We start from the raw sequence: 72,089 nt of genomic DNA, 5'->3' as shown, positions 1-72,089 counted from the left end.
TTCCTTTAAATGTAAAAGCACTAAGTATTGCAATGAAAAAGAGACAAATATTACATTTTACAATTACACATTAAAAGTAAAAGGATGGGAAAGATAAACCATACAAACAGTAACCATAAGAGCCCTGGAGTAGCTGCATTAATATCAGATTTTTAAAAACCTTAATATAAGATATATTACTAGAGGTAAAGAGGGGTATTTTATAATGAGAAAAGGCCCAATACATTGGTATGATGAAAAAATTATAAATGCATACAAACAAAACCAGACGACTCCAAAATACCTGGAAAAAAAAAAACAGAATTGAAAGGAGAATTAGGCACGTTAGCAATAATAGTTGGAGATTTATATACCCCAATCTCAGTAATTGGTAGATGAGATGGACAGCAAGTCAGCTGGTTAGAAGCCTCAGCACCTCAACTAACTTTATTAGCTGACATATGCAGAATGTTCCCACCAAATGACTGCAGAATACATAGTGTTCCTAAGTTCACATGGAACATTTTTTTAGGCTAGAACAGCTGTAACAAAATAACTCTCAATACATTTAAAACAACTGGTATGCAAATATCTTCTCTGGTCCACAATCAAAGATCCATAATAGAACAAAATCTGGAAAAACACCAAGTATCTGCAAAACAGATAAAAATCTAAGTAACACATGGGTCAAGGAAGAAATCACGAGGAAATGTAAAAATGTGTGTGATGGAATAAATTGAAACCCCATCATATTAAAATGTATGGAGCTCAGGTAAGCAGTGCTTTGAGGCACATATACATCTTTAAACATCTGTGTCTGAAAAGAAGATAGTTTTCAAATCTATACACCAAATTTTGACCTTAAGAATCTGAAAAAGAACAAGTTAAAAGCCAAAAAAAAAAAAAAAGTAGGAGAAAAAAATTAGTCACAACCAGAGTAAAACTCAGTGAAGTAGAAAACAGGACGATAGAGAAAATCTACAGAATCAAAAGATAGATCAACAAAATTGACAAACCTTTAGCTAGACCGACCAAGAAAAAATGAGAGAAGTCACAAATTACTAAAATCATAAATGAAATTCTCTTTAATTTTAAGACGTCACCAGTGCTTTACAAAAAGTAGAAGCCTACTACAGGAATATTATGAACAAGTCTGTGACACAAAATTAAAGAACTTTGATGAAATGAACAAGTTTCTACAAAGATACAAATTATCAAAATTGATTCAAGAGTAAATTTTTAAAGTCTAAATATATCTATACAAGTAAAGAAATTGAACGAGCAATAAAAATTTTCCCACAAAAGAAGCCCAGGACCACATGACTTCACTGGTGAATTCTATCAAATAATGAAAGAAGAATTAATACTAACATTTATTAGATAAAGAACAGGGGAGAATACTTTCCAACTCATTCTATGATACCAGTATTATCCTGATACTAAAGCCAAATAAAGATATAACAACAACAACAAAAAAAACTACAGATCAATATCCCTCATAAAGAAAGAAGCAAAACAAGTGTAAACAAAATATTAGCAAACCAAATTCAGTAACATGTAAAAATGATTAAAACCATAGCCTCGTGTGTTTTATCCTAAAAATGCAATGTTGATTTAACAACTGAACCTCTATTAACTAATGTACTTTAATAATAGAATAAAAGACAAAAAAAATCACATACACATCATCTCAAGAGATGCAGAAAATTATTTGAAAAAAATTGTGTATTCATTCATCATAAAATTCCTCCTCAAACTAGGAATATAAGAGAACACTCTCAATCAAATAAAGGATACACGAAAAACTTAACAACTGATATCATACGTAATGGGGTGAGCTTAAAATTAAACATTAAATTAAAAAATTTCCCTTTAATTACGGGAGGAAGGGAAAAATGTTCACACGTCCCACTTGCATTCAACAAGGTGCAATAAAACAACAACTACAAAAAGAAAAAAGGAATTAAAGGCATCCAGCTCATAAAGGAAGGAGGGAACTCCTCTTTGTTCAAAGCTGACATTATTCTATAAGGAGAAAATCCTCAGGAATTTGCTGAAAAGCTATGGGAATGAGTAAACGGTTCGGCAAAGCTACAGAACACAAGATCAATATACACGCACAAAAAATCAATTGTATTTCTGTACATCAGCAATGCACAATCCAAACATTAAACTAAGAAGAAAATTCCACTTACAATTAAGCCCAAACTATTATTTAGGTATAGGTTTAACAACGAAAGGGCAAGGGGCAGGCGCCTGGGTAGCTCAGCTGGTTGAGGGTCTGACTTCAGCTCAGGTCATGACCTCATGGTTTGTGAGTTTGAGCCCCGTGTTGGCCTCACTGCTGTCAGCACGGTGCCCACTTTGGATCCTCTGTCCCCCTCTTTCGTTGCCCGTCCCCTGCTCGTGCTATCTCTCAAGAATAAATAAACATTAAAAGAAACCCAAACAGAAGCACAAGACTTGGACACTGGAAACCCAAAACATTGCTCAGAGCAATTAAAGCTCTGAATAAAGAGAGAGACAGTCCATGTTGATAGACTGGAAGACTCAACATTATATGGTGGCAATTCTGTCCAAATTGATCTATGTATTTAATGCAATCTCCTTCAAAATCCCAGAAGGTCTTTTTATAGAAATGTATAAGGTCATCCTGAAATTCATATGAGACGTCGATTCCTTTTTCCTTTGGACATGTGTGCATCACTCCTCTGTAGCTTTCCAGCACAACAAGACGTCCCTAGGCTCAGATGATACTTTTACTGAGCCAGTCCTGGAGTTAGTTGGTCATTTCTCCACATATCCCTGGTTGGTTTGAGTGGCTAATGTTGTTTAAAAACCAGAAGCCATTTCTTCGTTCTTGACTCCCCCCCGACATTCAGTTAGAACTCTAAAGAGTGCTGAGTCTATAATGAATATTTCCAATAAGTGCCTAGTGAGATGAAATCTCATCACCATTATCTGGGGACACTTGCAAGCCCTGTGATAAATGTGCTGGTGAGCCAGAAGCAACAAGAGTGAGGACTCTGGCTCTCGCAGGTGTTGTCGCTTCATTGGGTGACCTTTGTAAGTCAACTATATAGTCAGATTCTCTCTCTCTCCAGCTGTGAAAATAATTACCTGCTTCCTGAGAGTTCTGGAAAAATTAATTGGCTGATGCCTTTAATGTTTTTTATTATTACTATTATTATTTTATTTTTGAGACAGAGAGAGACTGAGGATGAGCAGGGGAGGGACAGAGAGAGAGCAAGACACAGAATCTGAAGCAGGCGCCAGGCTCCAAGCTGTCAGCACAGAGCCCGACGCGGGGCTCGAACTCACGAACCGCCAGATCATGACCTGAGCTGAAGTCGGACCCTCAACCAGCTGAGCCACCCCGGGGCCCCTTGGCTAATGCCTTTAAAGAGGTTTGAAGATCAAAAGTTCTCTGTATGTGCGAATATTATTAGGTGAAATGGTTCTCTTCCTCCTGAGTAAACCTTAGATGGCCAAGTCTCAGCATCGCCATGAAACCATGCCCAAGCAGTACACATTGGAAGGGCGACACTGAGCAGGAATGTGCAAGGGGCAAGCTAGCAGGAGAGGCTTCTTGATTCTCAAAATCCCAGTGTGCATTTCGTTGGAATCAATATTCATCCATTGGCTATGCCACCATGCCTATCTACTATGTGGAAAGTATGGGGCTTGATCTCTCTCTGGGGGCAAATGAGAGCATGCAAAAGAGGTAATGTTGTCATGTTGAGGAGAAGCTGTTGTAGGCGATGGAGAGACCTGCTAATAATGACGCCTGACCCTGGGTGAGGCGAGGTATCTCTCTGCGACTCTGGTCACCAGTCACGCTGAGGAGCGGTAACGCTGGGGCTCTGGGTGCGTATGTATTGGGGATGCCCGAAGACTTTCAGAGATCATAGCGATGATCAAGTGGGGGAGAGGGTGGTGGGAAGGTGTGCATTTGGAGGAATCACACTTGCAGTCCTCTGTGGGTCGGTCTTTAGTTTTCAGCCTCCTATAGAGCCATGAGAATCGGGAGAAAGCGAAGAGTTAGGACGCCAAGGTCTTGCAGATGGTTTACAAAGGCGGGCGCGGTAATTTTGCCCGTCTTTGTGTGCACATCCCTACTGCAAGGATGTTTCCTCTTTTCATGAATCTGTGTGCCCCCTGGGACTTGCCCGTGACCAAGAGAATGCATTTCAGGAGATATGGAGTGACGCCCAAGCCTCTGATCTTGGAGGCCTTTGGAGCTTCTGCTCTCACGTGCTGGTCTGTGAGACAACGGTGGTGTGAAAACATCCGGGAGGAAAGACCACATGCCAGAGGCTCAGGCATCAGGGCCATCCCGGCAGTGCCCGGGGGCTGAGCCCCTGCTGGATGAACGAGCCCTGGTAGGGCCAGCAGAGGAACTACCCGGCCAACCCACCATCTCATGAGAAACGACAAGTCCTTGTTAAATGCTGGAGTGGCAGAAGCAGAAAATTGAGACCCAGGGTCTGTAACAGAAATGTTTATTCAGCACTTTAGTGCAGGTCAGGCATTCGTTCAAGCCCCTTCGGTGTAAAAACTCAGGGAATCCTCTTAACAACCCTTTGGGTTAAGTATTGTTTTTACTTCTATTTTACATGTGGGAAACTGAGTCAGACAAGGCTTAACAAGTTGCCAGTGCGTGTGCATATCCTAAGTGATGCAGCCAGGAATCAACCCCATAGAGTTTTGGCTCCGTGGCCCATGTTTTAATCCCTATACAATGCTCTATATTGTGGGCATTTTCCCAGGGGTCTATAGGATCACTCCGGTTTCTGAATTTTTACAGGTGGAATTAGGCTTGTGTAGCAATAACCTTTCTAAAAGCAGTCCAACAGTCTCACGCTAAAAAAAAAAAAAAAAAAAAAAAAAAAAAAATCCCATTAAATCTTTCAGAAGGCTGTTGGACCCTGTGGGTGTGTTTTTAGAACGTTGAAAAACCATTATCAAGCCTAAGCAACCATTCTTGATGCACGCCTCAGTAAGGAAAAGTAGTGGAACCATAGGTTCCAGAAATATGTTTGAAACTCCAGAGCATTCCACCTTAAAGCAGTGAGCTGGAAAAGCTGGAAATAACCCTGCATTTTTTTTTTTCAATGTACAAACCGAAGAAGGAATCACGGCCGTAATGTGATCAGATCCGACAACAGTACCAATGAAATGCCAAAGGCAATTACCCTCTACACACAGGCAGATAAACAATCATCCTTCCTCGGTATCAGATCCAGGCAATCAAGAAAAGAAGATACTGAAAGAAATACGGTCCTAAAGTGTCAAATCTGGACAGGTTTCTTTCAAAGAGTGACAAAGCTCCTGATAAAGAATGAAATCAACATCATGTTGGGGATCATTGTAATGAGTAATATTTCCTTCTTCTTTGAAATATCCGTGAACATCATCTTGCGCAGAGCATGTTTTCACTCTTATGTGGATCCTGAGAAACTTACCAGAAGACCATGGGGGAGAGGAAGGAAAAAAAAAAAAAGGTTAGAGAGGGAGGGAGACAAAACATAAGAGACTCTTAAAAAACTGAGACCAAACTGAGAGTTGATGGGGGTGGGAGGGAGGGGAGGGTGGGTGATAGGCACTCAGGAGGGCACCTGTTAGGATGAGCACTGGGTGTTGTATGGAAACCAATTCGAAAATAAATTTCATATTTAAAAAATATATATAATTATAGAATTAATATGGATTGGAAATGTGAAGAAAGCTAGAGATTGGCTTATTTGGATAAAATTCTATCATTTATTGATGGGAGTTAGTAATCCTGAGATGTTTTTGTGTTCTCTGCATTATCTCTTATTTTCAAACCATAGAGGAACATTCATTGAATGCAAACTGAATTTCTCAAGAAATTTCCCTGGTTATATATTTTTAAACTCACACCATTGAGGGTTTTATTTTATTATTTTATTTTTTTTAACATTTATTTATTTTTGAGACAGAGAGAGAGCATGAACAGGGAGGGTCAGAGAAAGAGGGAGACACAGAATCTGAAACAGGCTCCAGGCTCTGAGCTTGTCAGCACATAGCCCGACTCAGGGCTCGAACTCACGGACGGCGAGATCACGACCTGAGCCAAAGTCAGTCGCTTAACCGACTGAGCCACCCAGGTGCCCCGGGAGATGGCAATCCTTAACCCATCCTTGACTTGTCCCGGGAGTGGGGCAGGAAGAGGCACCGATGGGATTCCACAGCTTTCTCCAAAAGCCCATTCTCAAAATTCCTCTCTTTAGTTTCTTCTGTCTTGTTTAGCCTGAGACTGGACAAGAGGACTCTTTAAGAGGCCCAAGACTTATGGAACTAGTTCCAGCTCTCTTATTTGGAACACTCGCACTTTAGCCTGAACTTGAAACACGTGTGCCCACTTGGTGTCCATTCCATCTCAGTGCCTGGTTCAAAGACGACTCTTAACAGCACATAAGTAAGTACAACACAAGGGGAGAATTTTGTCATTTGTGTGATGCTTATACCTGGACACCCGGAATCTACCTTAAATCCAGTTCCTGCTGAAACTTTCAGGTTTTCTTGATGGGACCTGGGGGACCCATCCGGCAGCCCAGCACACGTCTTCAAGCTTGAGTGGCCACGCACAGAGCTGTTCCAAAGACGGCGCGTTCAAATACCCGAGTAGAAGTACTTTGGGCCCGGAGGAAACCACGTGAGCCTTCGATCGTTTTCCAGCCTGGGCCCCTAAATTTCTGTCCATGGCTGGCTGGCCAGGAAGCTTTGTGATAACGTGACACAGGGCAGATACACGAAACGGGAATGTCACTACCATCCTCGTAAAGGACTGAACGTGTCCCCTCCTTCGCGCATCTGTTCCACGATGCACGATGTTTGCTGCCCTTGACGAAATCTTCAACCGCGAAGAGTCAGAATCTCTCATATATCTGAAGTGTGGAGTAGCAGTGGGGACAGACCGTGGCCCCTTCACCCACGAGCCTTAACCCTGTCTGCCTTTGGACTACAGGCTACGGTCCGCCCACAGGAAGCTGGTGATAAAATCGGATTGCCAGGACAGTGGCTTCTCTAGAGCTTGTGAAAGACCCAGGGGCTCCCTGAACAAGCTGGGTGGGAGGTGGGGGTGGCCTGCACTCACCCAATGGAGGATACTGACCAGGGCACCACTACACTCCGACTGGCAATACCAGACGCCCTGGTACACAAGGGTGTCACCCATTCCCCACCCTTCTCTTACCTTTCCAAGCCTAGTTCGCCCCCTGGAGCCGGTCAGCATCATGGCACATAGAGTAGGGGACGGCAGCCCACCAGGAATGCCCAGAGTCCCTGCTTCCTCCACCCTGGCACCCCAAAGAACCCGACAGATGGCCCCTTCCCCCCTTCTCTGGCTCTAGCCACTCACAGAAGAGCCTGGCTGAGGCTCAGCGTGGCCCTTCTCACCTCTAAAGACTCCAGGAGGACTTCAGGAGCCACACTTGGAGCCACCCATTTAAAGGAGATGACTAATCATTATTACATTCCTTCAAGTCGGGTTGGTCCCGGGTAGGTTTGGGCCCACAAGAGCCCCCCCGCCCTGAGACGGACCCTCAGGGATCTGAGATCGTCACAGCTCCTATGCCAGCGGGGCCCTGGGTCGCATTCCACTTTTTCCTTCAGATTCTGGGCTAGGTCTGGTTTGGCCTCCGTGTGCAGACCGCATGAACGCGATCGGGAGGAGCGGAACGCGGTCAGAGGCTGGAGTTCCCGAGGTGAGACGAAGGCTGCCGCCAGGCCCTGCCCAGAACCTCGACGCTTCTGATGGCTTCTAACAGGAAGGGTCTGCTGTCACTTTCAGGTGGCTTTGAGCCGGCCTGGTTCACGCCTTCATCTGACACACGAGGGAAAAAAATCTAGAGGCATGAAGTGACTGATCCACCAGAGCAGAGAGGGGTGGGGACAGAGCCATGGCTTCAGCAGCCCAGGGAATACCGGCTCGTCTTCACCACACAGACGTGTTCTCTGCATTATCTCTTATTTTCAAATAATAGGGGAACATTCATTGAATGCAAACTGAATTTCTCAAGAAATTTCCCTGGTTATATATTTTTAAACTCACACCATTGAGGGTTTTATTTTATTATTTTATTTTTTTTAACATTTATTTATTTTTGAGACAGAGAGATACAGAGCATGAACGGGGGAGGTGCAGAGAGAGGGAGGCACAGAATCTGAAACAGGCTCCAGGCTCTGAGCTCTCAGCACAGAGCCCGATGCAGGGCTTGAACCCACAGACCGTGAGATCATGACCTGAGCCAAAGTCAGACGCTTAACCGACTGAGCCACCCAGGCGCTCCGAGGGTTTTCCTTTAAAGACTGAAAACACTTCCAAAGTTGGAAATCAAAGAATTGAGTGAAAAATAGATATATTAGCAAGAATATTTGCAGCTTGCTATACACATTATAATTCTGCCGAGTAATCATAAGGGAACATTCTAGATTCTCTGCGTGAACAGCCAGAGGTGTCTATTTACTCTATGGTGAGCCATATGAATAATATCTTACAGCTCGTAGGACAATTTAATTAGGTAGGCACATTTTGCACTTTAGAAAAAAAAATAAAGAGGCACTAAGAAGAAGGAAGTTCTAGAAGCTCAGAGCTTTGACTTCAAAGTTCCCGCATTCTTAAAATAGGTGTAGGAAAACTGGATTCTTTGGCCCCATCCCAAATCAACACTCCAGATTTAGTTCCAAATATCTTTATAACTATCATTATATTTGTCTTTTTTTTTTTTTTTGCCTATTTTTTCTTGGAGCCCCTTTTTTTTTAAATTTTTTTTTTTTAACGTTTATTTATTTTTGAGACAGAGAGAGACAGAGCATGAACGGGGGAGGGGCAGAGAGAGAGGGAGACACAGAATCGGAAGCAGGCTCCAGGCTCCGAGCCATCAGCCCAGAGCCCGACGCGGGGCTCGAACTCACGGACCGTGAGATCATGACCTGAGCCGAAGTCGCACGCGTAACCGACTGAGCCACCCAGGCGCCCCATGGAGCCACTTTTTAAAAAAGATAAGAAATAAGGGTAAACTTCATTCACTGTCTTGAGAGATGTGGAACTATTCTCATTTCCATTTACTGAGGAACTGATGTGTTACGTCAATTTTTTTTTACCATTTTCATAATTCATTGAACATTTTTATCAAACACCATGTGCAAAGTGAGACGTTATGCATTAGAGAAACAACAACACACGGGATATAAATGATGCCTGCCTTAAAGCGTCACAGAGACAAATATGGAACTGTAACTGTGTATTACATCCTACAAAGAGAAGTCTGTGATGTTATTGAACTACATTGTTCAATATAGTAGCTACTAGCCAACTACGGCTATTTAAATTTCAATTATTAAAATTTAATAAAATGAAAATTGATTCTGTCACACTAACTACATTTTGTGAGTGCTCCATTGTTACCTGTAATTATCGCCACTGTCTTGGAAAGCACAGATACAGAACATCCTGGGGCGCCTGGGTAGCTCATTGGGTTCAGCGACTGACTTCGGCTCAGGTCATGATCTCACAGTCCGTGAGTTCGAGCCCTGCATCGGGCTCTGTGCTGACAGTTTGCAGCCTGTTTCAGATTCTGTGTCTCCCTGTCTCTCTGACCCTCCCCCATTCATGCTCTGTCTCTCTATGTCTCAAAAATAAATAAACGTCAAATAAAAAAAAATTAAAAAAAAAAGAACATCCCCATTATTTGAGAAGGTTCTATTGGGCTGCTCTGCTATAATCCCTTACCTTGGTCTTTTCATCATAAAATGTGTAACAGCTCTTCAGCTTACTTACATTTTTTTGTTATTACCAACCGCCGCCCAAACTATATTCAGGCTTGCTACTTTTGGTTTGTTTGTTGGATTAGCTTAGCTCCCCATGGGAGTCATCTGGAACTTTCCCTACCTGGTGGTCCCCTCTCGCTCTCCCATCCCTTTGCTGTTGCCCGAGTACCAGCAGGTCTCGCCCTTGAGCTTATCTGACTTATGAGATTCCAGCATGTTCACTTCCCAGGGACTCCCCAGTTCTTCCCAGTGGCACAGTGAAGACCCACAGATAGTTCTCATTATGGAACCACAGAAGCTGAACCTTACCTTCTAAACTCTGTTCATCTGTTTAGAAACAAATGATCGTGTCTGCTCTGAGAAGCCCAAAGGAGGAAGCAGAGAACTGAGATGAATAGGATCTTAAAAAGATTCTCTAAGAAATGGTCCCTTGGGGCTCCTGGGTGGCTCAGTCGGTTAAGCGTCCGACTTCAGCTCAGGTCACGATCTCGCGGTCTGTGAGTTCGAGCCCCGCATCAGGCTCTGGGCTGATGGCTCAGAGCCTGGAGCCTGCTTCCGATTCTGTGTCTCCCTCTCTCTCTGCCCCTCCCCCGCTCATGCTCTGTCTCTCTCGGTCTCAAAAATAAAAATAAACGTTAAAAAAAAAAGAAATAGTCCCTAGTGCTTAAAGAGCTGAAATGGGTTGTGTTATACTAACTTACTCACATTTTGAATAATTCAGACATTTGACTTAAGACCTTAGGAAAACAATTTAGAAATAACAAAACGTGGGGTGCCTGGGTGGCTCAGTCGGTTAAGCATCCGACTTCTGCTCAGGTCATGATCTCACGGTTTGTGGGTTTGAGCCCCACGTGGGGCTCTGTGCTGACAGCTCAGAGCCTGGAGCCTGCTTTGGATTCTGTGTCTCCCTCTGTCTCTGTCCGTCCCCACCCCCCACTTGCACTCTGTCCGTCTTTCTCTCAAAAATGTATACACATTAAAAAAAATTTTTTTTAAAAGAAACACCAAAAACTAGCAGTAAAGATATGACAACAGCCACATGTGCATGTATATAGGTATGTACGCATGTGCGTGTAGATAGAGAAATTACAGCATTGATAAATAGATCACGAATGTTCCCCTCCTTCTTTCCCTGCGCTAAGAATACCGTTTTGGCCACTCAATCTCCCCCTTAACTTTGCCTCTTTCCAGAGAGCCTTCAGCAGGTCAGCCCCAGGGCTCCTATTAGACTCAGACAAGATAAGAGCTGGATTTAGAAAGATCAACGAGTCATTGCAGGAAGTTAGATGATGATAAAAGCTTCTGTGGAAGGAATTAGATGGGAAATAGAAGAACGATTGGAGTAGGTTGAGGAGAGAGCCTCTCTGGGGTCAAGTAGGTGTGTGTAGAGGAGGGGGACAGGCGTGAGTGATAAATTTAGAAAATGGAGACACTCACATGGCCCCCAAATAGGAAAGAGATCAAGCAAATGAATGATTCCCAAGCGGCTGGACACAGCATCATCAACACTAAATCTTTATTGAACTCCTAGTACGTGCCATTTTCCCCAGCACTCTGCATGTAATAACACCCTCCGGGTTCACAGGAACCTACAAGGTAGGTACTTACTGCCATTTTCTGGATGGGGATATTGAGGCAGGAATGAGTTAGGCAACTCGATCAAGGTCACAAAGTTAATGAGTTGCTGACCCACCATTTCAGATCCAGACCGTCTTATTTCAGAGGCAGTGCTTTTACTCAATGGCCATAGTGCTGGCATGTGCCAGCACGCTGTTAATGTGTTAGTGTACCTAATGAACACTAAGCGATAAGTGAGAGTCACTTAGGAAAGAACATGTGGAAAAGCAGAACCAAAACTTTGTGAGCAGTTATAATCAGAGACACTCACAAATACAGGTGTATACGAGTAAGGTCTGGGAAGGAATCACGCCGTGGTGGTGAGATTATGGCTGATCTACTGGATTGTTTTGTATTTTTTTTTAATTCTTAAAAAATGCATTTATTTACTTTTGAAAGAGGGAGAGAGCAAGTGAGGGAAAGGCAGAGGGAGAATCCCGAGCTGACTCCAGGATGTGGGCACAGAACCCGATGCAGGGCTCGATCTATGAACCGTGAGATCATGACCTGAGCCGAAATCAAGGGTCGGACGCTGACCTGACTGAGCCACCCAGGCGCCCCTCTACTTGACTGTTTTGAACTCTCATAGTCCTAGCATGTGATTTCTACAAACAAAAGCACACAACTAAGGTAATTAACAAATGCTAATTTAAAAGCCTATTCCAATTATTCGCATTTCCTCCATATGCTTAGTTTTATGTATTTATTTGAACATGTTTTTCCTCGCTACTTTACGTCCTTTAAAAATTTGTCACTTTCATCTTCTCAGGCAGGATTTTTAAAGATGGTAATTAAATCCACATATAAACATATGGTTATGTCTAGTTACACAATTAATGTTAATATATGGGATGTAATCATCATCTAATTTGAATCATATAGCATGTGGTGACATAATTATAACACGTAATGATGGAAAGATCCTTATTTAAGCCGAGTGAAATGAAGCCAGTTGAAATTGGATGATTCTTAAATTACAATCTCCCAGTTGCTTCAAGGGCCCCTCGGGGACAGGGACAGGCTGAGCTCTGCCTATTGTTACAAGGCAAAAAGAAAACAATTTAAATACATGAGAAAACAAGGCGAGGTGAAGTGGGAAGTTTCTTGTTTTAACCAGCCGGGGAAGAAACAGATTAGCCAAAGGTTACTTGGAGACGGTTTGTTATATAAAAATGACTTCCAAGCTGAGAGGAAAAAAATAGAGAACTCCAGATTGCCCCTGAAGGTTGGGCTCGTGGGTCCACAGAGCGCACATCCATCCATCCATCCATCCATCCATCCTGGGAGAGGGTAGGGGGATGAAGGTCCTACCACCCCCTCGCCTTCAACTCCACCCTCTTGTCGCCCCTTCACTGTGACCCCTCACGACTATTCTGGGCCAGGCATCCTGTCCCAAATGTCTCCTCCTCCGCAGAAAGATCCGCTTCTGGAAAGGACAAAGGTGACCTCCCAAGGCACAGCTGCAATTGAAGGGAGGGACGTGAACTCCCCGCCTCTCCGGGGAAAGTGATGAAGGTTTCCCCGGGGCGCTGGCTAATGACAGGAAGCGCATAAGTGGACAGAGTATCAGGTATCCAGAAACGAGCCTGGGAGTCATAAAACAAACCGGGGAAGGGAAAAATGTAAGCTAAACACGGAAGCGTCCCCTTGCGACGACCTGTATTAAGTTGTGGGGATACAGCCTGCCAAGCTGAACGCTGCGGGCCACCCGCGTCCCTACTCGAAAACCCCGCAGGTTGGACCCTGAGATGAGACATAGCACGGCCTGCCTAATAAAGAGTGACCCTTGAATTTGGAGGCCACGGAACACTTTTGCTTTGCTTTGATTCCTTAAAACCTCAAACTGCCTCAGCCCTGGGGGCCCCGGGGTTTGGAAGGAGTGCCTTTTGTTTTTAAGTTAGTTTTGCTGTGCTTTTCTTTCTTACTTTAAATGCACTGCCAGAAACTTCTTGGGGAACCCTGAGGTGCTTGCGAGAGCCATTCAGGAACCCCAGATGAAGCCTTGGGGTACCATGTCCAGAGTGTGTGTGGTGAAGACGAGCCGGTATTCCCTGGGCTGCTGGAGCCATGGCTCTGTCCCCACCCCTCTCTGCTCTGGTGGATCAGTCACTTCATGCCTCTAGATTTTTTTCCCTCGTGTGTCAGATGAAGGCGTGAACCAGGCTGGCTCAAAGCCACCTGAAAGTGACAGCAGACCCTTCCTGTTAGAAGCCATCAGAAGCATCGAGGTTCTGGGCAGGGCCTGGCGGCAGCCTTCGCATCACCTCTGGGGACTCCAGCCTCTGACCATGTTCCGCTCCTCCCGATCGCGTTCATGCGGTCTGCACACATGTCCATGCGGTCTGGAGGCCAAACCAGACCTAGCCCAGAATCTGAAGGAAAAAGTGGAATGCGACCCAGGGCCCCGCTGGCATAGGAGCTGTGACGATCTCAGATCCCTGAGGGTCCGTCTCAGTGCGGGAGGGGGCTCTTGTGGGCCCAAACCTACCCGGGACCAACCCGACTTGAAGGAATGTAATAATGATTAGTCATCTCCTTTAAATGGGTGGCTCCAAGTGTGGCTCCTGAAGTCCTCCTGGAGTCTTTAGAGGTGAGAAGGGCCACGCTGAGCCTCAGCCAGGCTCTTCTGTGAGTGGCTAGAGCCAGAGAAGGGGGGAAGGGGCCATCTGTCGGGTTCTTTGGGGTGCCAGGGTGGAGGAAGCAGGGACTGTGGGCATTCCTGGTGGGCTGCCGTCCCCTACTCTATGTGCCATGATGCTGATCGGCTCCAGGGGGCGAACTAGGCTTGGAAAGGTAAGAGAAGGGTGGGGAATGGGTGACACCCTTGTGTACCAGGGCATCTGGTATTGCCAGTCAGAGTGTAGTGGTGTCTTGGTCAGTATCTTCCATTGGGTGAGTGCAGGCCACCCCCACCTCCCACCCAGCTTGTTCAGGGAGCCCCTGGGTCTTTCACAAGCTCTAGAGAAGCCACTGTCCTGGCAATCCGATTTTATCGCCAGCTTCCTGTGGGCGGACCGTAGCCTGTAGTCCAAAGGCAGACAGGGTTAAGGCTCGTGGGTGAAGGGGCCACGGTCTGTCCCCACTGCTACTCCACACTTCAGATATATGAGAGATTCTGACTCTTCGCGGTTGAAGATTTCATCAAGGGCAGCAAACATCGTGCATCGTGGAACAGATGCACGAAGGAGGGGACACGTTCAGTCCTTTACAAGGATGGTAGTGACATTCCCGTTTCGTGTATCTGCCCTGTATGCTGTTATCACAAAGCTTCCTGGCCAGCCAGCCATGGACAGAAATTTAGGGGCCAGGCTGGAAAACGATCGAAGGCTCACGTGGTTTCCTCCGGGCCCAAAGTACTTCTACTCGGGTATTTGAACGCGCGGTCTTTGGAACAGCTCTGTGCGTGGCCACTCAAGCTTGAAGACGTGTGCTGGGCTGCCGGATGGGTCCCCCAGGTCCCTTCAAGAAAACCTGAAAGTTTCAGCAGGAACTGGATTTAAGGTAGATTCTGGGTGTCCAGGTATAAGCATCACACAAATGACAAAATTCTCCCCTTGTGTTGTACTTACTTATGTGCTGTTAAGAGTCGTCTTTGAACCAGGCACTGAGATGGAATGGACACCAAGTGGGCACACGTGTTTCAAGTTCAGGCTAAAGTGGGAGTGTTCCAAATAAGAGAGCTGGAACTAGTTCCATAAGTCTTGGGCCTCTTAAAGAGTCCTCTTGTCCAGTCTCAGGCTAAACAAGCACGGAAGAAACTAAAGAGAGGAATTTTGAGAATGGGCTTTTGGAGAAAGCTGTGGAATCCCATCGGTGCCTCTTCCTGCCCCACTCCCGGGACAAATCAAGGATGGGTTAAGGATTGCCATCTCCCGGGGCACCTGGGTGGCTCAGTCGGTTAAGCGACTGACTTCGGCTCAGGTCGTGATCTCGCTGTCCGTGAGTTCGAGCCCTGCGTCAGGCTGTGTGCTAACAGTTTGGGGCATATAGATGAGCTTCATGCATATAATTAAATTGATTTAAAAAAATCTGGGGCGCCTGGGTGGCTCAGTCAGTTAAGCGTCCGACTTCAGCTCACGTCATGATCTCAAGGTCTGTGAGTTCGAGCCCCACGTCAGGCTCTGTGCTGACAGCTCAGAGCCTGGAGCCTGTTTTAGATTCTGTGTCTCCCTCTCTCTCTGACCCTCCCCCATTCATTCTCTGTCTCAAAAATAAATAAATGTTAAACAACTTTTTTAGGATTATCATCTCCTTACTTAAATCCTAGTAGTGAAAAAGTCAACAGGCCATTTAGAGAGGGACGTGTGCTCTAGCTGCAGATTTCATATTAAATCAATTTTAAGACTATTAAAAAATTTTGTTTATATTTATTTTTGAGAGACAGAGAGAGACAGAGCATGAGCAGGGGAGGGGCAGAGAAAGAAGGAGACACAGAACCGAAGCAGGCTCCAGACTCTGACCAAACTGTCAGCACAGAGCCCAACATGGGGCTTGAACCCATGAACCGTGAGATCATGACCTGAGCTGAAGTCGGATGCTCAACCGACTGAGCCACCCAGGTGCCCCTTTTAAGACTATTTTTTAACAGCAGTTTTAGGTTCATAGCAAAATTGAAGGGAAGGCATAGAGATTTCCCATATATCCCTGCCCCACATGTCCATAGGCTCCCCCGTTATCAGTATCACCCACAAAATGTTACATCTATTGCAACTGATGAGTCTATATTAGCATATCTTAACCACCCCAAGTCCATAGTTTATATTAGGATTCACTCTTGACATTGTCCATTCTATGGGTTTAGACAAAGGTATAATGACATGTCTCCATCAGTATAGAATCATATAGCGTGTTTTCACTGCCCTAAAATTCCTTTCTACCTATTCATCTCCACTCTCTACCCCCACCACCTGGCACGCACTGATCTTTTAACTGTCTCCATGGTTTCACCTTTTCCAGAATGCCATGTAGTTGGAATCGTATATAGTATGTAGCCTCTCAGATTGTCTTCTTTCACATACTAATATGCATTTACGTTTTCTCCATGTCTCTTTATGGCTTGACAGCTCATTTCTTTTTAGTGCTAAACAGGATTCCATTGTCTGACTGTTCCAGAGCTCACTTACCCGTTCACCTAATTGAAGGACTCCTCGGTTGCTTCCAAGTTTGGGCAATTATGAATAAAACTGCCATAAACATCTGTGTGCGGGTTTTTGTGTCAACATAAGTTTTCAGCTCCTTTGGATAAATACCGAAGAGCATAATTGCTGGATTGCATGATAAGAATATGTTTCGTTTTATAAGAAACCACAAGATTGCCCTCTAACGTGGCTGTAGGATTTGGTTAAATCAAGTTTTGATCGTCTAATTTCTCCATAGAAGCCATATCCGCCGCTTGAAGTGACCTGCGTATCTGCCTCTTAGCTAAGAACAAAGCAAGCCACAGGATGTGCCAAGGCAGTGGGAGACAATAACTAAGTCACTGGACAAAATAAGGTTGTCCTGCCCCTGCCTGTAAGACATTTACATTGTAAAGAGGGTAGCATCCGCAAGAAACCATTGCTCTCCGTGACACGCGAATTAGCAAGCTCATGGGGGACCAACTAGGGTTTGTATTATTCCCCTGTTACACTCCTTAGAAAAATGTCTTACCTTTCTAAGCTTCAGTTAATCTATCTGTGAACCAGAAATTACCATAGCTGCTTTGCAAGCTTACCATAAAGACTAAATGAATCAAACCAGCAAAGCGCAATCATATCACCCGATGTCTTGCATATTGGCAGGTAGTCAATACACGCTAGCACTTTCTCTTTCGTTCTAAAAGATGGGGGGAAAGCATTTTAGCACAAAAGCTGAACCAGAGGAAAGTTTTAGAAGCAAAGACTCTGTCGGAGAGTAGCACGGTGTCCAGTTCCTTGGAGCAAATAAAGCTCAGGAACCATCTGATTGTTTCGGACAATTAGAACGAAATATGACTAACAGCACGAACCAGATGCAGATTGAAAAAGCCCGGCATTGTGACAAGAGATACATGTCCTCATAAGGTTTCCCAGTGAGGAAAGAAGGTTGTTTCAGAACTTCTATTTAAATGCTGATAATAATAGGGGTGCCTGGGTGGTTCAGTCAGTTACACGTCCAACTTCGGCTCAGGTCTTGATCTCACAGTTTGGGAGTTTGAGCCTCGCATCGGGCTCTGCGCTGACAGTGCGGAGCCTGCTTGGGATTCTCTCTCTCTCTCTCTCTCTCTGCCCCTTCCCTGTTCTCTCTCTCCCTCAAAAATAAAGAAGTTTAAAACCATAAAAATAAACAAATGCCGATAATGATAGCTCAGGTTCATTGAGCACTTACTGTCTGCTTGAGAGTATTCTAAACACTTTATGTGCAGGTCTCATCATTCCTTCTACCTATCACAGATAAAAAGAATCCGAAGCAGAGCAGCCCAGGCATTTGCCCAAGGCCGTTACTCTGTGGCAGAAGCAGGTTTTGCACGGAGATAAGCCTGTGCTCTAATCTGCCGTGGTACAGACCTGCCTTTTGAGACAGACCAGGCGGGGACTCGCTCTTCTTAAAGTGCCAAATGAGCAAGGCCTTGGGAAATTGCTTCGTGGTGGCAGTCACGTCTCAGGACGGCCGCTGAATAGAAATGGGGACAGCCAGACAGCTGCTTCCTGATCTAATGCCCCCCTCCTTTCTAAGGGCGGGCTTCCACATCTATTACGTGGTTCAAATCTGAGAGTAGGGCTATGTTTCTTCTGGATCCCGGCAGCTACCTTGAATACTGAAAATGCTCAGCTATTGATTGCCATTATAAATTACTCGCAGTGAGAGGCTGAGGATGCCACCAAGCAGGAACCTGTCAAGACAGTCAAAAGGCTCCTCGCCCCACCCCAGCCCCAGTCTGTGCATCGGTTCCATGACACCAGTCAAAGGGAAAAGTTGAAGCAACATTTTAAAGTGAAGCACAATGCCGCTCACTGAGCAGATGTACGTGCAGGTGTTTCGTGTATTAATTTGTAGCCGAAAGCCAGAGACCGTGTCTTCGATCATACAGTAATTCGTCCCCGGAGGAAAACGCTGATACACAGTCATCCCTGCCCATGGGAGAATGGCACCTACCACGCGATGGCTTCATATGTAATTTAGGCCATTTGTATAACAAATAAATCAAGTAACTGAAAACTAACCAGAAACGATCCATGTTCCGTAACAGCATGACACTCTAGCATCTGTGAGTTTATGCCTGATTTCAAAAGGCTAGATCCATGACACTAACAACTACTGGCCTGAGAGATACAAATTATCTGATAGATGTAGAAGATAGGAATTGGATATCAGAGCAACATACAAGATGCTTACGATATATTACACAGAATAGGATAAACCTTGTCTTACTATGCTCTAATTACCACAATATCACTCACACACCCAGGGACTGAAAAATAATATATAAATTGAAACTAGTTTAGGGGCGCCTGGGTGGCTCAGTCGGTTAAGCGTCTGACTTCGGCTCAGGTCACGATCTCACAGTTCGTGGGTTCGAGCCCCGCGTCGGGCTCTGTGCTGACAGCTCGGAGCCTGGAGCCTCCTTTGGATTCTGTGTCTCCCTCTCTCTCTGCCCCTTCTCCGCGTGTGCTCTGTCTCTCAAAAATAAATAAACATTAAAAAAACATTTAAATTGAAACTAGTTTAAACATTCAATATGCTGAGACTATTGGGGAATATATTCTTCTATGTTCTGATAGAAAGTACACACTTATTAAATATTTTTCATGTGCCTGAATCTGGGCTATGGACATTATATATGATATTTAATGTATATTATGTATACACATCTATCTATCCATCTATCTATCTATATACATAATACATGTCATACATATTATACATGCATACATGTTTCATTCATATTATACATGTATGACATGGGACATTTAATCCTATGGCATAGGTTATAGCCAACAAATCACCAAAGCTGGCATTTGAAAAAAATAAATAAAAATTTGAACAAAAATGATAGGGTTACCTTATTGGCTGGCAATTGAAGGACCATCTTTCTTGTGCAGAAATATTTGCTTTCAATGGTTGATCAAGATTTTACATGTAACCTTATACCAAGTTAAGCTTTGCATTCTGATTAGTACATTTCCATTAACAGTGAATATCATAATCGTTCACTAATATTCTTGCATATTTTGTTTATTGCGATAATGCTAAAAAATGAGTAAGTAAAAAGGCTTTTCAAAAACAAGACTTCCTTATGCTGTTGGTAAGGGTTTTTTTGTTTGTTTTTACTGGGTAATTTCAATGGCATCACACATGTATAATTAACGATGTTTGTGGATTCACTCATTGTTCCATGCGTGAAACATGTACTTACTAAACTAGAAATGTATGCCAGGAATTATGTTAGCTACAGGGGACAAAATGATGAGCAAAATAAACATGCTCTTTTTTTAAAAAAAGTTATTTTTAAAGTTTAGTCATTTTCTTTAGGACAGAGACAAAGGACAAGCAGGGGAGGGGCAGAGAGAGAGGGAGACACAGAATCTGTAGCAGGCTTCAGGCTCCAAGCTGTCAGCACAGAGCCCGATGCAGGCTGGAACTCATGAACCACACGATCATGACCTGAGCCGAAGTCGGACACTTAACCGACTGAGCCACCCAGGCATTCCTCACATGCTCCCTTTTTTTTTTTTTTAAATATATATTTTTTTGAGACAGAGAGAGAAAACATGAGTGGGGAGAGGCGGAGAGAGAGAGGGAGACACAGAATCCAAAGAAGGCTCTAGGCTTTGAGCTGTCAGCTCAGAGCCCGACACGGGGCTCGAACCCACAAACCCTGAGATCGTGACCTGAGCCGAAGTTGGATGCTTAACCGACTGAGCCACCCAGGTGCCCCAACATGCTCCCGTTTTAAATGGAGCTTATGGCCTCGAGTAAGAGTTGGCAAAGTTTTTCTGTAAAGGTAGCGTAGGCTTCATGTGCTGTCCGGTCACTGCTACAGCTACTCACCTCTGCTGCTATTACGTGAAAGCAGCCGCAGACGACACTCAAATGAATAAGCACATCCGTGTGCCAGTACAGCTGTGTTTACAAAAACAATGGACTGGATGTGGCCCTTGAGCTGTGGTTTTCCAACTCCTGATCTAGAGGGGAAGATAAATATTTATCAAGTAACCAGACAGACTATTTGCAATGCTAAGATGGTAAATTGTAAAACTGCTCTTAGGACCATGCATAAGAACTCCATTTGAGCCTGGGTGGCTCAGTCGGTTAAGCGTCCGACTTCGGCTCAGGTCACGATCTCACGGTCCGTGAGTTCGAGCCCCGTGTCGGGTTCTGTGCTGCCAGCTCAGAGCCTGGAGCCCGCTTCGGATTCTGTGTCTCCCTCTCTCTCTGCCCCTCCCCTGCTCATGCTCTGTCTCTCTCTGTCTCAAAAATAAATAAAACATTTAATGCTCCATTTGAATATAAGCACGAACAATAAACCTGTTCGATGTGGAAAATGCTCTGAGGAGCCTTTTCGGACAGCCTCTCAGGAGAGGGACAACTGAGCTAACATTGGAATGAAGGACTGGAAGTTGTCTGGTGAAGAGGCAGCGGAGGGAAGAGCATTCCAAACCGAGGGAACAGAACACACAAAAAGCCTTGTAACGCGAAGGTATTTTAGCTTTCGGAAGCAAAGGAAAGCCGCAGAAGCTGGGACGAGTTGAACACGACAGGGTGAAATACAGAGCTAGAGGCGAGGCTTTTCATGTGACGGGATGTAGGATGATGTCCAAACCAGGGAGCTTTGCAAGTTCCCTCCAAATAGCCAACTGTGAACTTCACCTGTACATCTGGACCAGCACCCCGAAGCTGTGGTCCTTGCCCCCCAAACCCAGAGAAAGCTTTGTGCTTCTGTCCTATGTCTCCCGAGAATGAAACCCTGGCTTAAATGACCCCCATCACTGGGAACGAAGGGAGGGTGGGCGCAGGGCTAGAGGAAGTCGGGGAGAGGGGAGAGGTGTTGGGGGAGCAACCCAAAACTCAGCTGGAGTCTCGGCTCCCACTGATGTGATCTCCAAGGAATCATGAATATTTGCTACGTGAGCAAAGTTAGAGACCACCTAGCTCCATGGCTTTGGTGTGTGTGTATGTGTGTGTGTGTGTGTGTGTGTGTGTGTGTGTGTTTAGGTTCATTTATTTACTTTGAGAGACAGAGAGAGGGAATGAGCTGAGGAGGGAGGGAGGGAGGGAGAGAGAGAGAGAGAGACAGAGAGAATCCTAAACAGGCTCCACACTGGCAGCATGGAGCCCAATGCTGGGCTGGAACTCACGAACCGCAAGATCATGACCTGAGCCGAAATCAAGAACCAGACGCTCGGTCGACTAAGCTCTCCAGGAGCTCCTTGTGTGGCATTTTGAGAAGATCCAGGGATCCGCAGATGTTTTTTGGACACCCTGCGGAGGTGGGGAGGACACAGTGGGCTGCCAGGCTCTGAGCCCGGGTGGTCCACTGTGATCTATGAAAAGGGAGTTGAATTCTACATAAGATTCCACGCTAATAAAGGTGTCTGAAAGGAGGAAAAAAATGGAAATCTGTTGCCCCACCGACACTTCTTGGGTGGGGAACCTGGAAGCTCGGGAAGATCAGACAATTTGCTCATTGAGAACTGACCCTTTGGCTGCTCTTTTCCCACAAATATCAGTGGAATAGGCCCTCCCAGGCACACAGAGCAGAGACCGGGGAAGATCTTCTCAACATCCTTTGGTCGCTACGGCCCCTCCTCCCCGTGAACTTCCGCGGACAGGTGCCGTGTGGTGCGCCCTGAGCCTGTCCACCCTTCCTTCCTCCTCACGGGGCTGTGGTCCCATCCAAGGAGCCGGCGGGGTGCAGGCAGTGACTCTGTGACCTCGGGACTGCAGGCTGTAAGTGGGGAGGGGGAATGAGAAAGTCCTAACGTGCTGCATTCAACCAGTGTTTCCAGGGTGGCTCTAGGTTTCAAGGTTCAAATTGAAAAAAATTCGCATCAGGGTAAATAAAGTGGGATGAATCCAGCGGAAATCGATAGGGTTCCATCCCCATCTGACTCCTCACTGCATTGGTTTCTCGCCATCCCACGTGACAAGTGGCACTCTCATCATGATTCGGCTCATGCTCCCTTTGGAGTTAGCACATTGCTTCCCGATTCCTGCCCTTTCCTGCAGAGATCTGCAGAGCCTCGCCTTTACTCGTTAGTGTCAGCGTCAGGCTGGCGCTGGTGAATAAAGGGCTAAGTTCTCATTCCTGAGGTTGGGCTCCACTGTGCTAAACCTGGTTTGTTTCAATTTGGAAATGTACAAAATCTAACTGAAGTTCCCTCTGTCCTCTTCGTTTGACCTCTATTGGCAAACGCCCCCTTGAACAAACAGCAAACAGCTCTGACTTTTCCAAGCCCTTTTGGCCAGAAACTGCCTTGGAACAGAGACCGCCAAAGGACACAGGTGGCCCAGTGACTTTAGCGTCTTGGCACATTAAGTTTCTACAGCCTGAGTATCCATTCCTTCAACTAAGCATATGGGAGACAGACGGAAGATGCCCTAATAGCCTCTGTCATTAAAATCTGGCTTTGTGAACTCACAAAGCCCCTTGTCTCTGTTTCAGGATGGTATTCTGCATTTCAGTTGTGCCTCTGGCAGCCAGACAGAGTCATGTCTTTGCAGCTGGTGCTCAAATGTGCTGTGTTTCTCTCCCTCGGCCGGGGTATTGGACTGGATTGTCATGATAAAGAGCATCTGGTATTTGGATTCCCACAAGGCAATTTTATAAAATATCTGCTTGTCAAATTTTATGTGGGTTGATTATACATTTATCCATTAATCCTCCACTGCCCTCAAAAAAAGGGGGTAAAAAATAAAATAAACCTATTTAACCGAGTTTTAAAATATTCATCCATGTGGGTATCCTTATTAAATTTATGAGACTCATTTCAAATATTAAAGCTTTAAAGTAAGGAGAGTAAGGGCCTAGTTTAGAGAAAAGAAAAAAAAAATGAGAGATGCACTCTGGAAGAGTTTTTAAAACTGCAGCTCATGGCAAGGGGGGGACAAAAAGCATGTTTTTTGAGACTGATCTACAAAGAGAGACTTCTAATGGCTGTAGAAGTGTGTATTCCAGAGACCAGAGAAGTGGATTTACTTACTCATTGTGTAATAATCTATCATTTTCTATCAGCATCAAATAGGAATATGATGGTTGAGCATTCATATTCTTTTTTTTTTAATGTTTATATTTTTGAGAGACAGAGAGCGAGTGGAGGACGAGCAGAGAGAGAGGAAGACAGAATCCGAAGCAGCTGAACATTCATATTCTATCACACCAGGAGGTTTCAGTATGTGGCTTTCGGATGAAACAAGGTGTTACACTATAGAGAGGGAAATTCACAAGGGCTCTGTTAATGCTTCTTAAAGGCCCTGAATTAACAACAAGATCAGGTTAAGCCTCTGACTTTGGTTCAGGTCATGATCTCGTATGGAGCCATGAGTCTGGCTCTGTGCTGACAGCTCGGAGCCTGGAGCCTGCTTTGGATTCTGTGTCTCCCTCTCTCTTTGCTCCTACCCACCCCCCAACTCTCTCTCTCTCTCACCGTCTCTCTCTCTCAAAAAAAAATAAACACTTAAAAAATTAAAGATAAAAGACACAGGGGCGCCTGGGTGGCTCAGTCGGTTGGGCGTCCGACTTCCGCTCAGGTCACGATCTCGCGGTCCGTGAGTTCGGGCCCCGCGTTGGGCTCTGGGCTTATGGCTCAGAGCCTGGAGCCTGCTTCCGATTCTGTGTCTCCCTCTCTCTCTGCCCCTCCCCTGTTCACGCTCTGTCTCTCTCTGTCTCAAAAATAAATAAACGTTAAAAAAAAATTAAAAAAAAAGATAAAAGACACTTAAAAACTAGATATGGTGTACCAAGTACTTTGCATGCATTCCCAAAGTCCTATAATATACAGTCATCCTCTTTACATAGAAAGAACTACTAAGGATCAATGTCATATTGGGGTGAACTTTTACTAGCTCCTGTTGGTTGATTTTTAATTTTCAGGTATGTTGCGAGTCAGTTAAACACAGCGATTATTTTTTTAAGCGACTATAAGCTTACTATTAAATGAGTTATAATAAAAGGCAATCTTGAAAATTCATAAATTTCCTTCTTACTATGTTTGGCTCATATTTGCGTTCTGCAGATTATTTATAGCAATTGTAACTGTGTGCTATAAAGACTATAGATTGGTGTGATAATGTGTATCTCTTCCTACTTCTGCATTCAGCGGGGTGGGTCCACTGTTGCTTGAAACAGATCGGAAATATTTACACTGCCAAAGATCAGCAAAGGCTCCCCGAACAGTGTATCTTACTGCTTTGTTGCTTGTCTAGACCTAAGAAATGTATGGAGAAAATAATGATTTTAAAAGACTATTGTATGCATACCCATCAGGTTGTAAACAGTACATAAATTAGGAAATGATTGTTTCAGTATTCAATAGCTATCACTACATGACTTTGCAACAATGTCACTTAGGTCACTGATGAACACGTGAAGTTCTGCCACAGGCCTTTGCTGTTTCACTTTCCTCTTCCTGGTGAATGTAAACTTGTTAAGGACCAGCATTCATTTCAGAGCTACGCTCCTTGATCAATTGCAACCATAGGTTGGCTAGGGGAGTAAGAATTGGGCAGAAATCAATGAAAGTACTCTGTGATAAAAAATTGGCTAAAAGAAATGTGTAATAAGGAGTCCTGTATGTCTACTATTTTTACAAAATGCATGGGGCTCATCTTTTTTATATCGGTGAGATTTTTAATAAACTTGTGCATGTTTATGCATGCACATATTTTTAAACATTTACCAGCACACAGCAAAGAGGCAAACTCAGAGAGAATAAATCTCATCCAAGATCACACGGTGAGCCAGTGCTATGGGACCAAGGGTGGGGATAAGGAGTAGCAAGCACCTGTCAGAGGAGCTCACTGGCTCTCTGATGCCTTTCCTTTGAGATCTCACCTTTATTTTCTGGGCCATCCCCTGACTTTTTTCCTGATTGTTATTGGGAAGGTTTGGTCTCATATAACATGTCCCTACCTCGGGGCGCCTGGGTGGCTCAGTCGATTAAGCACCTGACTTCGGCTCAGGTCATGATCTTGCAGTTCGTGGGTTTGAGCCCTGCGTCGGGCTCTGTGCTGACAGCTCTGAGCCCGGAGCCTGCTTCTGATTCTGTGTCTCCTTCTCTCTCTGCCCCTTCCCAACTTGTGCTCTGTCTCTCTATGTCTCTCAATAAATAAATGTAAAAAAAAAAAAAACAAAAAAAAACACAACATGTCCCTACCTCAATACTGTCCTTCCTTCCTTAGATTCCATAAGTAAATATGGACAAAACTAGCCAAATCAAGTGTACGTGGCCTTTGGTCATCGATTTCCCTAAGAGACCCATCCCTGCCAACCCGCAACTTCTTTCTCTTCCCTACAAAGTCTAACAAAACAGGGACACAGATTTGAAATAAATGACCCTCTTGCTCTTTTTGAAGGAACGTCTCTTTCAGGCGAAACATGTTTTTCTAATAATTGTCTACTGTAGGAGCTAGCAATTAGAACACGTGAGTGATCATTTTTATTTATGGCAATAAAATAATGAAAGGCGCTTATATTTTTAAGGAACTGTAAGCTGTGTAACGTATTTTGCTACTGCTGTGTTTTTTTGGTCCTCATAGGACCGGTGAGATATGTAGAATCAATCTCCTTTAACCTAAGAGGAAATTGAGGCTCAGGGAGCTTAAAGGGTGTCTCTATGTTTATGGCCCGACTGCGTTACGCCTCGGGTCTTATTTTCCATTGTCACAGCACCACGCACCCTGTAGAGGAAATGTGAACAAAATCCCTCGGGTTTATTGAGCAAAGGGAGGCAAGAAAGAAAGATTATGGAGTCCGAATAAATCAAGCAGAAAAAAGCCTCCCAGTTCCTCTCTAAAGAAACAGAAGCACCAGAAAAGGAGAGGAAAAAGGCACTGGAGGTAAAGTTTGAGCCTTCCAAGTGATTTTTTTTTTTCTCAAAGAAATAAAGATTTCAGCTTACTATGGAAAATCCTGTCAATGCTTGACATAAATTCGCGTCACGAATGAGCTGATCCTTTCCTGGTACAATGAATGGACAGAATGGAGAGTCATTGAAAAGGTAGGGCGCAAAATGTAGCTGGCGTCTATGGGCAGGTACCTTGCCCCAGACTTATTCCCGGCTGTTTTAAGTCTGTCGCTCGTTAACTCTCAAAAATAATCCTGTGAGGTGGTTGCTGTGATCATTCCAGTTTACAGATGAGAAAACTGAGGGTTAGAGCATTTAAATAATTTGCCTGAAGTCACTTGCATGGCAAATCTTTAACTTAGATTTTAACTCAGATTTGTCTAGCTCTGGGTCCCGAACTCCTGAAGCCCCTAGAACTAATCTAAGAAGAAAGTGCATTCTTCAGTGCTGATCCGTCATGAGGTGTTTTACAGTTTCTTGTTCTGATGGGAAAGTCTGTTTACGTGACGGGAAATGATGTGACCCCAGGGGCAACGTCAGCTCAGCCTTGAGATATCAGTGTGGAGCTAGATGCTGGGACCACGTCAGCCTAAGAGAGGACCCCCAGATCTGCCATGGACTGGCTGTATTTTCCTGGGGCCAATGACATGAACTCTGACCCCCCAATTCTTTATGATGCTGTGCGAACTTCAGAGAGGACTCACTGAGATAAAGCGTGTTAAACCGCCTAGTGGCGGGAAGCTTGAGATGCTCGGTAAATGCTACTATATCTTTGCACGTTTTTGATCTTGTGTCACAGGGATGCTCATACTATGAAGTTTCAGATAAAATACCCTAGGTACAAGCTGGCCCCTGAGCAGAATACATCTCTGATGGTTGATGGAAAGCTTCATAGAAAGGGAGAGGACAGATCTCTCCTGTGTCCAATATCCCACACCTCACCAGCTTGGGGACGGCACTGGATGGCATGTATGTGTGGTCATTCGGAGGTAAAAGTATACATTTATCCCCATTTATCCCTTCTAAGACCTCAGCGATCTGATGCTCCGGGGAGCCTTCCGTGGCTGTGATTACAGAAGCTTATTGAAACTGAGCATTTTTTTTTTCCAGTCATTTCTTCTTTCCAATGGTAAAGATTTTTGTCTCCTCCATTGCTTCAAAACTAAAATTAATCCACCCTAATGGGAAGGAGAAACCAATGTGAGTGTGAAACTAATGGGCTGAAGTTCAGGTCACCTGGATTATTGCCTCATTTTCTTACCTGGCCCATCAACCTTCAGCCTCACGCATGCCGGTGCGTTCTCCCCGGTGGTTTTTTCTAAAACTCAAATGCCATCCTGCCCCTCCACAGCTAATATTCCTGCACTGGCAATTGCTATCTTCAAGGGAAAGTCCAAACCGCATCGTTCTTAGAGCCTTCGTCCCCGATCAAATCTCCAACCTCGTCTCCTGCCACTTTAATCACATCTGTGATGCTCTTGACTTGCACTGAATTATTTGCAGTTTTGCCAATGCGTGGCATATTATTTCCAGCTCCCTTTCTTCATTCTTCAAGCCACATTAAGTATTGTCACGTCCTGCACAAACTCAGGCTGAGCAGATGTTGTCTTTGATGGTTCTTTACGCAGTACATCACAGCTCTGACCAGACCTGTGAATTACTTATCTCCCTGTTTCAAAGGTCAAGGAGTTCCTGAACAGCAAGGACTGGGCCTTTGTCTCTATTCTCAGCATCTTCGAGGGCTTTGCATATAGGAAGGACTTGTAAATGTTTATTAAATAAATGCATCTTCCATATTGAAATATACTCAGATTTGGAAATGTATACAGTCATAACTCTGACTCTACCCATCTCTGCAATTTTAAAATAATGATCTGGGGCGCCTGGGTGGCTCAGTCGGTTGAGCGTCCGACTTCAGCTCAGGTCATGATCTCGCAGTTAGTGAGTTCCAGCCCCGTTTCCGGCTCTGTGCTGACTGCTCAGAGCCTGGAGCCTGCTTCGGATTCTGTGTCTCCCTCTCTCTCTGCCCCTCCCCTGCTCATGCTCTGTCTCTCTCTGTCTCTCAAAGATGAATAAACTTTAAAAAAAATTAAAATAGTGATCTATAAATTAAGGAGCAACATAAAATCAGAAAATATAGGGGGTTATGCTTTTGTGTTTTTGTGTGGGGTGGGGAGAGAGCACGCATGGTCAAGGAGGGGCAGAGGGAGGGGGAGAGAAAGAGAATCTTTTTTTTTTTTTTAAGTTTATTTGTTTTGAGAGAGCACATGTGAGAGAGCAGGGGAGGGGGAGAGAGAGAGAGAGAGAGAGAGAGAGAAAGAGAGGATCCCAGGCAGGCTCTGTAATATCAGCACAAAGACTGATGCAGGGCTCGAATTCGCAAACCATGAGATCATGATCTGAGCCAAAATCAAGAGTCAGATACTTAACTGACTGAGCCACCCAGATGCCCCAAACATAGGTTTTGGTATCAGCTCTGTGACTTAGAAGCAATGCGAATTTGGGTAAATCAATGAACTTTGCTGACTTTTCATCTATAAAATGAATTATTATTTTTATTGTACTTTTCCATAGAGTGTATGATGATTAGATGTGATTGCATGGTGAATCTGGCCATACCCCTGTCAAATCCCCTTTTGGAGTGAAGGAGCTATTTATCTAAGTATTGGGAATTCTGTCCTTAGCCATCTGCCCCTATGGGGAGTGCCCTTAAGACCCCTCCCTTTTTCCAGAAAGGCTCTTATGGAATGACTGATCACTGTGAGAGACCAAAGACCTGGGCCCGTGAACAGACTTTGGACAACTCTGAGGACCATTTTATCTCTAGAACTTCCCATTGGTTTGAGGTATCCATTTCTCCCTCTCTGTAATCCTGCTGGCTTTCATCCCTTCTCGCAGGTGGCGATCTCAGGAACAATCCCAAATATACCCTCTACATGCTAATCTATCTGTATCTCTGCTTCCCATGGCACCTGGACTGAGACAGGTAGGCTTATAAAAATGCAGGGATTCCAAAATGCTATTCACATTTACATTATCTAATCATTATAGCACATTATTAATAACCACACATTCCTGGTCAAGTACTTTGATCTCCTAATACTTTCACCAGGAACACTATAGCAAGAAACAGACAACAACACAATCCAGCACGACATGGAGTCCTAGAAGGAACCCAGAGGAGGAATCAAGAATCTGAGGTTCAAGTTCCTGCTTCCCAATCCTGGGCAGAGTAACCTTGAATAGGCCCCATCTTCACTCCATGCTTAATATATAAAATAAGGGATGTTTACTTCTCAAATTATTGTCAGCTCTACTGTATTGATGGATCGCCATGGTATTCAGCTAGCTTTCAAGAAGTGAATTTAGCTTCAAAGAGGGCCATTGCTTTGCCTTTAAAGTTATTCCTTGGTGAAGGTGCCCACTCTAGAGGTGAATGGGGCTGAGACCCACCCTGGAGGACCTAGGACAAGGTATGTCCTAAGAGAGGAAGGGACTCCTTTGGTAATTAGTCTACCTAGATGGGCATCTTTTTGCAAGGCTCAATTTCATCCATGACTTCAAATTCAGTAGAAAAGGCAACACCACGAAAGGTATTTCCAGTGATTACACCAAAATTTCTTTGGTTAAAAAAAAAAAAACAGTTCCTTTGAAATGGGTCACGGGTGCACACTATTAGTGTGCATAATAGAGATAGACAGTAATGTTGTTAGAAAGAGAGGCTATCTGGAGCTCAGCAGCTGTTAACAACCTTTCTTTTCTTTCATTTCAGGCCTCCTGAGCTGGCTTTCAGCTAAGATACCAAAAGGGGACAAAAATGAAAACCATCCAGATTTGCCTTTCCTCACAAAATTCTCAAAGTTGCCAATCAAATTTCCACCGAAAAGATTTTCTGAATTACATAATCTTCATGAAGTTTTCTTTTGGTGACACCAAACACTGACCATCTAAGATGGTCATTCAACCCTTTCAGTAATCCTACAAGGTAAGAATTATCAGATAAATGGGAAACTAGAAAACAAAAACACTGATTCGAAGATATATGCACCCCTATGTTCACTGCAGCATTGTTTACAATAGCCAAGATATGGAAGTAATCTGAATGTCCATCAATAGCTGAATGGATAAAAAAGCTGTGGTGTATAAATATATAATGTATCTATGTATAATGTGGACACAGAGAGACATATTGATATGATGAAATATTACTAAGCCATAGGGATGAAATCTTGCCATTTGCAACAAAATGATGAAACTAGAGGGTATTATGCTAAATGAAATAAGTCAGACAGAGAAAAATAAATACTGTATGATTTCACTTATATGTGGAATCTGAAAAACAAAACAAATGAGTGAACAAAACAAAGCAGAAACAGATTCATAAATACAGAGCTCAAACTAGTGGTTGCCATAGGAAAGGAGACTGGGGAGATGGGCAAAATCACTAAATCAGATTAAGAAGTACAAACTTTTTAGTTATAAAGTAAATAAGTCATGGGCATGGAAAGTACAGCATAGGGCATATAGTCAATACTATTTTAATAACCTCATATGATGACATATGGTAACTAGAGCTTACCGTGTTGATCATTTCATCATGTACATAAATTTTGAATCACCATGTTGTACATCTGAAACTAATATAATATTGTAAGTCAACTATTCTTCCATAAAAAAAGAAGATCCATTTTATGACCATTGGCATAAAGTATCTTCAGCCAACAAAAAATGCCTAATAAAATTGTTCCTTTCTTCTTTCAAAAAAAAGAAAGAAAAGGAAAAGAAAGGAAAGGGAAAAGAAAAGAAGAGAAAAGAAAAGAAAAAAAGAAAAGAAAAGAAAAAGAAAAGAAAGGAAAGGAAAAGAAAAGAAAAGAAAAAAAAGAAAAGAAAGAAAAGAAAGGAAAGGAAAAGAAAAGAAAAGAAAGAAAAAAGAAAAATAAAAGAAAGGAAAGGAAAGGAAAAGAAAAGAAAAAAAAGAAAAGAAAAGAAAAGAAAGAAAAAAGAAAAGAAAGGAAAGGAAAAGAAAAGAAAAGAAAGAAAAGAGAAAAGAGAAAAGAAAAGAAAAGAGAAGAAAAGAAAAGAAAGGAACCAGGATTTAATGAGAGGTTAAGGATCTTTCCCAAAGCCTCAGAGTTGGTGAACTGACATCAGCACCGAGCAGAAACCATAGTTTTAACTACTCTGCTCCATGAGTTACTTTACAATGATTTGCATCAGAAATAAATTATAGTTACTTATTATGTCATGTCTATCATTTATATTATATCATTATATCATTATAATGATATATATCAGTAATAGTAGAATGTCATTAAGGTACATTATAATACTTTATCAGACACAATTGGATTATATTTGAGATAACGCTGCACTAATGAATTGATTTAAAACATTTTTGAAAAGATCTACATCATCAAATTGGTGGTGTGTCACCTTTAATGTGCAGAGGAACCCCATGAAAATGCAATTTACAGGATCTTAGAATCAAACAGGTCTCAGATGGGCCTAGAAATACACATTTCAGCTAGATTCTCGAGTGATTCTTGTCTCATTCTATCTTCTGGTGATGGATCTCAATCCACGCTCTAAGAGAGCCCTGGTCTAGCTTCTAGGTATAATATTTGCCATGCACAGTCACTGAAATGCAATTGTTGCTCTCATCCTATTAAAAACAAAACTGAGCGTTTGATACGTAACCATGATCATTACCTTGTCTCTATAACAATTTTAGATTTAATCCACCTTGTTTTTATTTACAACAACTTTAATGCCAATAAGTAAGAGATGACTAGGTACACTCAACACAATGATACAGGTAAATAATACCACGTCTATTATGGGTGAAGCACTTTCATATGTTACATCTAACCCTCACGTCATGGTTCCTATAAATTAGGAAAATGAGGTTACAAAAGGTTAAGAAGTGGCCCCGTATCATATAGCGCGTAAAGGACCAAGCTGAGGTTTAGATACGAATCCAGCGAATGGAGAAGCCAACTTTCACTTCCACTGAGTCACGCCTTTTCCCCCATCATAGTAGTCAGAGCTGTTGAGTTGCCCTATAACAGATAACTCAAGTCTCAAGTCCTTAAAGATAGAATCTGAAAGTAAAAATATCGAGATTGTCTTGTAGAAAGTCCACTTCCAACCAAACATGCATTTGTCTCCTCTTTGTTTCAGAAACAGAAGATCGCCCTATTGTCTTTGTATAGAAGAAGGGGGCTGAGCAGTTAGTTGTGTGACCATTTCAGATCATCTCAAACTATGTTACCAACTGCCACCATGGCAATACAGGAATAGAAAAAGAAAAAAGAAAGAGAGGCACCTGGGTGGCTCAGTCAGTTAAACGTCTGACTCTTGATTGCGGCTGAAGTCATGATCTTATGGTTCGTGGGTTCAAGCCCCTGTTGGGCTCTGTGCTGACACAGTGGGGAGCCTGCTTGGAAGTCTCTGTCCTTGTCTCTCTGCCCCTACCCCACTCGTGCTCTCTGTCTCTCTCTCTCAAATAAATAAACTTAAAAATAATTTTAAAAAACAAAAAATAAATTAAAAGAAACAAAAGAAGAAAGAGAAGGAGAAGCAGAAGGAAAAGGAGAGAGAAAGAACCATAAGGTCTTTATTTCGATTAGTGAATCAAAACGTACCTTCAGAGGTGCCTGGCTGGCTTGGTCAGAAGAGCATGAGACTCTTGATCCCAGGGTTGTGAGTTCGAGCCCCACATTGGGTGTAAAGATTACTTAGACAAATAAATAAATCTAAAAATAAATGTGCCTTCGGAATCTAGAACTTCAGTTTTGTTTTGTTTGATTTTTATTTTTTTATTTTTTTATTTTTTTAATGGCTGGTGGGGAGGAATGTGCTCTACTTAGCTAAATGCATCTCATAAAATATCTGCTGTAGGCACAACCTCAGTCCCCCCGATTCTTGGTCATTTTCCTTCCCATTCCCGCGGGGGTGGTTTTCTGAGAATTGCTAATTTATTGAGGATGCTCGAGAGGACGGGACCCGTGCCAATGACTAACACTTTTTCAAATGCAGTCAAGGGTGGATGAGAGGGCTTCTTCGGCTGCATCCCATTTCCTACAACCTCCTACTCTCTGCAAACTCTTTGTAGAAGCAGGCTCATTGCTCTGGGAGAGACAGACCTCATCCGAGGGCTGGGAACGGCACCAGAAAAGCTGCTTCACCCCGTCTCTGACTCAGATACTTCCTGCCCAGGCTGGAATCAGATGTTGCCAAGACAGCTGTGAAAAAAAAAAAATAAAGAAAAACCCAACTTTTCAAAAGTAAACTTCTACTATTTAAATGAGAGTCAATCAAATAGTTGAGTTTGGACAGATGGAGGTTCCTGTAGTAAAAGCAATTTGGTTCCCAATGCCAGAACCCCCGGGGAGGGGGGCGGTGGTGGTGAAACCACTGGCCTGGCTGGCTGGGTCTGCAGAATGGGCTCCCGGCTTCCTTACCTCCGGGCCCTGCAGGTGCTCCTAGGGGCTCACCTGGTGGACAACCTCAAGGCAGCCAGGATGAGGTGGAGTGAAATCTAAAATGTGCTGCATTTCCCTTCGTATTTTTACACCTGTAAATAGCCAGTTTCGGCAGTGTTTATTATCTGTGCGGATTGTAGGGGCACTGCATGAATATAATAGAAACGTGGAAAATTTAAGAACGCCTTCATGGAAAAAACCATCCGGAGTCTTACCATCCAGAAATAACGACTATAAAAAAAGTTAATGCACATTCACTCAGATGAGGAAACATACTCTTGTTCCCTAGTATGTCTGTGTGTGTAGATATGTGTGTACGTCTATTATTTATGGACAATATAAATGACCTCTGATCACCTTTTTATTTTCCACTTTATATTAGGTCATTATTTTTTTGTTATCAAAAGTTATCTTTTGGAGTTCTGGTTTCTTTAATTTCCCCTCATGTTACTTCCGTATCTCAGAATAATTAACACTTACCAAGTGCTCACGAGAAGCGCTCTCTACGTGTGCACTAATTTAATACGGCAAGGATTAATTTACATATGGAGAAACCGAGACACAGAGAGGTGAGGGGACTTGTCTAATGGCACACAGCTAGAAAGACACTGGGTCCCGCGCCCTGCTAGATCTTGTGCTAGTTATTGGGAAAATAGAAAGTTAAAGGAGACACAGCTCTGACTCACTGGTTCCCTCAGTCAAGAACTGCTTCCTGAGTGCCAAACGTGGGAATTGTTCGAGATGCGAGAGACGCCGCAGAACAAAATGGAAGAGATCGCTGTTGCGTGGGGCTTACGTATTCGTTGGACAGACAAAATAAAAGCTAAGCAAACGAGACTGCAGCCGTCCCCTCTTATCCACAGGGAATTTGTCCCAAGACCCCCAGTGATGCGTGAAACCGCACATAGTACCAAATCCTGTATATGCTATGTTTTTCCGATACAGACATACCTATGATAAAGTTCAACTTACAAATTAGGCACAGTAAGAGATTAACAATAATAACTAATCATAAGGCAGAATAATGATAACTATATACTGTAATAAAGTTATGTTAATGTGGTCTCTCTCTCAGAATATACTGTACTCATTCTTTTTCTTTTTTTAATATTTCTTGATTTATTTTTAAAAGAGAAAGAGCGCCTGGGGGAGGCTCAGAGAGAGGGAAAGAGAATCCCAAGCAGGCTCCACGCTATCAGCGCAGGCCCCGATGTGGGGCTCTAGCTCACAAACTGTGAGGTCACGACCTGAACCAAAATCAAGGGGCGTTCGCTTACCCCACTGAGCCACCCAGGCGCCCCATACTGTACTCACTCTTCTTGTGATGATGCGAGAGGATAAAACGCCTATGTTTGGAGATGAAGGGAGGTGAGTGATATGGGCACTGCGATGCAGCATTAGGCTACTAGTGGCCTTCTGACGATATGTCGGAAGGAGGATCATCTGTTTCCAGGACCCCGCTTGACCACGGATGACTGAAAATGGAAAGCGAAACCGCGGATATGGGGGGGTCTCTTTGCTTTATCCTAGGATTGCTGAGACTGTACCTTAGGTGATGCCAGTAATCCCATCTTAATTTATGGCCAGATTCATCACACTGTTGCATTTGAAAGACATGAGGTCAATTACCGTTACGTTTTGAAATGTACTAAGGGGAGCCTGGCTGGCTCAGCCAGTAGGGTGCGACTCTTAATCTCAGGGTTGTGGGCTTGAACCCCGTGTTGGGTGTAGAGATGACTTAAAAGTAAAATCTTAAAAATAAACGTATAAACGGAACGCACTATAGATCGCCTGTGAATGAGCAAAGATGGACAGCACACAGCAAAATTCTTGTTAAACCTCACCCCTTGTGACATACAGCAGTTCCTATGGTCTCTCCTATGAGCCCTACCACCTTGCTCCTTCTTCTTCTCCTACGAAGCACAGCTCTGAATAAGTTCCACCCTTCCCAAAATCCAGTGTCCCTGACAGGCCTCTGTGAAGCTGAAAGTTCACTTGGAAAGTGTCTTGCAAGAGGCAGCTTCCCATGGAATTCTGCTGAAGAAATGTCCTCTGCACAAGAGCCAGGGTAACAAAAATGCAAAAATTGTAGTTATATTTAGTCACGGTAACTAAATTGAATATATTCAAAGTTAAAATCATATTTTAATCCCCCAATTTCTTTTTTATTTTAAAATAATTTCTTTAATGTTTATTTATTTATTTTTTTCAGAGAGAGAGAGAGACAGAGAGCAAGCAGGGAGGGGCAGAGAGAGGGAGACACAGAATCAGAAGCAGGCTCCAGGCTCCAAGCTGTCAGCACAGAGCCCGACGTGGGGCTTGAACTCATGAACTATGAGATCACGACCTGAGGTAAAGTTGGACACTTAACCAACGGAGCCACCCAGGCACCCCTGAATCCCCCAATTTTTAAAGGCAGAACACAACAAGCACAATTCCAAAGCATGGGGAAATGATAAAAAATGCAACGGTCATTCTCTTGCCCAGAGCCAACCCTCTGCTGGAGGCTTAAGGACTGGCTTTTACTCCAAATCCCTTGAATTACCTTGGGATCCAGCCACAGTTGTTGGGGCTTCTGTCTCATTATTCTTCTATATCCTCAATGAAAATTTTCTGCTTCTAAACCTACAATAATTTAATTGGCTTTTTTATGATTATAAAAGAAGTAAGGGCTCATTGTGAAAAGTTGAAAATACATAAGACTCTAAGGAAGTAATAAAAAGTGCTATCACTACCAAGAAATGACAATTGTTAACATTTTGGTATATTCCTTTCAAGACAGTGTGTGCGTGTGTGTATCTGTGTGTGTGCGTGAGTGTGTAAATATAGACCTACTCTTTTGTGAACTTAAACATCTTTGCATATTAATAATATATATCTACATTATCATATTTTTTATGTTTCTTTAAATGTTTTCTATATTAGAATTTCTGTAAAAATTAAAATTTTTTGTATGTACATCATAATCATCATCATACATTTTTGTATATACATCATAATCATCCAAAGATGTGACATTTAAAAAAAAATTTTTATTTTAGAGAAATAGTGCACGTGAGCAGGAGAGAGGGGCAGAGAGACAGAGAGAGAATCCCAAGAAGCCTCTATGCTCAGTGCAGGACCGACCCGGGACTCGATCCCATAACCCTGGAATCACAACCTGAGCCTAAGTCAAGAGTTGGACGCTCAACTGACTGAGACACCCAGGCACCCCTGAAGTGTGAAAATCTAAAATAATAATAATAATAATCTCTTCTATTCGCTTGTCTTCTGAACAAAGCACACCTCAATGACTTTGACTTCTAAAGGTCTTGTGTGGGTCTCAGAAAATACAGAGCTACAGGGATGGGAGGTGTTTCTAGCACAGCTGGATAATTCCCCCACCCCACCCCCCAGAAGAAGGTAAGATGGTTCTCCCCAAGTCTACTGAGAAACTGATGGGGCTTCTGGGCCTGGAGTTGGCACGGGAGGGGGTCAGCAGCACCCAGTATACTCTTCTGTCCTTAAACATGGTGACAACCAGCATCAACTGCTCGTCTATTATTGGCAAAGCACCGTTTGAAGCAGCATGCACGTGTCACCATATTGAATGCTTGCAACAAGTCTATCACATAGGCACTCTTAGCTTCACTTGCCAGGTGAGCAAACTTAGGCACAGGATTGAGATGTCCAGAGTCACACCGAATGGAGGAGACAGGATCCAGGCGGAGACTTCCGATTTCTGACCCAATGCTTTCATCCACTACCTTGCCACTCAGGAAATATTTGCGAATGACTACGTGAACAGTCGAGACTTGAAATGGACAAAGATTGTATGAAAAGGCACTTGTCTCACATTTGGAAAAATGCAAATCAAAACCGAGATGGATGATATTTGAATTAACAAGATCTTACTCACCAAGAGCATCTGACGCTTTTGAGAATAGAAGTCTACTGGGGATTGTCATGTATTACTGATAAAAATATAATTTGCCACTATTATTTTTGATACATAATCCCTATCAAATTAAAAATTCGTATATGTCAAAAGACACAACATACAATGCCAAAAATCAAGAGGAAGACTAAGAAAAAAATATTTGCTGCACTGTTATATAATAATCTAAACGTCACTAGCTTGTAATATTTGTGAAAAGCATTAAAAACCAGGAGTATAATGTGTTTGGGTGCTGTTTTTCCACTGGTTGGGAGCCTGCCCGAAGGAAGAAGGAAGATTCATTCGATTTGCTCAATTGTATTCCACCAATTTCGCTACATATGCCTTAATGTTTATATAAATTGAGTACATTTACAACTTCCTTTGTGAGTCCTGGTTTCCCGTCTCCCTTATCAAAATCTTTCTCACCCAGTTTTTACCCATATTACTTAAATTTCGCCCTCCTAGAATATCACTTTTCCCTCAGAGAGCCTGTTTCTCAGACCTTCACACTTGACCTGGAATCTCCACCATTTGCTCTTGAAGCCTTAAGACTCTCAGCCATGCCACCAACTTTCTTGGGTCTCCAGCCCGCAGAGAGCAGATCATGGGACTCCGTTTCCTGTTGGTTCTATTTCTCTGAGAAACACAATAGTTTCACAATAACTTTCCAAATTTCCAGGAATATATCACGGCTTTTCAAAGTCCCCTATGGACATCTCATTCCTCATTATTTCCTTTTAAGCGTTTGGTCAGATTCTCGTTGGCTTTAACCAGTAATCCTGCCTCCTGCAGCTGCAGTAGACCATTGCCATTCGTTGTTTTCCACCAAAGAAGTGCAAATAGGGGTCTTCACTTGAAGCAGCTGAGTTGGGTCAATTAAAGAGAAGTCCTACAAATGAAGCTTTTTAACAAGCTGCCCATCGGGTCAAACAGTGATGATTATCTGGGTGTGGGGTACTTGGGGGCATTCCACACCCATTCAGCCCCTTCAGTGTCTTCTAGGTGATGGTTTTCAAATCTACCAGGAGGCTGGGGAGAGAGAGACACGGGATTTAGGTCAAGTTGTAACGCCCCAGAGCTCATTGTTCTTACCAAACTGTAGCCATTGTTCTTGAGAAACCATTTCTCAGATTGCAGCAAGCCTTTACTTAATTTTCAGAATTCTGAAAAGGCGACTTTGACGGTTTTTGACAGTATTCGCATTACTTTTATGGCGGAGAAGATTTTCAAAGATCCTAAATCTGCCATTCCAGTAGCGGAAATTCAGTGATTTAAAAAAAAAAAAAAATGTAAGACTTGTTTAACTACAGTTTGGCTGTGCCCCGAATATTTTAGCATACAGTGCTTTTCTATCTGTCACTTTAAAGGATTTGCTTGTTTCAATTTCATTTTTGAACCAGGGCTAAATTTTGGGAATTGTTTCAGAATATCTATGCATATACTCTCTTGGTCTCTTTGTTTTAGTTTTACTGTGCTAAGGAAAATCTATGACCTTGTCAGCCTTTACTTTTGTGTGTTTATTAAGGTTTCCTTTGCAGAGACTTCCAGGAAAAACTTTTGTAGATTTCGCTGGAAATCCAATTGTATATTTTGGTTTATAAATACAATGTCAGCCTCCTCATCAAAGACTATATATTGTTGACTATATTACAGGGAAACTTCTCATTTGCTTCATATTTTAAAGATTTATTTACCTTTTAGGAGATTGTTCTTTATGTTCAGTACATAAATATATTTTAAAATTTTCTATTTGCTTGAGACATTTTCTTTTGCATTTCCCGTTTTTATGCTTCCTGCCGTTGAGAAATCTCCTGCATCTAATATCACTATTGTCACACTTGCTTTTCTTAACTGTATGGCCACGTATATCTTTGCCAACCTTTTATTTCTAATCTTTGTTTTGTTCATGCTTTTCTCTTGCCACCTTTTAAATCTATTTTGCTGAAAGACTTGTAGTTCTTCATTTACCTTTTGTTTTCAATAATGTCATCAGAGATGCATGTTCAATGAAAACAACGTAATTCAGGTACTCATAAAGCATGAAAAAAAAGAAAAAGAAAAAGAAAAGAAATTCTATTCCTAATTTTAAAAAAATTAATGTTTGTTTATTTTTGAGACAGAGAAAGAGAGAGAGAGAGAGAGAGCATGAGTGGAGAGGGGCATAGAGAGAGGGAGACACAGAATCCAAAGTAGGCTCCAGGCTCTATGATGCGGGGCTTGAACCCCCAAACCGTGAGATCATGACCTAAGCCAAAGTCGGACACTCAACCGACTGAGCCAGCCAGGAGCCCCACTCTATTGTTAATTTAAAATGATCTTCATTAGAATTGGGCTGCAAATCCAGGAAGTCAGTGGCCTCTTGAAGAATGGAACAGCTGGAAAGCCTTATATAAATGGACAGGAGATATCATAAATCCTGGTTTCTCTCTCAGTTTGGTTGTTTTTTTTTTTTTTAAGGTCTGCAAAGTAATTTATTGGAAATGCTATGTCTGGCTTCATGCTCATGATTTTACTAAGATTCTTTAATTAGAAAAGGGAATTTCATGGAAATTATGCCATGGGAAATATCACATGTATCGGGTATATTTTAAATATTCAATAAATGTTAGTCTATTACATTATTAATAATAATAATTGATGAGAGGAGCCCCTATGAAGAAGTTGTTCTCTTCCCCTGTGAAGAGATAAACTGATTTGACCAAGTTCCCTTGGTTAGTAACAGAGGAAGACTTCAAGCTTTGTCCACTTTATTCTAAACCCAGTTTTTTTCCATCCTTGTTTTGCTGTTTAAAAAGGAAATAACAAGGGGCGCCTGGGTAGCTCAGCTGGTTCAACGGTTGAACGTCTACCCAGGGTTGTGGGATCGAGCCCCATGTTGGGCTCTGCGCTTGGCATGAAAGCTGCTTGAAATCTTCTCTTCCTCTTTCCCTCTTTCCCCTCCCCTACTTGCACTCTCTCTCTGAAAGAAAGAAAGAAAGAAAGAAAGAAAGAAAGAAAGAAAGAGGAAAGGAAGGGAAGGGAAGGGAAGGAAAGGAAAGGAAAGGAAAGGAAAGGAAAGGAAAAGAAAGAACAAATGTAAAATGTTGAAAAGTAATTTTAACTTTTGCAATATAATTACTACAATTGCTAAAGAATCCTCAAATACAAAAAAACAAACAAACAAACAAACAAACAAAAATAAGGTCACACTGACTTTGACCCTTTCTCATCCTCCAAAACCTTTCTCATCTGCACGGCAGAGATTGGAACTGCTCTCCCAACACTCTGCTCTATCGTCTCCAAGGTGTGCTTTCCCTTCTTCTCCACCCCAACCTTGTCTAATTCCTTTCTACCTTCCACAAGGCCTGATTTACTATCCCTTATTCTATGAAACTTCCCTAAACCTTAGGTGAGAACATCAATCTCTTAAGCGTGAACAAGTCGCACTATATTTTGAACAAGTCACATTTTATTGGATTCTTTGGCCCCAAATAGAGTGTAATCTCCTTCACAAACAGGACCTGTCGTTTTATCACCTCACAGCAATTAACACAGCTTTAGACACGGAGTAGTTGCCAAAACTAAATGTCTTAACTTAAGAAAATAAGTTCGTGGGTTTTTTTAAAAAATGTTTATTTATTCAGAGAGGGGGAGAGAGAGCTCCAACAGGAGAGGGGCAGAGAGAGAGAGGGAGAGAGAGAGAATCCCAAGCAGGCTCCATGCTGTCAGTACAGAGCCTGACTTGGGGCTCAAACTCACGAACCAGAAGATCAAGACTTGAGCAGAAATAAAGAGTCAGACACTTAACTGACTGAGCCATCCAGGTGCCCTGAAAATAAGTTTTAAAAGCACTTGGTTAGTGTAACAGGCAAGTTTAAATAAGTTCTATAGATCTGGAGTCACTTATTAGTAAATTCATACTTATTAGTATACTTATTACTAATATTTATTAGGAAATTAATACTTATTAGTATACTTACTACTAATACTTATTAGTAACTTAGTAATTAGTAAATTATTCCATAAATCATTTTTGGTATTTTATACTATACTCTGTGTCGTTATAAAATGTAATGAAAGGAACAAAATTCACATAAACATTTCTTAACCTTAGACTAATTTCATTTAAGAGTTTAAACATCAGGAAAGGTCAAATTGGACATTTGACATCTCACTGACCAAAGTGAAAAAGAATTGAGACCATTTGCCTCAATTGTATCAACGTTTCAACGTGTTTTTCTACTAATTCTATGTCTTATAAAAATATGACACATTATAAAATAAATAAGCATATAATTCATTGTATTAGCAATTACTCTATTTAAGTGGTAGGCCCATCACTTCGACCAAAATGTAAAGAAAGATAGCTATTTTATTTTATTTTTTAAAGTTTTTTTTAAAGTTTATTTATTTATTTTTGAGAGAGAGAGAAAAAGCATGAATGGGGGAGCGGCGGAGAGAGAGAGAGAGAAAGAGAGAGAATCCCATGCAGGCTCCTTACCGTCAGCATGGAGCCCAATGTGAGGCTTGAACCCACAAACCATGAGATCGTGGCCTGAGCTGAGGTTGGATGCTTAACTGACTGAGCCACCCAGGAGCCCCAGAAAGGTAGCTATTTTAATAGAAAATACATCATTTAATTGCGTCTCAGACTTTTGGCTAAAATCAAGTGTAAAAAATACATCATTTATATACCTTCAAAATCACTGTGTAACCTAATCCGTTTCCTTCCTGAATTGTAATAGGTTTCTAGTTTCTAAACAACCTTAATCAACTGGCTTAGAGTTCCAAATCTCTCTTCAGGAAGCCAGGACTTGAACTCCAGAATTTTAGTTCTTTAGGGAAATATTCTACACTGAATGTTTGTAAGCCCCAAGTCCATAGGTTGAAATCTAACCCTCAATGTGATGGTATTTGAGAGGTAATTAAGTCATCAGGGTAGGGGCCTTATGAATGGGATTAGTGTCCCTATAAAGAGATCTCTTGAGTCCTTCCACCACGTGAGGACACAGTGAGAAGACAGCCACGTATGAATTCGGAATCCGGTTCTCACCAGACACCAAATCTCCTGGTGTCTTGATCTTGGATGTCCAAGCCTCCAGAACTGTAGGAGATTAATTCCTGTTGCTTATAAGCCATCCAGTCATGTCATTCTCCTATGGTAGCTCAAACAAAGACAGGAATCCTGATATAAAAATCCCGTATACATAGGCTCCTTGTAGAGGTTGGTATTTCTTGCTAAAAAAGTCTTTATTTCTTTGCTTTTGGTTGGTGTGAATATGGCTTATTCTGTTGTCACTTCTACTTCCTTTCCTTTGTGTCGCAACAGTAAGACAAAATATATATTACCGGTTTCCTTTCAACCCCTTTTCTCCCTCTGCATATTCCTCTCTGTTTGGCCACATCGTGTAACCACATTTGGAGACATCTTCCCTATTTTGACAAAACTTTATTCTTTTCGTACTTAACTTTCTAAATATACCAAAGTCTTTAAACAAAACTATAAAACGAGTTTATGTTAATGATTCGACCATCCCAATGTTCTTGAAGCATTTGAGGAAATACTTGATCCTGTCATGCCTCCAGTTTTCCTCATTTAATCTGATACACAAAGAGTTTCTGAACACCTGCTATGTGCCAATTACTGGTGAGAGACCATTTGTTTCAAATGCACATGCTTTCACAGGGAAGAGCTTGGCATGTGCTAGGCTCAACGTTTCCAAGGCCTTTGTCATTGTGGAAATACAACACCATTTGTTGTAGGCCCCAAAAGATGCGGTGAAAATGTCTTCGTCAAAATATGAAAATCAAAGGTTTTTGGTTTCCCTGAAAACTCTAGCCTGGAAATCTGAACACCTTTCCTCCCAGGTGCTGCTTCTGCTACTGGGTGGTTTTGGGTGACATGACCATCCCTGCTTAGTCACACGTCCTTGCTAGCTTCTGAAGATGTGATTTTATACATGCCGGGACCGTCCAGTGAGTTAGTGGCTGGGGGTGGGGGCGTCCCTCTGAGTGACGATTCTAGTTCTACAACACTAGTAAATATGAGCCAAAGAAACAAACCGTAGGAATTGTCAGGACCTGTGATTGTACATCTATGTGCAACTTCCCATGAACGACCTAGGCCTTGAATTCCCTTTGTGGGTGCACCTAGTGATGACCAGATCATAAATGGCCTTGAGGGGCCGTTGAAGCTGCCCTCTCTGATGCCACAACAATCTGGGACCCGTCTGTGCTGACAGATGTAGTATTCTTTTGGTTAAAAGGAAGACTTCTCCTTTTGTTAAAATGGCAGGTAGCTGGGATTTGTGAGTTTATTACCACTTCCTCACCCCCAGCATCCTCATAAGAGATGACGAGACCCCAATCCCATGTGATCTGGTGAGGGGGGACCTGGTCAGATACTAAGATGGGGACCTAAGGCTTCAGCAGCAGATCAGAGATAGTCCTTAAATACTGTGTGAAGATTCCTCAGATCTTCAAGTGAATGTTTAAAGTCAGTATAAGATTGATTGAGCAATCTTATAAAGCATAGAAATATAAAATGTCACAAGGAACAGATACTCATTTAGTCTAAATTTGAAATGCTAATGAGGTTATACATGAAGCTATGTTTAGGACTCAGGAGTCATAAATTCATTTTCTTATTTTATTTATTTTTTATTTATTTATTTTCTTAGAGAGAAAGAGAGAGAGAGTGAGAGAGAGAGAACCTTAAGCAGGTTCCCCACCTGGCTCGGAGCCTGACACGGGACTCGGTCCCTTGACCCTGGGATCATGACCTGAGCCAAAATCAAAAGTCAGATGCTCAAACTACTGAGCCACAAGGTGCCCCATAAATTTGTTTTCCATAATGAATATTACTGAGGAAAAAATGAAGGTGGTGTTTTGGGATCCATAGATAGCAGGGACAGTACATTTCAATGAAGAGATCCCAAAACATTCTTAATCACCTTGTTAATTGCATGTGGCCATTCACTTAGAATATTTTTAGTACATATTTTTATCACATACGTTTTACCGGCCATCTTGAGAAATGCCAAGACGTTAAGTATAGTTTTACAGCAACACTAGCACTTTAGAAGTGTCCAGAAAGTCTTCCTAGAGAGGATACTGAAAGGATAGGAGCTTCTAAGACAGTCAGAATGGCTTAGACAGATGGCCTTTGCTGCTCGCCCATATTTGTCTCTCCAGGATTAATTTTTTTAAATGGATTTTATGACCTTCCGACAATGTGAATTCTCATCTGTTGTTAATCATCATGCAAATTAATGTGTACTTTGACTTCAGTAACTACTTTTCATCTTTGCGAACAGTGGTACAAGGGAACAGGGAAAGTGGAGGACAAAGGAGAAAATCTTGAGTTTTTACAAAGTTAAAAAAAAAATAAAGAAGGCTCCCAATGTGATTTTTGAGTTATCTTATATCTGTGTCAGAAAAGTAGGATAAAATTAGCAGCTAATTTTCCGCAGTAATATCTGTGACAGCCTCATACATTTATACAATAAGGGACATCAGTGAAAATCCTGAGAAGCTATAAGTTATTGCTGAATTCTCCTTGCTAATCTCAATTCTACAGAAAATCTCTGTAATGAAAATGTAGCAATCCTTGGTTTACTTGGTTAATTAAAAACCAGATTAAGGTGAGAAATTGTTTAAAAAATGGCATGTACCTGTCTTACAGAATGTATTTTAAATGAACATGGATTAATGCAAACTGGTTCACATACAATTTGATGTGGATGAGAGCCTGTTCGAGCGTATGTGTGTGCGTTTGCTATAGAGGGGTCTTTAAGTGGATATTTCTGTCATCCTTTTGCATCAATTCTATCGACGCTTCAATATATAAACTACCCAACTCTGGGTTCTTTAACATTTTTTTTTTTTTACGTTTACTTATTTTTGAGACAGAGAGAGACAGAGCATGAATGGGGGAGGGGCAGAGAGAGAAGGAGACACAGAATCGGAAGCAGGCTCCAGGTTCCGAGCCATCAGCCCAGAGCCCGACGTGGGGCTCGAACTCACGGACCGCAAGATCGTGACCTGAGCTGAAGTCGGACGCTCAACCGACTGAGCCACCCAGGTGCCCCAGGGTTCTTTAAAGGACATCTGGAATTTAAAGACAGCAGCATGGGACACCTGGGTGACTCAGTGGGTTAAGCGTCCAACTTCTGCTCAGGTCATGATCTCATGGTTGGTGAGTTCAAGCCCCACATTGGGCTCTGTGCTGATAGTGTAGAGCCCACTTCAGATCCTCTATCTTCCTCTCTCCCTGCCCCTCCCCAGCTTGTTGTGTTCTCTCTCTCTCAAAAATAAACATTAAAAAATAAATAAATAAAAATAAGTGAATTCTGTGGGAATCCAAGAGGAATCAGTGTCTTTCTGGGAGGTGGCTGAGCGAAAGTCACTTAAGAGAGAGCTTTCTATCATATTCCACACAGTTACATGAAAAGCAAGTCGTTTTTCTTAATTTTTTTAATGTTTATTTTTGAGAGAGAGAGAGAGAAAAAGAGAGAGAGACAGAGCGTGAATGGGAGAGGGGCAGAGAGAGAGACGGAGACAGAATTTGAAGCAGGCTCCAGGTTCTGAGCTGTCAGCACAGAGGCCAACGCAGGGCGCGAACTCACAGACTATGAGATCATGACCTGAGCCAAAGTTGGACGCTTAACCGACTGAGCTACCCAGGCGCCCCGCAAGTAGTTTTTTTTTTTTTTTAAGTTTCTTTTATTTATTTAGAGAGAGAGAAAGGGAGAGAGATGGAGGGGCATAGAGAGAGGGAGAGACAGCCTGATTCAAAGTTCAAACTCATGAACCATGAGCTCATGACCTGACCCGAAATCAAGATTCAGACACTTAACCCACTGAGCCACCCAGGTGCCCGCAGGTAGTTTTTAAATGCAGTCAGTGAGGCAAACTTTGTAAATGAACAATATTTCATCCCTCCAACCCAAAAAGGGAAAATTCTTCCCTTCAAAGGCTTTATAATTACCTCAAAAATGGGATGGTCTCTTATTAATAAACTGCTAATAATACTAAGTGGATAAGATCAACCATTGTTACAAGAAGTGTGACAAGGTGACTTAGCATGCTAATTTAGGAGATAACTAATCTAAAGTCATCTTGCATGGATAGCAAGCCACTTATTAAATGTTAATTACATTATTTTTATAGTATAAAGTACAGATTTATCTACCAGCAGTGCTTTCTTTTCATCAAACTATAAATTTTCATTAAGGGGAAAGTGTGACCCAAACATAGAACTCGATATAACTAAAAAAATAAAATAAAATAAACAACAACCACAACCAAAAACTTAAAATGTGAACACCAAGTCTGGGCAGAAATTAAGGAAAATGGCCAGAGTTGTGGAGCGTGAATGGAGCATAAGTTGATAACTCTTCCTCAAGGAAAATCTGGGAATGTTCATTTAAAAAGTTTAAGGGGCACCTGGATGGCTCAGTTGGTTAAGTGTCCAACTTCAGCTCAGGTCATGATCTCACAGTCTGTGAGTTTGAGCCCCATGTCGGGCTCTGTGTCGACAGCTCAGAGCCTGGAGCCTGCTTCAGATTCTGTGTCTCCCTCTCTCTGCCCCTGCCCCCACTCTCACTCTGTCTCTCTTTCAAAGTAAAATAAAGACATAAACAATTTTTTTTTTAAGTTTAAAATATACACACCTATTTAGTCAGCCTTCTAATTTAAAACAATTCTACATAACCAATCAGAAGTAGGCAAAATGATGTGTGTGTTACAAAGTTCTCCACAGAATGGAATAGAAAAGAGAAAGAAGGAAGGAAAGAAGAAAAGCAGGAAGGGAAAGAGCGATAAACTAATCTTACTGTGGAAGAATAGCTAATGGCATGTATCACTAAACGCTGACTCCAATCGGAAAACAAAATGGAGTTCGCTGGAAGGATGTTGGCAGCTCAAAAATTGTGGAGAAGCAGAGGTGAGCCAGGAAGGCTGGGATGTGGGAACTACAGAAGTGGGCCCACAGCTGAAATGGTCTGGAGTGATGATATCACCAGTGGGAATGAACGCACCTTAACATTTCCACTGCCATTGCCATTTGAGGCAATGAAGGAGAGACAGTCCAACTCTTCTAGCTCAGATAGTGTTCCAGAAATGTTCGTAATCTAATATCCTCTTGCTAGGCTTCTCCAACCGTGAATAAACTCCACCCTCCTAGGAGTCACGAAGGGCCTTCCAAGTTGCTGGTAATAAGTTTCTTGACCTGGCTGCTGGTTAGTTTTGTTCAGTTTGTAAAACTTCATCACCTTGTATATGCATACATTGTTTTCTGCATGTGGAATATCCTTAAAAATAAAATCTACTTTCTAAGAGTAGAAAAAATTTCGTCAATTTTTAAATCTGGGAACAAATCTAAACTCTCTGGGTAGACATGCCCTCTTCCTTTCGTTCTGTTGGTGTTCCACTTAAAAATTGTGAAACTTTGGAATAATGCTACCTTTAATCGTGACAAACAAACACCATCAATAAAAAATGGTAGCAGAAATATAAGCGAAAGAGGAGATACATTAGTTAACATGTGACACAAGAAAAAAATCAGGAAAAAAAAACTAGGTGTGGAGACTCCAGTCTTGATTTCTACAGCTGGTCCTGCCTGTTATTCATTCTACATTCACCTGATATTCAGCTAGCTTCTCAGTCGGCAAGAGTTCTTTGCCAGGTAGAGTTACACAAAACTTACTTCATGACAGAACTTAGTTCTCGTTGATTCTTCCCATACAGAATTGAATTTTCAGAAACTTCACCACTGTCCACAGAACTTAAAAGATGCTCCCCACATGACTGGATCTGATAACATTAAGTTTGTTATTATCGGCTTGGCCCATGCTCTGTAATTTCGAATCCAGCAGAGCCCAGAAGTAAGACAAGAGATGGGTCACACAGAATGGTTATCTACTGGATGATGACAGGGCTTCTTTTCCCCCAAATCCTAGATGTTTCTTCTGTGATTCACCCAACACCCTGTGTTGCTGACCAAATCCAAAGACAGCAGCTAAGCGATGTGCCTTCTTAGTGGCAGAGAAGGCAAAGTGAACTTATGGTCCTTTGCTTTAGAAGGGATATGAGTTCTAGTAGGCTGCAGACTTCAGGACCCTACGCCTTTCACAGGTGGAAGATGTTAGCGTTTTCACGTTTTTTTTCTTGTCCTGTTTATGAAGGAAAACCCGTGTTTCAATAGGGTACCTTGTGTTCCCGCTACAGTTTCCTACAGTCTATCAGCATGGTTTCACCCACTTAGTGTAAAAGGGTGAGGTGCTGTGAGATAGTGAGTGTGTCTTAGCATAGATCTCTAGAGACAATTCACCCACGACTTGAGATGGTTAAAGTATACTGTTATCCCTGCCAGATGTAAGTAAATTTCTTGTGGTGATGATGATGGTGGTGATGATTACTACTATTATTATTATAAAGTGTGTGTGTGTGTGGGGGGGGGCATTTGCCAAATCAAAAGGTATATCCCAAGTTCAAGAAGCTTGTGCATTTTTTCCCCCTTTGGTGAATATTTGATGTTTGAGGCTCCTTCTTCTGGAAGACTTGCTCCTGACTCACACACTGTTGAATGCAGGCACAGAAGTGTGATTTTCTTTGACTAATGAAGTACAAACAGAAGTAAAATGTGTTACCTCTGAGAAGAAGCTCTAAGAGTCTGCCTGGAGTCTACTGTGTTCTCTATTCAGTACCTCTGGGGTAGCCTGTGTAAGTACCCTTTATCAGCCTGGGTTCCCCCAAAGATAACTTTTCTATAAATGAGGGAAAGAAGGAAGGAGTGAGGAAGGAAGCAACAGCAAGTTCAGAGAATTGCTTCGTTGACCAAGGAAGACTCTATGTGTGTGTGTGGGGGGGTGTTCCAGTTTGAAGATTTAGGGTACCGCTGAAGTGGAATACTCAGATTTTTCCAGTTTAATTGTTGAGATCCCACTCTACTGATTATCAGCCAGAACGTTCACATAAGAGATAGACACGATTTTTAATTCAATTAATGTTGTAACTCAGCAACCCACAGGCACAGTCTCAGAACGTTTTTTAGTGTTCTTAGACCTGGGGCTGTAGGAGTAAAGGGAGTCTCGTAGCATGGTCCAAAAAAACCAATGAAATTTGGCCTGTGCCTTAAAAAAAGAATTTAGGGGTGCCTGGGTGGCTCAGTTGGCTAAGCAACCGACTCTTGGTTTTGGCTCAGGTCATTATCTTACAGCTTTGTGAATTTGAGTCTGGAGTCGGACTCCGTGCTGGCAGTTAGGAGCCTGCTTGGGATTCTCTCTCTCTTTCTCTCTGCCCCTCCCCCACTCACACTACCTCAAAACAAATAAATGAGCTTTTTAAAAATTAAAAACAAAGAACTTAGCTTATGCGTTTCTTGCCTTTCAGTTACGCAGTGCCATCAGAAGCACCCATTCCATCATGCTACCCCAAAAGTCCCCCCGGATTTTCTCTTTTTCACATGGCAGCAGTCAACCAGTTTCCCAGTGACTGACCAAAGCAAAACAAAAACAAAAACAAAAAATTCACAGCAACTACACGAATAGTCTAATTAGCTGTTTTTCCGTAGGATTTCTCAGGTTGCTAAATACACTTTCCAGAAGGAAGAGAAATTCCATTTCATATCTATTGCTGGTAGGTCCATTTTCTGGTATTAATTTCTCTATAAGTCAGGTTCTATGGTAGCAGGTGACCGAAAACGGTGGCTCATTTACACAAAACAGAAATTGTTGGAAATACATTTGTATGTTAAGTGGAAAATCTGGGGAACCAAGGCCACCACAGAGGGCTAGCCATGAGAACGAGAGGTTCTGTGTCTTCGTAGGAAACCCCTCATCTGAATGTCATCACTGGTAAGCCTGACCACACACTACTTTGTCAACCTACTAAAATTCAATGGAAAAAGAATCCCATGGCCTTGCTTCGTTCTTGGGCTTGTTCTCCAACAAGAAAAAGGTAAAGGGCCTTGATGGATGGTTTCACCAGACTGTAGACCAAGGGGAAAAGGTAATTCTTCAGGAGGAATTATTGGTACTTTTAGGAATATATTGTGGAAAGCTAGATTTTTCTTAAAAAAACAAAACAAAACAACAAACCACAAACCTTAACAAAGTGGCATAATTTTCTGGATATAGTGGTAAGTGTATATAGTATATATAATAATGTGTGTATTATATTAGTCACAATTATCATGAGGTGGGAGGATTACTAGAGCTTTTATGCTTTTTCTTTATACGTTTTTGCATTTCATAAATTTTTAACAAAGACAAGTACTAATTTGTTAGCTGGAAAAAAAGGAAAACACAGAAATTGTGTTTTTATTTTTTTTTAACGTTTTTATTTATTTTTCAGACAGAGAGAGACACAGCATGAATGGTGGAGGGGCAGAGAGAGAGGGAAACACAGAATCGGAAGCAGGCTCCAAGCTCTGAGCTGTCAGCACAGAGCCTGACGCGGGGCTCGAACTCACGGACCGCGAGATCATGACCTGAGCCGAAGTCAGACGCTTAACCGACTGAGCCACCCAGGCGCCCCTGGAAATTGTGTTTTTAAAATGAAGGGAGACTGAGGGGTGCCTGGGTGGCTCAGTCGCTTAAGCGTCCAAATTCAGCTCAGGTCATGATCTCATGGTTTGTGGGTTCGAGCCCCACACTGGGCGCTGTGCTGACAGCTCAGAGCCTGGAGCCTGCTTCGGATTCTGTGTCTCCCTCTCTCTCTGCTCCTCCTGCTCGCATTCTCTCTCTCTCTCTCTCTCAGAAAAATAAACATTAAAAAAATTTAAAAATGATAGGAGAATGAGAAGTAGCACTGGATTACTAAAGATCTCATCATACAACGGTTGTCCTCATTTCAGGGTATTTATTTCCCTCTCTCTCTCTCTCTCTCTCTCTTTTTTTTTTACCCTAAACACAAATATTCCTGCTTCTGAGCATGAGTTCAAAACCTGGAAATGAGTAATAATTGACAATAAAAATATTAGCTACTTTTACCAAATAATCATTGTGTACTCAATATTTTGATATAGATATTATAATTATCCCTATTGTATAGATGAAGTAATTCATCTATAAGGTCCAGGGATGTTAAGTAACTCGACCCAGGTGACCTGAACAAATCAACAAAATGAAGTTCAAATGTACTTTTCTGACAGATCCTTAGGATTTTTGAGGGAGTAGATAAGAAGTGTCTGCGTATACTATTTAATCCATGATCCCTCATGTACACATTTGGAATATGTTTTAAGACATACAGGAATGGGTCCTGAGAAAAACACGGGTTTTTTTTTTTTTAAGGTTCATAGTTCAAATACTTAGTGAGTTTTCACTTTACACCAAAGACCTCTAAAAGCTGTGTTCTGGAAGGCAAATGTGCTGCTTCCCTGCAAAAATTTATTCTTGGTCACCTTAATTACTTAAATATAGTAATGTTTTCGTTTTCATTTTAGATGCAGGAAAACAAATGTCACAAAACTGTGTTTTCCAGGAGAGATTTGGTTTCATCTTTTTTTATTTGTCTCATCTAACAACTCAAGATTTTCCATGAACTTGAAATAAGTGAAGTAAATATATTATCCAGCAGAGGGGATAAATTTGGAATATAGGGAAAAGTATATCCAGAAAGCTTGAGGAGATATTTTAGTGTCCATACCTCTGCAAGGCCCAAGAGTTCATATACACTCATAATGTCTCCGCCATTATTTTGCTGGACTTTTTGCACATCAGTTGCAACTTACGAGGGTGAACTTTAAATCTGATCTCTCTTGGTCAGAGTGCCACTTCCCAAACACTTCAGCGCTACTCTACATTTTATAAGATTCATCCAATTTTCCATGGGAATAAAAATTTCAATGGATTTGTGAGTTGACATTTCCATTCATATCTTGGGATTTCACTCACCCTTGACATTTAGATGTTCCTTTGGTAAAAATGTATAAGCAAAGCAATGGTTTAAGGCTTAATCCAGGAAGGAAAGAGAAATACTTCACTGAACTAAATGTCATCACCTTTAAGCTAAAATGTGTTACGCTGAGCTTAATTTTGCAGAATCCTGCAGTTTTCAAAAACGGCCTCTCTAAATTTGGGGTACACCAGCAAACGTACTTGGAGACACCCACCAAGTGCCAGGCACCCTACGAAGTGCTGGCTATGCTCACAGTCTCACGTGATACAATTCCAGTCCACCTCCCCATTCTCTTCTCACAGGACTCACATGAGAAAATTCTCTTAGGCTCCTGGGAAGAGGCTAATTTGGAATGGAGAAAGACTCGTGCAGAGAAACCAGGTAGGAAGATCTTAAAGTAAACCCGGGGACAAATCATGATCGCCAGCATCAGTGTGGCAATAGTAAGCGTAAATCGAAGGGAATAAATTCAATAAATGGTTGAGAGGCAGAACTGACAGCACTTGGTGATTGACTGGATTTATTCTGGGAGTTTGGGTTAGAGACGGGAATGAGTCAAGGACAAACCTCAGGCTATTTTTATTATTATTATTTTTAGGGTTGTAAAGTCGGTTGAAAATCGTGCCATTCCTTGTTCATCTTTATGTGTGGTAAGGTTGAGGTGCCCAAAGGATAGTTAAGGGGAGGTGCCTAGATAGCAGCTGGATTACAGTTCAGAAGGGAAATTGTGTTGGAAATACAAATTTTAAGGCAATTAACGTGTAATGGAAATGAATGGATCCCCCCAGGAAGTGCGTGTAGCAATAGCGAGCAGAACTCAGAAAACACTTCAATGCCTATAAAAGTGCTTGGCACCCACGTAGCTGTTAATTAACATGTGCGTGAATTGCTTAACCAATAGAAGGATGAATAGACATGGACAGAAAGGGATCTCTTTTTAATGAATGGATAGATGTATAAGCCAGTAATGATCATTTCGTGTGTTCTAAATAAAGTGCAATAGAAATAAAATTGAATGTCTCCAACAATAACTAACCGAACTTCACAATAAATATAGCAAGACGGGCATGGAAGATGTTATTCTTATTTTAAGCCCAATACAATTGTAGCTAAGAAGGGTGTTTTGTCCAAGGCTACAAGGACACAATTCATAACGATAGATCAGGACCAGGACTAAAACCAGTGGTTGATTTTTTTTTTCATATTCAATGAGGAATTCTTAAAAGTCAGGCTTTATTTATGACATTGGGATCGGAAGGAGGATGGGGGTAGAGGGAGAATTTGTGCATTAGACTGTGATGCAAAATCACAAGACTGAAGGTAGCTTGACAAATTGAAACCATCTGAAGAAAGTGGAACAAAAGTAGAGAACAGTGGTTCTTTCTGACTTTCTCAAAGCCAGGAGTACCCTTTTCCTACCACCCCACAGAGGTCTCAGAATGGACTCCTTTGCTGCCAGGTTTCCAAAGCCCTGGGTCTGTCTCCCATCAGTGCTAACACAGCAAGAATTGTGTTAATAATCCCATTTCCTCAAATGCACGACCTGAAATTCCTTTCAGATATTCAGGTTGTTGATGGAAATTCTGTTTGGAGTTTAAAATGCGTTACAAATGGAGGCCCCCCCCCCTTGCCCCCTTACATCAGAAAGACTCTCTAGAGTGGTTTGAATTCTGAGTTGCGCTAATGAGTGTTTTAACATGTTGGGAAGGCAAATATTCCCAAGGCAAGTAACTTTTCGCCCATCAATTAGCAACTCCTTCCCAAACATTTGTTTTGCTTGTACATGTGTGTGCCTTTCTCCACCTACTAAAAGAATTTGGGGTTAGGTAGAGGGGGAGGAACGATCTCTTTCTTAGTCCAATCAATCAATCAATCTGTCCCAGGGACCTCTAAGGGGTTAGGTTACATTGGATGTTAAAGTATATTTCTTTCTTTTTTTTTTAAATGTTTATTTATTTTTGAGAGAGAGAGAGAGAGAGCATGAGCAGGGAGGGGCAGAGAGAGAGAGAGAGATAGAATCAGAAGCAGGTCCCAGGCTCCAAGCTGTCAGCACAGAGCCTGCCTGGGGGCTCGAACTCACAAGCTGTAAGAGATCATGACCTGAGCTGAAGTCCGCTGCTCAACTGACTGAGCCACCCAGGCGCCCCTGAAGTATATTTCTCTTCTGTTCCAAGTGGCAACCAATTTTACAGAGAGTGAGAAGGACCAATGTTTCTATCCTGGTGGCTCCCAGGGTGAAATCGTTATGTTTTCAGGAACCCTAAGGGAGGGAATCTCAAAAAAAAAAAAAAAAAAAAAAAAAAAATCAAACAAAGTAATGATTATTTCGGAATAAAGGACTGCCAAGGGAGAAGACTTATTAAAATCGAGTGCTTTCTTTGACACAGTTCTGGTTGTCCAGGCCAAGGGAGACGGTGCTCAGATTTGGAGAACAAATCTCAGTGATTAGAACTCAATATCATGAGATACTTTAGAGTATCTTAGAGAGCTTAGCTACGGAGATATTTCTTCAGAACTCCATTTCCCCCTTTCCCTCGTTCTTGGTGCAAAAAGCAATACTATTTCATCTCCTGGGTTGACCAGTAGGGAGGAGTTTCCTTGAGCAAACAATTCAGGCCAGTTATTTTAATAGATCCATTCTCCAGTGTAAGTTAATGTAGACTCCTCTGATTCACTCATGGCCGTTGCGATCGAATTCATATCAACAGGTTCTAAGCCTAATAAACACAGGATGAACTGGCAAAATTGTTTCTTACCCAGTAAATCGGTGAGCCAGACCAGGACCTTGGACCTTCAGTTAGAAGTGATAGAATCTTGGGGCGCCTGGATGGCTTAGTCGGTTTGAGCCACCGACTTCAGCTCAGGTCATGACCTCGCATTTCGTGGGTTCGAGCCCCGCGTCGGGCTCTGTGCTGACAACTGGGAGCCTGGAGCCTGCTTCGGATTCTGTGTCTCCCTCTCTCTCTGCCCCTCCCCCGCTTGTGCTCTGTCTCTCTCTCTCTCCATCAAAAATAAATAAACATTAAAAAAAAATTTTTTTTTTTTTAAAGAAGTGGTAACATCCCTAGTTACCCAGACAGTGGACTTTAGACCCGGGCAATGGTGGTTGGAACTTTCTGTTGTCTATTTGGCAGAAAGTTATTTAGCCTCACAGATTCTGAATGCCTTCATTTAATTAATGGGGATAATATCTGCACTGACTGAAGGTTTTAGGTAAAGATCAGAGGTAGTGGCCTGAAAACCATAAAACTCCTACAGGAAAACATAGAGGGTAGGCTCCTTCGTATTAGTCTTAGTGATGAGTTTTTGGACTTGACACCAAAAGCAAAGGAAACAAAAGCAAAGAGAAGCAAGTTTTCACTACCTCGAAGTGAAAAACTTCAGCACAGTAAAGGAAACCATCAACAAAATGTAACAGTAACCTACCGAATGGGAGAAAATATGTGAAAATCATACAGCTGGTAAAGGGTTAATATCCAAAATATATAAAGAACTCTTACAACTTAATGCCAAAAAAACAAAAACAAAAACAAAAACCTCTCGGGTTTTAAATTAAATGGACAATTAAAAACGAACGGAGCAATTGAACAGACATTTTTCCAGAGAAAATATACAGATGGCCAAAAGGTACATGAAAAAATGTTTGATATCAGCAGGCCTCAGGGAAATTCAAAAATAAAAACAGAAACAAAACCAACCCACCATGAGTTATCACATCACCCCTGTTAGAACAGTTATTATCAAAAAGACAAGAAATAACCAGCACGGCTGGGGTTATGGGGAAATGGGGACATTTGTGCGCTATTGGTGGGAGCGTTAATTGGTTCCAACAGTATGGAGGTTCTTCAAAAACTTAAAAGCTAGAACTATCATATAATCCAGCAATTCTGCTGCTGGGTAGTTATCCCAAGAAAATGAAAACATGGGGGTGCCTGCGTGGCTCAGTCGGTTAAGCATCCAACTCCTGATTTCTTGATTTCTACTCTCGATTTCTGTTCATCAGTCCTGACAGTGCAGAGCCTGCTTGGGATTCTCTCTGCCTCCCTGTCTCTCTGTCCCTCCCCTGCTCGCTCTCTCTTGTTCAAAATAAATAAATAAACTTTAAAAAAAGAAAACGGAAACACTAACTTGAAAAGATATCTGCAACGCCACGGTCATTGGTATTTACAATAGCCAAGATACAGAAACAACCTAAATGTCCATCACCAAAAGAATGGATAAAACAAAATGCAATAAAACTTACATATATATATATATATATATGTGTATATATATATATATATGTGTGTATATATATATATATATATATATGCAAAATTCAGCTCTTAAAGAAAAGAAATTCTGCCATTTATAACAACAGAGATGGACCTTTAAGGAATTATGCCAAGTGAAAAAAGAGAGGCAAATACCGTATGATGTCACTTATATGTCAAATCCCCCCAAAAAACAAACCAAACACACACACACACACACACACACACACACACAACAAAAAAACAAAAACTATAGAAACTCTAGATATAAATAACAGATTGATGGTTGTCAAAAGCCGAGGTGGGGGATGAGTAAAATGGGTGAAGGAGGTCAAATGCATTAACGTCCAGTCATAAAATAAATAAATCAGAGAGATATAAGGTACCCCATGGTGGTATAGTTAATAATACTGTATTACATATTTGAAAGCTGCTGAGATAGTAGATCTTTTTTTAAATTTTTTTTTAGCATTTATTTATTGTTGAGAGACCGAGAGAGACAGACCACAAGTGGGGGAGGGGCAGAGAGAGAGGGAGACACAGGATCCGAAGCAGGCTCCAGGCTCTGAGCTGTCAGCACAGAACCTGATGCGGGGCTCAAACCCACAAACCGTGAGATCATGACCTGAGCTGAAGTCGGACGCCCAACCAACTGAGCCACCCAAGTGCCCCAAAGATAGCAGATCTTAATGGTTCTCTCCACACGGACAAAAATTCTATAACTGTGTATGATGAGGGATGTTAACTGTACTTATCATCAGGGTGATCATTTTGCCATACACACAAACGTCAAATCATGTTGCACACCTGAAACTAACATAATACTGTATATTATCAAATGCATCTCAAGAAAAGAAAATATTTTCTAAAAAACTTAGAGATAATATATGCAAACTATCTGGTACATGGTAAATACTACTAATACCCTAATTATAATAATATTGTTATTTAACCTATCAAGCAATGTCTCTGCGCAGAGTTTGGGCTTTCATAGCCAGCCTTTCTTTTTCTTTTAAAGTTTATTTATTTATTTTGAGAGACAGAGAGACAGAGAGAGTGAAAGTGCAAAGCCCTACATGGGGTTTGATCTCCCCAACCATGAAATCATGACCTGAGACAAAATCAAGAGTGGAATGCTTAACCAACTGAGCCACCCAAGCGCCCCCCACGGCCAACCTTTCTTTAACAACTCTTCCTCTAGAGCCCAAGTGTGACAAATGTACCTTCCCTTTTCCTAACGGTGTCAATCTGGGTCTTAAAAGCAGCAGCAATGGCCATAGAAACACACATTTCAGGATTTGGGACTGTTCACGGCCTCCTAACCAATCTGCTGGACAGTCCTTTGGGGATGTTGATATCATTGTATTTCAGCAGAGAAGAAAATTTGTGGAAGCACTTCTGGCAGAAAGCAGTGCAGGGAAGAGGGAAGCCATGTTTTCTACTCTGATTGGTCACTGGTTTCTCAAAGCTGGCCTCACACAGTCTGGAAGTGAAGGAATTTCCATTAAAAATGTTGGATTGAATAAAATATTGCTTTCTTCAGTAAGCGTCTCCTAGACCTGGGCTTGAGTAGGTCATTATGTTTGTAAGCTATGGCTCTTTGAAAGCTGAAAGTTACTTGCAGAAGACTTACGCTGAACCAAGTAGGGAGCGTCAGTAGGGGACGGGGAAAATGAGGAGTGTTTTATAGGCTAATTATAGACAAGGTGGTTCACTGCTTATTTTATTGTAGCCATTTCCCTGGACAATCAATTTATCAGATGTGGTATCCATCTTCTAGAGACCATCACTGTTAACAAACCAGATGCGAGTGAAGATTGATTAGCCCTGTAAGTTTTATTTTAATCGTATTAATTTACTGAACTGTGTTCATATTCATGCCACCATTTCTATTCCCATGGTCACTGATTTATTTTAGGCTTTCGTCACCTCACTCTTGAACTAATACAATCGCATTGTATCAGATTTTCCTGTTTTTGTTCTTTGCACGTCTGCCGGATTTAGTCCCCCTAAACCAATAGTTTGCAACTACCTTCTCGGTTACAAAACTGATGGATTCCTTCAAGATAAAATCTCAACTCCCTGGCGCTCAAGATCAGCAAATAATTTTCTGCCAATGTATCTCTGCAACCTTAATCTAAATACCTCCTTAAAAAATAAGTTTCTGGAACGCCTAGGCTCAGTAAGTTGAGCATCCAACTCTTGATTTCGGCTCCAGTCGAGATCTCGCGGTTCATGAGATGAGCTCCGAGTCGGGCTCTGGGTTGATAGTGTAGAGCCTGCTTGAGATGCTCTCTCTCCCTCTCTCTGCCCCTCTGCCTGCTTGCATTCTCCCTCTCTGTCTCTCAAAATAAAAAAATAAACTTAAAAAAAATAAGGTTGTATTGATCAACCTCCAAACATATCTCGCCTTGCCTTTCTACCATTTTCCTCTTCCGAAATAATCGTCTCCTCATCTCTGTACTTTCTCTTGCCTTTTTAGGCATTCTTTCTATGAAGCTTTCCATAGCTCAAGCTCTAAGTCCATCCTTCCTTCCCCACCAAACCTGTTATTTCTCTTACCAGTTGCACTCATTTGGCATTACACTATGCATTTGTGTATGGCTGAACATGTTTGTTTAAGGAACATTATCTGTCTTCCCTCAAATAAATTATAAGGCTTTTGAAATTTCTTTCCATCCTTAGCACCAAGCTCAGTGTCCTATATATTTCATGGGTTTTATAAATACTGCTTTGCAGTGCCTTTTAATCCAATTATTATTATTATTATTAGCTTATCAATACTTATGCAAATGAGCCTAATTTGCGTGTTATAAAAAGGAAACAAAGCCATTACATAATCCAGCTCTGCCGTCTTACATTCAGAGATGGCATTCAAGACAAATAGCGATTTGGACTGACTGGGCACCAACCAATGAGAGTGACGCTACCTGTCAACCAGAAGCTCTGTTGCCCTGGTAACTTCTGCATCCATACAGCCTTTCCTGACACTCCACTCTGTGTGGAGAACCTGACGTGGGGTGAGCTTGTGTAACTTTCAGTCACTTACAGCCCTGAGATAACCCAGATTTGGTCCATCACTGTTTTTTTTTTTTTTTTATAATTTGAGGGCGGGGCTTGAGCAGGTTCCACGCTCAGCACGGAGCCCGATTCAGGGCTTGATCCCACGACCCTGGGATCATGATCTGAGCCAAAATCAAGAGATGAGCGCTCAGCCAACTGAACCACCCACGGGCCCTTGGTCCATCATTTTTTTGTCTGAGTACATCCTCAATTCTGAACCAAATCTTAAATTATTTAGGGGGGGAGAGGATCTGTGGAGGGTGTTTTCTGTGGATTTTTATGCTAGTCTAGATTTTTCATGTTTCCTAATTAGAAAATTAAATGAGGCATCTTCAGTGCAGAAAGTCTGTAACCCCAAATTCTAAGAGATAATCCTTTTGTATAATCACCCATCATCCATCTACTTAGAAGAAATGGATGCACGTACATTTTGATGCTTGGCCTTCTGGTTTCACACATATCAAAATAATTCTTGGAGAGTACTTGCTTTAATTCAGCAATGTGGGAAACCTTTTCTCAAACCAAAATTTATCCTTCAGGGCGCCTGGGTGGCTCAGTCGGTTTAGCGTCCGACTTTGGCTCAGGTCATGATCTTGCAGTCTGTGAGTTTGAGCCCCGCATTGGGCTCTGCGCTGAGAGCTCGGAGCCCGGAGCCCGCTTCAGATTCTGTGTCTCCCTCTCTCTCTGCCCCTCCCCCACTCATGCTCTGTCTCCCTCTGTCTCAAAAATAAAATAATAAAACATTAAAAAAATTTATTCTTCAATAATGTAGAGTTGTGTTTTAACATAGGTTTGAATGGCACGGGTCCACATCTATGTGGATTTTGATACATACAGTATAGTACTATAATGTATTTTCTTGTATGCTTTTCTTAATAACATCTTTTCTCTAATCTACTTTCTGGTAAGAATATAGCATATAGTACATATGATATGTACTATTATACAACACAACGACACAGCATGTGTTAATCGGCTCTTTATATTGTTGGTAAGGCTTCCGGTCAACAGTAGGCTATTAGTTAAGTTTGGGGTGGGTCACAAGGCATCCAAGAATTTTCGACTGTGTGGGGGGAGGTGTCTATGCCCCTAACTTCCCAGTTGTTCATTTTAGGGTCAATTATACTTTTGAATGGCTGCAGAGATCATAATGTACCTGAGCCTCTATTTGTGGTCATTTAGGGTATATTTAAGGTGCATACCTGTTGAGGATAGGGTAAGAATTGGAGTGAGTGGTAGGGTGAGAACATTTCCTTGCTTTCTTTAGTTCTCCATTATTGCCAGGGTCTACACAGGCATATTCACTTAGTGCTTTTCTGTGTCTCGCCACGGGATTATACAACTTTGTAAGGTGAAGAAAATCTGCCTTTTCTTCCTTAGGCTCAGGATCAATGACTATAAAGTCCTTTGGACAAGTTTAAATAGGTTAGAGGAGCTTTTCTCAAATTTGGGGAATTCCTAAGTGTTTTTTTTTTCCTTCTGCTATTTAAACTATATAAGAGTATCTTCACAACCCCTACTCTTCAGGGCTCTGTGTTTTATTTTTTTAATTTTTAATGTTTATTTACTTTTGAGAGAGACAGAGCACGGGTGGAGGAAGGGCAGAGAGAGAGGGAGACACAGAATCCGAAGCAGGCTCCAGGCTCCGAGCTGTCAGCACAGAGCCCGATGCGGGGCTCGAACCCACTAGCCGTGGGATCATGACCTGAGCCGAAGTCCAATGCTCAACCAACTGAGCCACCCATGCGCCCCTGGGGCTCTGTTTTTATAAAACATTTTTTTCCTGTTTTGAATATCAGAAGCTAGAGCATTTAAGGACCATATTCTGTCAGGGCAAAGTTCTAACATAACTTTGTTAGTTTCACCCACTCTATGAAAACGTCTTCTGAAAAGAGGATTCTAAAATCTCTCAAATGTAGGGGCGCCTGGGTGGCTCAGTCGGTTGAGCGTCCGACTTCGGCTCAGGTCACGATCTCGCGGTCCGTGAGTTCGAGCCCCGCGTCGGGCTCTGGGCTGATGGCCCAGAGCCTGGAGCCTGCTTCCGATTCTGTGTCTCCCTCTCTCTCTGCCCCTCCCCCGTTCATGCTGTGTCTCTCTCTGTCTCAAAAATAAATAAACGTTAAAAAAAAATTAAAAAAAAAATCTCTCAGTCGCCAGATAAAACATAAGATGCTTGATTGAATTCAAATTTCAGAAAAATGGCAAGTAAGTTTTAGTGTGAATATGGCCCTCCTAAGGCATATTGGAACATCCTTATATTAGAAAATCATTTGTTCTTTCTCTGAAATTCAAATTTAATTGAGCACCCTCTATTTTTATTTGCTAAATCTGGCAAATCGACCCAAATACTTACAATTAACTGCACAGGTGCAAGCTCCAAATGAAGAATGTGACCTAATATGTTTCAAGGACTGTCTTAATATCCACTCTGTTGGGTCTTTCCTGGCACTCCTCCCAAAGCAGAGGGGCAAGGTTTGTTGTGTTGTGTTTTGTTTGGTCCCCCTCACCTCATCAATGGGTCTATTTAGAAAGAAGAATCTACTACCTTTTCCAAAGGTGGTCAGATGGGCTCTGATTCAAATCTGTCTTCTCCCTCTTAGGGGAAAAACATCCTTCTTTGTTAACCCAAGGGCGCAGACTATTTGATCAAAAAGAAGAGAATTCAGGGGCGCCTGGGTGGCTCAGTCGGTTAAGCATCTGGCTTCACCTCAGGTCATGATCTCACGGTTTGTGGGTTCGAGCCCCACATCGGGCTTTGTGCTGACAGCTCGGAGCCTGGAGCCAGCTTCGGATTCTGTGTCTCCCTCTCTTTCTGCCCCTCCCCCACTCACACTCTGCCTCTCTCTGTCTCTCTAAAAGTGAATAAACAAAAATTTTTTAAAAAGAATGAACATGAAAAAATTAAAAAGAAGAGAATTCAAACATCTGTTAGCTGAACTCTCTTCCATCAGTGTTTTATACTTTAAGTGGCCCTATTGCTAAGGCAACCCCAAATTGTGTCATCTATACTCCTCACTGCCACTGTCACTGCTGCCCCCTGCAGCCACCCTAAGCGTGCCACGTGGAGAGTATACCAGGCTGACATCAAATGCTATTCTTTCTCTTAATCTTATCTTACTTGGGTTATGGAGGCTGACTCTGAAAACTTCAAACAGGCTACAACTTGCCGATTAGCCTTGAAAACGAGTAAATAAATTTCTATTATGTAAGCTCCCTCATTTGTGGTATCATTTTTACGGCAGTCCAGGGACACCGTACAAGCACTGAATGTAATGTTAGACTGTCCTCAGCATGCCAACGTTTCCTAGCAGTGGGTGTTTCAACATATTTGAACTTAGAGGCACTTGAAAAGTAGCTTTCAAGATCCTCTGTGACTCTAGCTCATGGGAGGGTCCCTGGTGTAGTGGAAAGGGGACTAGAACCCTTGCCTTGGCCCCAATTTCATGGATCTTACTTCTGCATCTGTAAAATAAAGGGACAGATTGAATGAGTCTGAAGATCTATAGGAGCGAGGAATTCTATAAGACACAGAGAAATTCCCAGAGCCACACGGGGATGTCTTGCCCCGCATTCCCCACAGAGCCTGTAGCAAAGCCTCATGTGTGAATTCTCTATTAGGGATATGGTTGGCGGGATGAGGCAGCAAAGACGGGGGGCAAGCTGAGGATAGGGGACAGGATAGGCAACCACTAAGTGCTCGGAGAAGCTTTTTAATGGAGCGAATCTTGAACAGTGTGTCTGGAGGAAGAAAGGGAGAACAGCCGCGGACCCACTACTCTTCCCATTGAGTAGAACTTCACCCACTGGAGCTCTATACCTGTCACTTCTGAGTTTCAGAGGCAGCTGAGTGGAGTGGGGTCCCAGGATACCCCAAGCATTGTGTCAGAGGGGCAGCCCCAGTTGAGGGGACTAGAGGAACAAAGTAAGCACCAGTCAAGGGGGAGGGAGCTGTGTCTGTAAGAAGCAGGTTGGGGGTCCATCAAAGTCTGGAACAAGGGATGAGTGCGGCAGCCAAGAATGTTGAACTGACACAAAGGACATCTCTGATATTGTGGTTCCTGGTCAACTTAGAACTTTATGAAAATTCAATCATAGCTACTACTATGAAAAAGAATAATTAAAAGAATAAAAACAACCACCACCATTTATTGACAGTTTACCATGGACCAGGAACCATGTCATGTCCTTCTCAAACTGGTCAAGGACCAATTCTTTTGTTGCCCCCCACCCCCCACACCAACCCACCCAATACTTGTATAAACTACATGACACAGCAATTCCTAAAAGTAAACTGAAATTAAAAAGTAGACATTCAAAATACATGCTCATTTAAAAAAAAAAATCATTTGATTGAACCTGCATACAATTACTTGGTCAAATTGCCATGTAAATGTCTGAGCACTCTCAATGTTTGTATTCATCTCCTCATGGACTGCTGAAGGTCAGGCTGTAGATCATACAGGGGGATACCCTTCTCCCTATGCAATACTTGATTTGATTTTTCAGCAACCCGAAGGGCAAAGTGCTCTCAGCATTCCCATTTCACGGGTGAGACAACTGAGGCTTAGCCACGTTAGATAATTTATCTAGCTCAGTTCTCACAGCCTGCAGGGGGCGAAGCCACGTCAGTCTGACTCCTAATGTCATGCTGTGAACCACTTTCTCTAGAGGATGGTTTCTAGTTTGGAGATTAAGTTAATTAAGTTCCTTAATCAAAGTTGCTCTTTGATTTTTAACTTTTATTATTAGTTAACCAAAGTTTGAACCTGTGTGTGTGTGTATATGTGTGTGTGTATACAATGCATGTATATATATACATATATATATATACACACACAGATATGTATATATGTATATATATATATAGCGTGTGTGTATATATATGTGTGTATATATATATATATATATATACAGTTGAATCAGAAAATTTATTTAAATGAATGTACTTTGAATGACTGCTTTTTATTTCAGTTTATTTTTCAGAATTTATTTTATTGTGGCTTACAAAAGTATTGGGGAAAGAAACAATAGAATTGGCCCTTGATCACAGTTTGTGAAATCCCTAAATATATGTAGATGTATACCTGTATCTATCATCTATCTATCTATCTATCTATCTATCATCTACATCTATCTATCTATCTATCTATCCATCTATCATCTACATCTATCTATCTATCTATCTATCTATCTATCTATCTATAATCTACATCTATCTATCTATCTATCTATCTATCTATCATCTACATCTATCTATCTATCATCTATCTATCATCTACATCTATCTATCTATCTATCTATCTATCTATTTATCTATCTCTCTATGTTTCTATCTACATCTATCTATCATCTATCTATCTATCATCTACATCTATCTATCTATCTATCTATCATCTACATCTATCTATCTATCTATCTATCATACATACATATATGTAGATATATGTATATATATACATATATACGTATACATATATACATATGTATATGTATATATCCCCTCTCACATTCATATTTTGTTTGGAATATTAAGAATGCACATTTGCTACTTGGCTCTTTATTTGCCTGGATAAATAGTACTTTGGAATTCGTGTGATTGTTTTAGCTGCTAAGCATTCTGTCTCATACCAAATGGGAGTTTTGGTCCTCCTACATCCTGGGCTGGCCTTCTCAATTTATTTTCATAGGGCATTAGCACCCATTGTCACCACTAATTGCTGTTTACTGGGGAATCACACGGTGCCCTGTAATCAGAGATACCTGACAGAGCTTACTCTTGGCTAGAGGCAGAAGGCAGAAATATGAATTAGCTGCTTTTCGGGCTCGTGAAGTTGCTCGCCTGTCCTTCCCTTCCTCCCAGGAATACTGCCAATGCGGAATGCCCTGAAATCCTAATCTATTAGTGCTAAGTAATATTACAAAGCCAACACGCACACAAATGATAGGGTGCGGTTGATGCCTCCTGGCATTAACGTCAAGAGCCTGTGTAGCCGCATGAAAACAAAGGATTAACCACTTCTCATTTGAAAATCTCGTTCCCTCACTCCTCCTGCTAACACTCACCTGTAGAAAAATGACGAGATTTGGAATGAGGCTGTCTGAGTCCCTGCAGGGTGATCGGTACAGAAAAAAATGCCCTCCCCCAAGAAGGCCTTGGACACACAGGGTTTGGTCAGTGCTATTGTTCATTTCTGTTTGTTGCCGGGTTTTGTGTTGGTCACGGTTCGTGATGATTCTGAGCCTCTGACCTTTTCGAATTGCACAAGGTTATCTTGCAAGGTTATCTTACATCTCTGAACTTCTAAAACACATTTATTGTGGAGTTGTCATCTATCTAGCAGAATAATTCTATTTTTTCCCTCCTATGGATGTGTAATTGACAAGGGCAAGTAAGAATTGCGCGTATTTAACGTGTACAACTTGATGTTTTGATACGGGTCTGCACTGTGAAGTGATTACCAAGATCAAGCTAATGAACATATCTGTCACCTCAGTCCCTTTTTGCTTTTCCTTGTGGTGAGAACCCTTAAGATATACCCTCTTAGAAATTTCCAGTGCATAATACAGTATTGGCTGCAGTCCTCTTGCTGTCTATTAGACGTCCAGAACTCTTCCATTTTGCATAAGTGAAACGTTGTACCCTCCTGACGAATATTCTTCTACTTGTCCCTCTGCCCCTGGTAACCACCAGTCTACTCTCTGCTTCTGTGCGTTCAACTGTTTTAGAAACCTCACAGACATGGAATCGTGCGTTTGTCTCTCCGTGCCTGGCTTAATTTCACTTAACATATGCCTCCCTGTTCGTTCATGTTGTCACAAAGGCAGGATTTCCTTCTTTTCTAAGGCTAAATAATACTCCGTCGTGAATATACACCAGATATTCTTTATTCTTAATTTTTCTAAACACCCAGATTGGATTCTTTTGAGGAGTAAAGCAAAGGATCAGACTCAATATAGGGAAATAAAGACCTTGGAAGCAAGGTAAAAGGCATCTTTCTGGCTGCTTGCCAGGGATTGTGAGGTCACTCGTGATCGCATGCCTGATGCACCCTAAGGTAAGTGTCTACGACTTCCATCCTCCCATGACAGTCCTCATGGCAACCTAAGCTGAGTGAGGACGTGTATGCTCATGCATGTGCTAAGGGCTTTGCATGAATTATCACCCCTGAGACCACACATGGCCTCTGAGATGCTTCCGAAACGTAACCAGTGATACAATAACCAAGCCCATTTCTGGCTGAGCATGTTATATGTAATAACAGCATTAGGAAACTGGAAAAAATATCATTAGTTAGGTCCTGGAGAAGTGTACCATGAATAAGATTATGGTCTCTGGAGCCAGACTACTTGGAATCCAATTCCGACTCTCGCAATTACTAACTGTGTGAACTTGGGCAAGTTACTGAAAAGTGTGCCTTCCTTTCCACGTCTATAAAATGGGAAAGTGAATGTCTCTGAGGATAAGAGAGTTAACAGATGTAAAGTGTTGAGAACAATGTTTGGCTCATTGTCCTTACTGATGGAAGTTAGCTACTAGCCACTACTAGCTACTAGCAGTGAACCGTAGACTAGATAGGGACTCTTGAGTTCAAGTTATATTCTCCTTATATTGCTGCAATAATTGCTACTTGGTCATTATTATTTTATTAAAAAAAATTTAATGTTTATTTATTTTTGAGAGAGAGAGCAAGAGAGAGAGATAGCCCGAGTATGAGCAGGGGAGGGGCAGAGAGAGAGGGAGACACAGAACCTGAAGCAGGCTCCTGGCTCTGAGCTGTCAGCACAGAGCCCGACGTGGGACTCGAACTCACAGGCGGAGAGATCGTGACCTGAGCTGAAGTCTAATGCTTAACCAACTGAGCCACCCAGGCACCCTGATCATTATTAACTGAAAATAACTGCTGGAATCCATCTGTTAATATTTAAGTTAATAACAAAGTATGCTCATTTTACAGATTTTATTTATTGAAGTGATATTTTAGGATATGATTTGTGATATGCATCAGAAAGACTGAGTCTGTAGTTTTCTTAGTGTGTGAGTTTACTCTTTCAGGCTTTGTTGGTAAAAATGAAATTTTCATTCATAGGAAGTGTTTGGAGGTTTTTCTTCTTCACCTATGACTGTAGAATAGCTTAAATAACATTGTAATTATCGGCTCTTTAAAAGTCGGTATAATGTCCCTGGTGGTTTTTTTTTTTTTTTTTTTGCCCCCAAATTGCTTCTCCAACAACTTTTTTCTGTGTCTCTTTTGGAAACCGAAATCCTTATGTTTTACGAATTTCACTAAAAGTGCTCCATATCGTGATGATTTCCAAATCTATTTGCATACAGTTTAGTTGCCTCATTTTTACGAGTCTCTTAATTTCTCCTGCTCCTTTCGTTACTTACCCTGGTGTTATTTTTATTTGTGAAGTATTGGTATTTACTTATTGTTCCTCCCACCTTCATTTTCTTCCTTGTTTGTATCTGCCGGATCATGTCTATGTGAGCAGGACAAAGACACCTGCATTCCGTACTAATATTCTCATATGCACCTGTTCCAATCTTCCTTTCCACTCAATTCACTGAAATATTGGTCACCTCCAATGTTTTTTTTTTTCCTCTCACCTCCCCAAGTCTTTTCTTGGTTCATTACAGTTTTGTTCTATTACTTCTGTCAAGAAGGGCTCCTGGGTAACTATTTTCTGAGATTTCCCATGTTGAAGATTGCCTATGAAGTAGGTAAGTAAAGAATGCCCGATGGGGTATAAAATCCTTGCCTTACACTTCCCATTGTATAGTCTGTTATTCTCTTTCTAAACCTTTATTTCCTTTCTTTTTAAGTGTTTGATTTCTCACTTCTGTCTCCTACATCTTTACTGTGACTTCTGCATTTTGTCTATTTTGTATGCCTTCCAATTTTCTTGATTTCCGTAATAGTTTTATTTGCTCATTTATTTCATTTCTGATATTTTCTACTCTAAGTTGCATAGCCTTTGATCATTGCCACTCTGAATTCTTTCATTTTGGTTTCATGGTTCGCCATCGAAAGGTTGTAATTCTTTTTTTCTAAATTTTTTTAAAAAGTTTATTTATTGGGGCCCGTGGGTGGCTCAGATGGTTAAGCACCTGACTTCTGCTCAGGTCATGATCTCACGGTTTGTGGATTCGAGCCCCACGTAGGGTTCTGTGCTGACAGCTCATGCTCTCTCTCTCTCTCTCTCTCTCTCAAAAATAAAATAAAAACGTTTAAATTTTTTGTTTAAAGTTTATTTATTTATTTATTTTGAGAGAGAGAGAGAGACAGAGAGAGAGAGACAGAGTACAATCAGAGGAGGTCCAGAGAGAGAAGAAGAGAAAGAGAATCCGAAGCAGGCTCTACACTGACAGCACGGAGCCTGATGTGGGGCTCCAACCCACGGACCGTGAGATCATGATCTGAGCCGAAACCAAGAGTCAGACGCTTAACCAACTGGGCCACCCAGGTGACCCAAAAAGTTGTAATTCTTGAAGATTTTAAAATTTGTGTCACATTCATTTGATTATAATTTGTGTCTGTTGTGTGACAAATTTATGTGTGTGTGTATATGCACATGTTTTTAGTCTGTCATTCTTGTTTCTCTTTCCCTTCTTTTGATTTCCTGTTACCTCTTTGTATCAATGTTGGGTTAGCTCCTTGGATGATTCATCACCAAACGCATTGCATTTTGTGGGCAAGATAACTGTAAGAGCTCCTTATAGGAATGAACAAAGATACTGTCCCGGTGTAGTTGGTTTTCCTAATTCAAAGACTCTCTTCTTCGAATTATGAACTTCTAGCAAGTATGACTGATCTACTTTTCTGAGTCACCCTGTTGCCTTGGGCTCTTTGGACCAAATGGTCCGCAAAAGATTTCTCATCATCCCAGTCCACCCAGGTCTTAACCCATAATATTGCAAACAAGCAATCCAGTTTTTCATCTCAGGGTTTTGTGTTTCCTTCAGGAAGCATGTTCATGCTGCTACTTGCTGAGAGCAATCGATACCAGAGACTCTTACCCCGGAGATCTCTCACATTGCTTAGTTATTCTGCTCTTCTGGTATGTCTTCTGCTCAACGCCAGCTGCTTTTCACGATGCCTGGAAATATTTTGAGGTCTAGGAATTATATTTGTCTCCAGTTTTATTGAACACAATGTGCAAGAGTTTTGCTTGTTTTTCTTGAGGGGGGTTGTCTTTCAGATGATTTCCAGGAGAAGGAAAAGGTCTAACTAGAGAGGAAGTGCCTAATTTCAGTTTTCTGTACTCCAGATTTTAACAATATTCAAACTGTTGACCCGTCAATAGTTGACATTCCATAAATGTTTGGTGAGTCGCTGAATATAGATGAACAGGTTAGTGTAAACCAATTACTAAATTAGCATAGATAATGTTTATTATGTCTGTAATTTATGACATTTTTCTAATTTTTATAAATATAAACATTTTGTGAAAGTATATTTGAATATCAAAATTATGGAATCCTGGGGCACCTAGGTGTCACAGTCAGTTAAGCATCCAACTTCAGCTCAGGTCATGATTTCACAGAGCCCGCATCAAACTCTATGCTGACAGCTCAGAGCCTGGAGCCTGCTTCAGATTCTGTGTCTCCCTCTCTCTCTGGCCCTCCTGTGCTAGTGCTCTATCTCTCTCTCAAAAGTAAGTAAAAATTAATTTTTTTAAAAAAAATTATGGATTCCTGCGTGACACTACATTTTAAAAATCCCTTCCTGGATTTCTTAGAAGTGCATACATAAGCTCTTTCTAGATAGTATCATCTACTTTTTTCATATTCCAGTATTGTTGAAACAAAATTAAGGACCTTATTTTCAACCAAAATAATCAGGAATCTTATTAGCTCAGCAATTAGGCATTGAAATAGAAAACTAGGAAAATAAGGCTGCTTTGTAAGATCTGACTGTTTATATGGTAGTTTAATGTTTGTTTCCTTGGCATCATGTTTTGTTTTGTTTTGTTTTTCTATAAAAAAACATGTTGGAAGATTAAGTGCAAATAGTTTATTGCTAACTTTAACATGCTGCTAATTAGCACAAATACTCCAAGAAGTGAGATCATTACTACTTCTCCCTTGTATCTGAAAGGTTCTTTGTGGTGGAGACAAAGCCCAGGTGTCTGTCCTAGTAACAACAAAATACTTTGGCTACATTTCCAAGAAGAGGAGAGAAACCACTTCCTACATACTACTTTTAATAACATCCACAAAAATGTTTTAGGAATTAAGTTACTTATCTACTGCTACATAACAAAAAAAAAAAATTACTCCAAAACATAGCAGCTTATACTCACACACACTTATTATCTCATATGGTTTCTGAGGACTGAGAATCCGGGAGCAGCTGAGCTGGGTGGTTCTCGTTCTCCATCTGGGTCTTATCAAGTTTTGGTCAAGCTGCCCTTTGAGGTGGCAGGCACCTGGAGGCTTGGCTGAGTTTGAAGTGAGTTGCAAGCTCACTCAAGTGACCGTTGGTGGGAGGCATCATTTCCTTCCCTGTGAGCCCCTCTATAGGACTGCTCACAATATGACAGTTGGTTTCTACTGGGTGAGTGAAAAGAGAGACACAGAAAGGGTAAGACACAGAGGCTGAGAGACAGAGAGAAGCTGCAGGTTCTTTTACAACCCATTCTCAGAAGTATAATATCATGGCTTCTGCCATATTATACCACATGCAGACCAGCTCCGGTAGAAAGTAGAAAGGGACAACACAGAGTGTGAATATTAAGAGACGAAGATCATTGGGGGTATCTCTTGGAGGCTGGTAACCAGAGGTATTAAACTTATTCTAGGGAGTACACCAAGCATAGGGATACACACGTTATAGAACCATTTATTTAGTCCTTCAGTGAATCGATTTCATCATGATCAATAGAACATGTATTCAGCACCTACTGTGTACCAGGCTCTGTGCTGCTATGTACAAGGGGTTATAAAGTAGACATGACATCATAGTTCCCTTCTGGCCAGCGAGATAAATATGGAGGACATAGACAACGATATTCCAATTTAGGATAAAAGAGGGTTGAACAAAATACCATAGGAGAGAGAGATTGGCTTTGT

Source organism: Panthera tigris, chromosome B3 (assembly GCF_018350195.1).
Source record: "Panthera tigris isolate Pti1 chromosome B3, P.tigris_Pti1_mat1.1, whole genome shotgun sequence".
Lineage (NCBI taxonomy): Eukaryota > Metazoa > Chordata > Mammalia > Carnivora > Felidae > Panthera > Panthera tigris.
The sequence above is the reverse complement of the archived record's forward strand: the minus strand, read 5'-3'. Positions refer to the sequence as shown.